The following is a 72,089-nucleotide window of genomic DNA, read 5'->3' on the forward strand; positions in this document are numbered from 1 at the left end:
AGGGCAAGAGGCGACCCAAGGGGGACACCCCAGAAGCAAGGGGCCAGCGGGGACTCCCAGAGCAGCAGTTGGAAATCAGGACCAGCTTCCCCACCAGAGCGTAGTGGGGGGGAGGAGTCCCAGGTGTCAGAGCCCACATATGCACCACCAGTGAGAGAAGATGAGTCAGGGTTGACCACGCCTCCATCGGAGAGCCAGTTAACGATCAAGAGGAAAGTTGCAGGCTGGGCGCGCGCGCCAAGTTCAAAGGTACAGGTGAGCGGCACAGAAGGTAGCCCGGATAGGGAACCAGGTCCTAAAGCCCGCCGGAAGGAGGGGCAAGAATCGTCAGGGTCAGCGTCAGAGGAGTCCAGGAAGGATGAGACCCTAGCGGGCAGGAGGGCCCAGAGGAGAAAGGAACTTAGGAAGAGGTGGAGCAAGGCGAGGGTCTTAAACTGGTGTGGAAGGGGAGGAGACTCAGACGGGACTTCGCCGGTCTAAGGTCGAGACGTAGAGCTGCACGCTGCGGCTTTAAAATGGAAACTGAATCGCAATAAAGACTTTTGTACATAACTACAGCCTAGCGTTGGTCCTCTGTGAGCTGGGACCTGGAGGCAGCTCTGACATATGGGTTTAACCATACTGTGTTTGATACAGTAATCTGTCCTTCCCTTTTGTCCAGTGCATCAGGGTTGAGGCATAAGAAGAGGAAGAACCATGCTTCCTGGGTAGCAGTAATCCTTATGACATTTCTCTACATCTCTCATTGTAGCATACACTTCGTAAGGAAATCCTGTGTTTCATTACCCCAGCCTTTATGATGATGCCACTGCCCATATATCGGCAAAGTTGCACGGAACCTCCCAACTTTAAGGGGCACAGAGTGCTCATGAAAAACGTAAGAAGAGCTCTGCTGGATTATCTGTTCCAACATGTTTCCACAGTGGCCAACTAGAAACCTCTGGAAAACTCTCAGCTCTCTCTAGCTGTTGTACCCCAGGAAATGGCGCTGTGGTCTAAACCACTGGGCCTTTGGGGCTTGCTGATCAGAAAGTTGGCGGTTTGAATCCCCATGACGGGGTGAGCTCCCATTGCTCTGTCCCAGCTCCTGCCAAGCTAGCAGTTCAAAAGCATGTCAGCAGGTTTGAGCCCCACATTTGGCAAAAGATTCCTGCATTGTAAGGGGTTGGGCTAGATGGCCCTCATAGCTGTGATGAGCCTGTTGACGACTCTTAACGACTGCAATAGGTCTTACAGGAAAAAGCAAGGGGTGAGAAGGTGAAAAATGGCTTTGTCATGTATAATGAGATAAGAATCCAATGTCTTTGTTCAGACCAGGTCTCTCCATGGTTTTAAGTTTGGTAATCAGCCGACATCCAAAAAAGTTCCATCAGCCGACATCCACAAACATCAGTCTACTTTAGCCTTGTAGCCTCCACCAACTTCCAAATCCAAAAACCACTGGCTTCCATCCACCAACATCTGCCAGCTTCTGTCAGGTCCATCATCAGACGTCCGCCAGCTTCCAACCACAGATACCAGCAGCCTTCAAGCAAGCAAACTTGCCTTATTATTACTCCCTAGCATCCCACTGCCAGAGGATTGCCTCTTTCCATTCACCAGTTTGCCACCTCCAAGTGAAAGAAACCTGGGCAGTGCTGAATGTCACATCCATTGCCAGGTGAGTCCTGCTGGAAACAGAAAAGGGCTTTCCCCTGGGCTTGCCTTTATATCCACTCAGTTGCCAAGTGCTTTTGTGACATCACAAGAAACCCACAGCCAATGGCAACAGCTGGGGAGGCATTGTCTTCATTGCTTTGAGCCTCACAATGGCGGGTGGACGTATCAGTGATTGTGTGCTTGTTTATTCAGGAAGCAGATGGCGCTGTGTCTAAACCATCAAGACTTTTGGACTTCCCAATAAGAAGGTTGGTGGTTCAAATCCCTGCGGCGGGGTGAGCTTCCATTGCTCTGTCCCAACTCTTGCCAACCTAGCAGTTTGAAAGCATGCCAGTGCAAGGAGATAAATCAGTACTGCTGCAGCGGGAAGGTAGACTGCGTTTCCGTGCGCTCTGGCTTCTGTCATGGTGTCCTGTTGTGCTGGAAGCGGTTTAGTCCTGCTGGCCACATGACCCCTAAAGCTGTCTGCCAGCAAACACCAACTCCCTTGGCCTGAAGCAAGATGAGCGCCGCAACCCCATAGTCGCCTTTGACTGGACTTAACCATCCAGGGGTCCTTTATTCGTTGTTGTTTTTTACCCCAGGAAGTGGCATTCACATTTAACCATCATGAGTAGCTGCTATCCTAGTATCCATTTCGGTAACCCCCCCCCCCCCCCGTTTCAAGACTCAGGAACTTACGACCCTGTCTTCTGCTATCTCAAAGGTTCATCTAGCTCAGAATTGTCTATAGTGCATAGCAGGGGCATGGCAGGATTTCAGAGAAGGCTTTGGTAGGGATTGAACCTGCAGAACAGATGCTCTACCACTGAGCTTTGGCATACTTCAGGTCTCTTGGGGCATATTAATATGCCATGGGCCACAGTTTGGAATGGCTGCTCTTGAGATTCCATCCTTTAGGGCCCATGAGTCATCTACCATGTCTGGGTTCCCTGCTGCTACAAGTACAGGGACACATAACAAAGAAAACACCCTAATAAACTACTCTTGACACCAAAAAGGAAAATAAGAGGATGATTTTCAGCTTCCACAGAATCCACTTTCCACACAGTTAGAAAGGAAAGAGATGAGGCAGCCTCTGAAAATAAAAGCAGCACGATGACAATGCTTTATTTTGTGTTCTTTGGTCTGTTCTTGTTTTCCTGTTCTCCGAATGTTAATGTCCTCATCCTCATTCATGTTCTCATTTGTTTTGCATTACTGTTCATGCCACAGCTCTGTTTTCTTTGGTGAACTGCCTGTTTTGAAGGAATGACTACCATTCTCTTTTCAACAGGAGATTGCTGCAGACTTGCACTGGTCCATAGCTCTAGCTTCTGAAGAACACCTCTTCCCATCTCCAAAACCAAGACTGAAATAATCACGAAGAACCGTAGAGAAGACTCCATACTGGAACTAAAGGCTTGAATATTTATGACAATAAAAAGGAAACCATTGCAACTTTCCTTTCCAGATGCACAGTAAAACTAATTTTCTTCTCCCAATATTAATCTTTATCAGGACATAACTTTGTCATTGTTTTCAGTCAGATGATAGGTCAGTTGGAAGGAGCAAGGGGAAGCTGCATCTTGATGACTTTTTTGGTTTGTCTCAGGCATTCCCTGAAATGCAGAAAGATTCTACTCCTCCTCTTTCTCACCCTCCCCAATGCACTGAATTTCATGCACTGCATCGGAACCACAAGAATTGACCTCAGGCTTCATATGGGCCCGAGACACCATGAAGGCAATAACATAGGAACCATCCATGTAGACAACAATCAAACCAGCTGTGCTGTCTTGTTAGGAGATACACCAGTTAAAAAGCAATTGATCTCTCTCTTTTTGGTGTTAAAAACTGCAGTCTCACTTAAGAATGTCTTCTTTGGTTATTGTGTATATTTTAGCACCCTGTTATTATGCCTGCTAAAATGAATAAAAACCTCTTACCCGCTAATGCAGGTTATGTAGATGAATGATCCATAAGAGAAGGTTGATAAGCCACTCAAGAAAGACTACTTTTGAGGGTCATCTTCCACTCTTTTCGGGAAGTCTTTCTATTCACGGTACAGCCATATTTACTTACAACTCCTTCCTGGCCAAGTTCAATGTTCTATTTCCCAACTTATGGTTTGAAAAAGCATTTAGGGAAACAGAAAACAGTTGTGGATGAATGGCTTTGTATTATCAGATCATACGTAATCAGTGGTGCCTATTTATCTACTTGCACTGGCGTGCTTTCAAACTGCTAGGTTGGCAGGAGATGGGACAGAGCAACGGGAGCTCGCCCCATCGCTGGGATTCGAACCAGTAACCTTCTTATTGGGAAACATGCACCACTCTGGCAAGACAGTCTGCAAGCAGGCAAGGTCTCAGCCTCCCTACCAGATGGAGCTGGTAGACATATTTCACAATGGAGCCAAGCAGGCAATATTCAATACCTGGATGATATAGAAATGTCTGAAGAACCTACAGATGTAATTATGTGTTGAATCTAATGCATTCTCAGCTGTCATGTCTAGATTGTGACAATGTGGCATGCCCAAAAAGATTTGTTGGCTCTCCTGAGCTTGTCAAGCTGCAAAGAGTCCCATTGCAGAAAAGGGTGGATATCATTGGATGTTGCCCATTAATTTCCGTTTATCTGCAGTAAGGTTACACAGATGCGTAACTGCATTCATGACTATGCATTTCCCATTCATCATAACAGAGTGAATTGCTTTTATGCTAAGAAATAGGAAATCTTTCGGAAAGAGTCATCCCATGTAGTGAAAGATAAAAGTTTCTGCTCTTCCTGCAAAGGTTGGTTGGCCTTAAGTTTTAGTTTTCCAGTGCCAACACCTTCCCCCTATTTACAAAGGAAGTGTAAGGAACTGCCAGTACTAGAAATTAAATTGCCTTATTTACAACTCTAATACAATGCAAACCATTGCACTTCAGCTTCACACAGTTGACAGCAATCCAGCATTTTTCAGAGGGGGGAAAATTGCAGGATTGAAAACTCATGCATATTGAAGTGATATTTTAAAAGGTGCTGTGGTATTTGTCCTCAGAGCCAAGACCAAGGGAAGCAGAATTTAATTGTTCATTAAATCAGTACTAGGTAATTCACAGTTTATAGTTTTATTAAATTTTTTAAAAAAACCTTGTGAATTTTCATTGGTCTCTCAGTAGATACGCCAAGAGCAAGAACACTATGTATTTTTGGCAGTTGCTATTAAAAGATAAAACTGCTCAAATTTGATTGAAAAATAAGCAAGCGCATAGATTGTTCTAATCAATCATTTAATGAGTGCATCGAAAAAAAATGATGCTATTAACTAGTCTTTTCCAATGACTGAATCACTCTCTGCTCCTTTCCTAGACAACACTGGTGATTTTATATGGATAGATATAGACTGTGCTATATAGAGAACTATAATATGCAAACAATCAAAGTCAGAAAACATAAAAAGGTGCATTGTGGGTCAGATCCATGGGGATAATAATAATAATAATAATGCACACGGTTTTGGCCAGCTAGAAGAGCAAACTGTGCACCATGAAATTGAAGTTCTAAATAGCATGATTAGAGGAGCCCAATAAGATTCACTGATAAGGATGGCACACTTTTAATAACTTAGAATCCAGCATTTTAAATTAGATTTTATGACACTTCCATTTTTACTTCAAAACTTAGACTTTGGCTGAAATGTGACACATCTCCTTAATAGGAGAAATTCTTCAGAGAGAGAGTTTGATAACGTTTCATACTTGATCTTTGGGGTGAAAATATAGATTTATGAGGTAAAATTCTGAAAGAGGATGGTCTAATGGCCAGATATGGTATCTTTAAAGTCTGGGGATCAGGTTTATAAGCATATGCAACAGTGGCTGCCCCCGTTGCCCCAGGGCAAAGCTAAAAACAATGGCTGGGGTTAATAGAAGTTGACTGAAGAATGTGCACGATGGCCTGTTATTGTGCACATTCACCAGAAAGGAAGAATAATGAGCATGTATAAGAAGCAAAAATAGGGAATTGGGCACATCCACACGCATAACTTCCAATTAATATTGAAAGACGGGAGAGTTTCACACCTCAGTAAGTAAAGGTATACATTGCCCAAGAAAATAATAGACTGAAAGATCAAGCAAAGTATGAAATGCCCCACATGAAATGCCCAACATTTTAAGCTTGGCTAATATGGGAAATCAAAATTTATGCTGTTCTTTTGTGCACATTCTCCAGTCCAATGATTCAGCACAATGGTTGGTTTTATGCACATTCTTCAAGGCAAATCACATTAACCACAAGTGAGTGTGTGTGTTTGTGTGTGTAGCAAGCACATATTGACATATCAGCCTTTTTTCTTTTTTTGCCTCCACAGGGCTATTAAATTATACAGTTTTTAAGAAGATGAGGTGATGACAGAATAGTAGACGTTAAATGCAGTAACAAAGCCACAGGCTAAAATATCTTAATCTTATTTTCAATTAGTCCACTGCAAGCTCCTGCACAGAGCTCTTCTCCTATAGCACATATTTCAGCAAACTGGGTTGCTGACAGGTGTCAGTACAAAAAACCCATGCAAGAAACCCAGATATAAAAGATACTTACGGAAATTCAGGCCTTGACATATGAAAAATATGGAACATAATGAATTTATATGCTGAAGCTTCCTTGGGATATTTTCTCTTCTTGTTGCCACAAAGTATATTTCAAATTAAGGTATCATGCCCAAGCTTCTTTTGCAAACAAGGGTTAGGCTAGGGGTGAGGAACCTCCAGCCCAAGGGCCAGATTTGGCTTCCCAGGCCTCCCCATTGTGCCCATAAGTTGTTTTGGGGGAGCCATGACCACTTCTGGGCCATGGAAAAGTGGGGCTTGGCTCAAAGGAGTTGCGTAGGGACGGCAAAACCTCTTGCACACAGCCTCCCAAATGGCCAACAATCAGATAGTTGTTGGGCATTTGGGAAGCACTGGGCAAAAAGGCTGAGCAAGTCAACCCACGTTATATATTCTATAAAGGGTTGAGGAAAAGAGAGTGTATGTTGCTGGGATCCTTCAAAATTAAGCATGGAGCTGAAAATAAGTGGTATTAGCGACAAAAGTTAAAAAGAGTATGCAAAAATGAATTAGAAATTTGGTGAAACTATAGGGTTACAATATGTGAAGATTTAGAGCTAAGACAAATGAAAGAGGGCAAGGATTTGCTGATTTGAATATTTTAATGGGAATACAAAAAGGGGAGGTGTGAGGAAGTCAAAGAAATAAGTTAATGAGTTTAAAGCTATAAAAAATGGATTTAACTTTCTATTTTTTCTCTATTTTTCTTGTTTTTTGTATTTTGTATTTTTGTTTGAGAGTTTTCTTCTGTTTTCTGTTTTGTTATGCATTTTTGTATTTTTGATTTTGTAAAATTTTAATAAATATTATTTTTTAAAAAAAACAAAATTAAGCATGGAGAACCTGTGGCCCTCTGGGATGTTGCTGGACTAGAACTCCCACCATTCCTGGCCATTGGTCAGGATGGCTGGGACTGCAACTTCTGGAGAGCCACAGGTTCCCCATTCAGGGGGACAGAATCCTCTATCACTTTCCCAGCAAATACTTCTCAATGCTCAAAGACACAAGCGACAAAAATAATAGTCTATGGGGCTTCAGTTACGCTGTTAAGTATAGATAGAGATTAAAGAGCTAAAAACAAGAAGGGCACAGTGTGCCTGCAAATGAATGAAGAGGGCTTAAAAGTAATTTGATAAGTTGTGTGTCCTTGTTTCTCAATTTGATCCTTTCACATGGTTTTGTATGTTCTGTGATATTTTGTGCCGTTGTTTTTACTGATGACAGTTTAGTAACTCTTTATTGTAACTGATAACTGTAAACAGTTCAATTATTTTTTGCTGAAAGTTGATTTTACTGTTTACTATTATATTCTAATGGATTACTGAATATTGCTTTATTTAATATAAGTTGTTTATTTTAAAGTTACTGCGACTTTTTTACATTGGATCAGATTGTTATGTGTTTGACCTTGGCTGTTTATTTTGTTGTTTCTTCAGCTTGCAAACTGCCTCGTGTCTACAAATTAAAAGTGAAATGAAATGAAATTTAAGCCTGCAATCTTATTTACCCTTTCTTGGAAGTAAGCTTCCGTGAACACAGATGGACCAGCTTGTTTAATAAAATATTTCCAAACTCACCTTTTGAATTAAAGGCAGCTGCTTACTACCAGGTGTAAATATGCAGAGGAAGCAGTTCTGAATTCATTTCAGAATTCATTCCCTGAATATAAATATGGAAGAGCACCACCTGCTGTAGACACTGAGAAGATTTTAGAACAAGTCTTTCTCAACCATCTGTTCACACAGATACTAAAAATTAAATTGAAATGTCATTTGGAGGGGGTACAGAGTTAGGGAGGGTTCTTTGTAAGCCCCTTCAGTGATTGGCTGGCTGCGCAGTTCCCCTGCATAGAGAATCTTAGCTGGCTTGTTCTCACAGCCAATCACGAGAGAGCAAGCCTCTCCTGCCAGTTTTGTCACCTCTGCCTCTCACCTGATGTCACAGATGATGTCACCTATGGGGACACAGGCTGGACTTGATTAGGCCCATGGGCTGAAGGTTCCCCGGGAAAGAAATCTCAATATGCAAGGAAAGAAGTCACACTGCAGTTAATAATGACCAAAAAAACTTTATTCTCCCCAATTCATGACTTTTGCTTCGGTGTGTCGCTAAAAGGCACATTGTCCAGCAGCAGTTCTTTTCTTGGTACAAGCACTAGAAGAGAAAAGGGTTACCTGTAAGAGTTCATATGTTCTTTACAAAATTCAAACTGCTTGTCGAACTACAGCAACTTTCTTTTTCTTAATGGCATTTTGCAGAGTGGATATATACCTATATCTTGTGTGTTAGAAGCATCCGTACGTTTGTGCCACAGCAATAATTAGTAAGGACTTGACCAACTTGTTACTCTGGTAGCGTGCCAATTAACTGTGCCCAATGAAAAACAAATTTTAGCGTTTAAATGCCTGCATTTAAATCAGGCATAGGCAAACTCCGGCCCTCCAGATGTTGGGGATGACAATTCCCATCATCCCTAGCTAACAAGACCAGCAGTCAGGGATGATAGGAATTGTAGTCCCAAACATCTGGAGGGCCGGAATTTGGTGGCGCTGTGGGTTAAAGCCTCAGCGCCTAGGACTTGCCGATCGAAAGGTCGGCGGTTCGAATCCCTGCGGCGGGGTGCGCTCCCGCTGCTCGGTCCCAGCGCCTGCCAACCTAGCAGTTCGAAAGCACCCCCGGGTGCAAGTAGATAAATAGGGACCGCTTACCAGCGGGAAGGTAAACGGCGTTTCCGTGTGCGGCTCTGGCTCTGGCTCTGGCCAGAGCAGCGATGTCACGCTGGCCACGTGACCCGGAAGTGTCTCCGGACAGCGCTGGCCCCTGGCCTCTTAAGTGAGATGGGCGCACAACCCCAGTCTGTCAAGACTGGCCCGTACGGGCAGGGGTACCTTTACCTTTTACCTTTTATTTAAATCAAGTGCTCTATTATATAGGGAGGTTTGCTGCCAACTTATCTGCAGTTTTATTAAAGGTGGGAGTGTAGGAGGAGGGCAAGAGAGAAAGGCAGCCAGTTTACTTTGCTTGACTGCGTTGTCCTTTATCTGCCCTTGTCTCTACTGTAGTTCTGACCATCTGGCACCTTAAGCATCTGCTCAAGAGCTGGTCTCTAGGCTATTTAACCTAATCTGACAAAGGCTGCTACCCTAATATACACCTCTTTTCTACCAGCATTTAGTCTAAGGGTAGCATGCACAAATCAAAAGGCCCAGATATCCCTGTTAGGACCAAGGGAATAGGGAAGGGGCTACAGTTCAGTAGCAAAGTCCACCATTGGCACACACAAGATCCCAGCTTTGTTTTTTGGAATCACCAGCAAAAGGAAAGGGTCTGTTATCAGGTGATGGGAGAAGCCTGCCTGAAACCCTGGTCAGCTGCTGTCTGTCAGTCCACTGATCCACTTCAATCAGTATTGTCTACTCTAGGGGTTGCCAACTTTTTTGAACCTGTGGGCACACTTGCAAACTGAAGAAACTGTTCTAGATGCCCACACACCCTGCAACCAAGCACACAACATAGTCTATTACGTTAACTGCAGTACAGTATAGTGCTTCTTTCAAACCTAATTTCAACATAGGGAGGGGATCTGAGTGCCAGGAAAGGCCTATGTGGGTGCATGTGGTCCTATGTGGTCCATGCCGATAGCTCCTGGAGTTAAAAAAGGTAAAAGACCCCTGGACAGTTAAGTCCAGTCAAAGGCAACTATGGGGTTGCAGTGCTTTCAGGCTAAGGGAGCCAGCGTTTGTCCACAGACAGCTTTCTGGGTCATGTGTCTAGCATGACTATACCACTTCTGGTGCAACGGGACACCATGATGGAAACCAGAGCGCACAGACACATGGTTTACCTTCCCGCCACAGCAGTACCTATTTCTCTACTTGCGTTGGTATGCTTTCAAACTGCTAGGTTGGCAGGAGCAGAGACCGAGCAAAGGGAGCTCACCCCGTTGCAGGGATTCAAACCCCCCAACCTTCCGATCGACGAGCCCAAGAGGCTCCATGGTTTAGACCACAGCGCCACCTGCATCCTAATAGCTCTTGGAGCAGACACTATGAGGCTACGTGGACATGACTCTGCAGAAGACAGTTTCCGAAATTTTGTGGGCCATGACAGACAGACATCCATAGCTAGACTGGTCACGATGGATTCCCGCTTTTGTAGGAACGCAAGAGCCCTTTCTGAAGTCCAGCTTACATGGAGGAGAGAACATGTTCAGAAAGGAAACTGCATGCAGCCAAATGGTAAATCAGATGGATTTCAGGATACTTAATCGTTTCAGCATGGGGGTTATTGTAATCCAGCACCACCACTGTATATTCGGTCGCCCAAACAGGGCCATCGGCAAGAACACTTTTAAAGGTATAGATGTCACGATACGAGAAGGAAGATTTGCTATGGTTGTGGGCCTAGAGGTGCAGCATTGCTTTTTTACACAACAAACAAATGTATCCCATATGTGGAAATAGGAGGCATAAGGCTATGCTCTGATATTAAAGATTCCGGTTCTATATGGAAGACTCTTTGCGTTCTTGCAGCGTGGCATGACCTGTTTGCCAAGCTGAGTTGCAGCCTCCCTGCATCTTCAGTCCAGGTTTTCGTCTTGCTTTTTAAAGGGATGTGGGGGAAGCCCAAGATGGACAAGAGGAATAATGGGTCGTAGTGAGCCTTATATGGGAGTAGGCAGTTGGGAGGGGTGTAGAAATGAAGCGAACGTCACCGGTTGCCAAGGAGATGGGAGAGAAGGCAGGGAAGAGGGAAAAATGTCAGAGCAGGGAGCTATGAAAGGCGGGTGGGAAGCAATGAGAGGTTTGGAGAAATGGGAACTATTACGTGAGTGATTTTTGCTTACTCTTGTTATACAGGGCTCTTTTCTTCACCCCCTTGCTGATCCAAAATACTCTGATCCCATTTTCAGCTAAGGAAATCCTATTCCTGTTTTTGAGAAAAGGCCAGTTTGCATACTGTTGTTTTTTTTTAGGGCGTTTGTTGATCTGAATCCCATTCTCTCTTCCAGGATCTCAGAACACTGTTTTATCCTTGCCATTGCCCAGTGAGGTAAGCTCAGGTTATGCTCAGTGGCAGAGGCTTCTAAAACCTTTCAGGGAGTTTCAGGACTGAACAGAGACCTGGACTTAGGTTTCTCCGTACAGTGGTACCTTGGTTCTCAATCTTAATCCGTTCCAGAAGTCCGTTCCAAAAACAAAGCGTTCCAAAACCAAGGCACGCTTTCCCATAGAAAGTAATGCAAAATGGATTAATCCGTTCCAGATTTTTAAAAACAACCCCTAAAGCAGGAATTTAACATGAATTTTACTATCTAACGAGACCATAGATCCATAAAATGAAAGCAATAAATAATGTACTGCAGTCACACAATCAATCAATCAGTAGCTGAGCTGGGCTCCACACAGTCACAAAAACAAAACAAAAAGAGCCACAAAAACAAAAACACAAAATAGCAAAAACAGACAGCAAAACAGCAAAAAGACAGACCTCAGCATAATACTCAAAACGGAAGCGTAACACTCAAAAAAGAAGTGTGGCACTCAAATTGGAAGCTTAACACTCAAAATGGAGCATGTTAGGTTTCCAAAAAAAGTTTGCAACTGGAACACTTACTTCTGGGTTTGCCATGTTTGGGTTCCAAGTTGTTTGAGTACCAAGGCATTTGAGAACCAAGGTACCACTGTATTTACGGTATGTCCAATATACTAAATGGCTGCTGAATGACACATCCATTTACTGGTAGTTGATATTGTGAAGAACTGGGCAAGTAGGGCCACTTAGAAAGCCACAATCAAAAACCAAGAGACAAACAGCTCGCTAGCAGAGTGAGTACCGTGAGTGTTAATTTATTTCATACATTTATATCCATGACAAAATTCAAGACTGGATGAGCAGTCTCCCATCCCCAACACAGATCAGCCTCAGTCCACTGAGCTTGTGAGGCTGCCATGCTGCCACAATTGCACAGCATACATGTCTCTACACATATGTGCAATCTATTTCTCGGTGGTCAGGGAATAAACCCTTTTGAAACATAAATGGCTTAGGGGTGAGGAATTTAGCTTAAAAGTGCCTGGTGGGAAACTCTTCTTCACTATCATTCTGGTTCTAAGAGGATAGGGATGATGGTCAAAGCAGAGAGGGGCTTGAAACTAGCACATTTCCCCAAATACAGAAAAGCATGACTAATTTTGAGTTAATCTGGATAGCAGCATGCCCTAGGGCAACACCAATTGATAATATATACTTTCTCTTTCTCTCTCCCAAACCAGAGCGCTGTGGTCTAAACCACTGAGCCTCTTGGGCTTGCTGATCAGCAGGTAGGCGGTTCGAATCCCCACGACGGGGTGAGCTCCCGTCGCTCTGTCCCAGTTCCTGCCAACCTAGCAGTTAGAAAGCATGCCAGTGCAAGTAGATAAATAGGTACCACTGCGGCGGGAAGGTAAATGACGTTTCCTTGCGCCCTGGTTTACGTCACGTTGTCCCGTTGCGCCAGAAGTGGTTTAGTCATGCTGGCCACATGACACGGAAAGCTGTCTGTGGACCAACGGCGGCTCCCTTGGCCTGAAAGCGAGATGAGTGCTGCAACCCTATAGTTGCCTTTGACTGGACTTAACCATCCAGGGGTCCTTTCCCTTTTACCTTTATACTGGTGCGACAGTGAGCTGACTTGCATCTACTCAGTAAGACTTGCAATTACAAAGTGGGAGTTTGAAGCATGATGAGAGGCTCAGTTTTGCTCTCTTGGCCTGTATTAGTTGGAAATGCTATTACTTGCTAGTGCAAAGGTGCTGTTGAAAGTCTGCAGGTGAAGAACTGAAAACAGAATTCCTGTCGATTTGGATTTAAGTTGATAGGGCTGTTTCCTTGTAAACATGATAATTTCTGTTTTGAAATGCAATGTGTATTTACATATCTCATGTTCCCTGTAAAGCAGAGGCTGGAAAGCTACAGCAAATACATGCATTCTTCTTTTATATACCGGTTTTTGATATGCCGTTCAAATGAATGTAACATATTGGGTAACATCCTATGATGTCCACCCACTTGTGCAATTGGAACACCAGTTTCTCTTCAATCCCCGAGTGACCTGCAAACTCCTCAGATCTGTTCCAGAGGGTCCTCCAATCATCTAGAGCAGATTTTGGGGTAAAATAGGGCAAGGAGAACAAACCCTGTTGTGTGAGTGAATACCTGCTTGAGCTACCTTGGTTCTGAACCACTGTTAGATTAAGATGTTAGTAGGAAAAGTATAACAGCTGTCAATATCAAGAAAAGCAGCAATGCCCTACCCCAGATAACAAAATAGATAAATTGAAAAATACATATATTCAGTGGTACCTTGGTTCTCAAATGCCTTGGTACTCAAACAACTTGGAACCCAAACACTGCCAGCCAAGAAGTAAGTGTTCCAGTTTGTGAACTTTTTTCAGAAGTTGAAAGTGCTCCGTTTTGAGTGCCACACTTCTGTTTTGAGCATTACGCTGAGATCAGTCTGTTTTTGCTATTTATTGTGAGATCTGTTTTTGTTTTTGTGGCTCATTGTTTTTGTTTTATGACTGTGTGGAACCCAGTTCAGCTACTGACTGACTGATTGAATGTAGTACATTATTTACTGCTTTCATTTTATGGATCAATGGTCTCGTTAGATAATAAAATTCATGTTAAATTGTTGTTTTAGGGTTGTTTTTAAAAGTCTGGAATGGATTAATCCATTTTGCATTACTTTCTATGGGAAAGTGCGCCTTGATTTTAGAACGCTTTGGTTTTGGAACGGACTTCCAAAACGGATTAAGTTTGAGAACCAAGATACCACTGTACAAACTACGTAAAGAAGAACAATTACAGACGGAACCAAGAAAACCCAAGCACTCTTCCTGTGGAAATAAAAGATAATTTCAAAGTTATTTTGGTAGTTCTCCCAAGATCTACTGCTTCTTTTAAACGTTATTCAGAAACTTACTAAATTTCATAACCAGCATTGTTTTTCTGAGCAATTAATGGTACCGCGTGCTCATTCCAAACAAACCTGGCAGAAATGCTGAAGATAATCTTATAACGGAAGTAAACAACAGTTAAACCTGAAACCTGGTTTCATCATTTGAAAGGTTAGCAAAATTCTGAATGCATTTAGTGCTATGTACCCTTAAGGAGGGACACAGGTGGCGCTGTGGGTTAAAGCCTCAGCGCCTAGGACTTGCCGATCGAAAGGTCGGCGGTTCGAATCCCTGCGGCGGGGTGCGCTCCCGCTGCTCGGTCCCAGCGCCTGCCAACCTAGCAGTTCGAAAGCACCTCCGGGTGCAAGTAGATAAATAGGGACCGCTTACCAGCGGGAAGGTAAACGGCGTTTCCGTGTGCGGCTCTGGCTTGCCAGAGCAGCGATGTCACGCTGGCCACGTGACCCGGAAGTGTCTCCGGACAGCGCTGGCCCCTGGCCTCTTAATTGAGATGGGCGCACAACCCCAGAGTCTGTCAAGACTGGCCCGTACGGGCAGGGGTACCTTTACCTTTACCTTTTACCCTTAAGGAAGCAGCAGTGCTCGGTGTTAAAGCAGACATGAAGCATTTACAACTTTCCAACTTCAAAGATTATTGACTTACATACTTGGTTGGAATCCACATGAACACCTTGAAGGACAGATGTTCTGAGTATAAATTCTACATCTGAACCAATTTTCACAAGCTGTTCGTAAAAGGGGAGGGGAAAAAGAGAATTGTTTGAACACTTCAGCATTACTTTTGGAAGATATCACCTATGCTTGTTGAGAACAAAGTACCAAATCACTTACAATTCTACAGCACCTTTCATCTCTTAAACTTTCAAAAGAGGACTAACGAAAGGACCATTGTTAGATTTCAAATGTCAATAAAAGGAATACTGATTTTCCAGAATTGGCAACAGACTTTCAGGCAGCTCCATATTTGGGAACAATAAATCATAACATCCATTTCAGATTAGACAAAAAGGCCCACTTCCAATTAATGCCCTTCATAATCTGCTAGGATTTCCACATTTTTTTAAAAAAATAGCAGCTCTCTGTAACAGTCATGCAATATGTAATACACAGAGAGGCATTTTTTAGAAGAGTGCACATAACTTAAATTTTATCAAGTTATCCATCTACAGGAACTTGTAAAGCAGTACAATGGTACCTCCAGTTGCGGACGGGATCCATTCCGGAGGTCCGGTCGGATCCCGAGGTTTCCGTAACCTGAGGACCGCTTCTGCGCATGCACGCACGGCGAAACCCGGTAAAATACTTCTGGGCTTGCCGCGCGCACATTCCGAAGTTTATGTAACCAGAGGGTTACATAAACGGAGGTACAACTTACTAATAGAAAAACAAGCCAACCACATCACACTGTGTGTAAGATGAAGTTACAAAGCAACCCCCCCTACTGCTAGGCAAAAAACCCCTTACATTTGTGGGCGACATGATCAACTCTGATGCCTGCAGGTGAATTATACTGTTTAATATCTGGGCACAAAAATTAGCTTACTTTACTTCCAAGCAGCCAGAATTGTAATTTTATCAGGCTCATGAAAATTATACTGGTGTGGTAGACATGTTGTGCTTCAAATCCAAAGAGCTACCTGCAAATACGGAGCTGGGGTGGGAGGTTGCAGAGCAAGATGAAAATTAAGATTTGGATCATCATAAAAGATGCAGGTGGAATTGATTAATCATAGGACCCACAAAGGGGAGGATGGAAGTCCAGGAGATTCCTTGGAATCTTGTTTTTATGATTTTTGTTTGACATATCTCTGTAAAACTCTAATTTGAAAAATCAAACAGATAATTTTATTAAAAAGAAAAGAAAGAAAATTAAGTGGATCCCTAAAAGCACCTTTATATATTGACTGAAAGAATTGCGCTAGAAAATCCAAGCAAGGGTTCTCCTTGCTCTTCTAATCCCAACCTTAACATTTTAGTGATCACATCCCCCCCGCCAAAAAAACCACTCAATGTTATCAGATTAAAAAATACAAAACCCTGGGATTTAAAGACTAACAAATGCATCCTCAAGGGCTGGTTTTGAGCTGCCTTGGTCACCTCTGGTTAGGAAGCACAAACATCTATGATGAATTGGTTCAAACACAGCTGTTACTGGGTGGGGAGGAGAACTTACAAAAAGTGATCTCTTCCATTGCTCCAGATTCTGCAAGTGGACTCATGAACATTTGTTCAGTGCAAGGTATCATTTTACCCATCTTGTGTTTGTATGAGTACCTTTCCTAGTTTTGAATGCAAATTACTATAGAGGCTGATTTAGGTTTATTTTACCACCCCCGAAAAAAAGAACCTTCAGGAATGCCACTCTTAAGAGCTCTTCTTTCCGAATTCCCATAATTGGTGTACATTTATAAATGGAAGCCTTTGTAAATAAATAATTCAGTGAATGGAAAAACTTTCCTGAAAGGGAACCACAAAGACTTATTCGCCCTCTGCAGGTGGCAAAACAGAACACCTATGGTCAGTGGCGTAGCGTGGGGGGTGCAGGGGGGGGCGGCCGCACCGGGCGCCACATCTGGGGGGGGGGGCACGCTCCCACTCGCAGCTCTCTGCCCCCTGCTAAAATCCACGGGTTAGGGGGCGCAAATTACTTGCCTTGCCCCGGGTGCTGACAACCCATGCTACGCCACTGCCCATGGTTAATGTTTCAATATAATTCAGCTCATAATTGAAGTTGCAAGTTATTTAGAAATGTGTTTCGTGACCCAAAGGAGAGTTTGTAAGTGATTTAGCTTTGTTTTTTGGTTCAGCTGTCCCTTGCTCCCGTAGCAAGGAGCAAGATACACAGGCATCAACAGTGGCGGGGGGGGGGGGGGGAGGAAGAGTTCCAACATACTAGCGTATCCCCTAGTGGTGGCAAAAATAAAGTTTTATGAAGTCGCTGAGAATTATCTGCTAGAAATCCCCCAAATTATAATTTGTGCATTAAAGAGCTTGGAAATGGAGAGGTGGTACCTGTGACAGTTAAGGATTTCTATTACAATACCTCAGCAATTTTTTCAGAAGAAGTCTCATCTTTATTATTTTTGAATTCTTCATTTATCTTAAGTCTTGCAGCTGGATAAAGGGGAAAAAAGGGAAATGTTAATTTCGCTACATTTTGTCCTTTACAGATTCTACTTTTATATGCTAACAATATGCAAACCTGTAATATACCATTGCAGTTGCAGACTTGATTCCACAAAAACCTCATGCAAAAATCCATAATTCTGTTAGCAGAGTCATATTTGCATGCAGTAGGACTGGAGTAAAAATCTAGTTCATTTCCCCGACAGGCTAATGATAATACAGGATACCATGATGTGTTTCAAGAAACTCAAATGCTGCTCTTCAGTGTACAGGTTTAAATCTAACGACAAATCCCACTACATGACGCAATTCACACAACTATAACCAACCAGATTTAATCACTCTTTATAGAATGCACCGGTTTAAGAAGAATATGCTATTTTGGTTCTATCTCGCATCATTTTAAATGTGTAATAAAATTGCTAGTGACAAGAACTGTGTATTAATTGTCAGTCAGACATCATCATGCAAATATACAGCAGTATGCTAATGTACTACTATCTCTTATGGTATTGTCGTCAGCTGAAAAAAAAGAATGTTTTGCAACAATACCGCAAGATGCTTTTGGTAGGCAAGGCTTCAGAAGAAGACAGTTCTGCATATATGGAAGAGTCACTCACATTGCTTCATTACATACCAGTATAAGCTATATTATATGGACGTGGGTGGCGCTGTGGGTTAAACCACAGAGCCTAGGACTTGCCGATCAGGTTGGCGGTTCTAATCCCCGTAACGGGGTGAGCTCCCGTTGCTCGGTCCCTGCTCCTGCCCACCTAGCAGTTTGAAAGCACGTCAAAGTGCAAGTAGATAAATAGGTACCATTCCTGTGGGAAGGTAAACGGCGTTTCTGTGCACTGCTCTGGTTCGCCAGAAGCGGCTTAGTCATGCTGGCCACATGACCCGGAAGCTGTACACTGGCTCCCTTGGCCAGTAAAGCGAGATGAGTGCAGCAACCCCAGAGTTGGTCACGACTGGACCTAATGGTCAGGGGTCCCTTTACCTTTACCTTTTTATAAGCTATATTAAAATCACGCTATAGTAATAACTTGACCATCAGTTATTCTAGTTCAGTGTTTTCTTCATTAACTGGAAGGGGCTCCCTAGGGTTTCAGAAGGGACATTTCCAGTCCTACCAGGATATGTTAGGGATTGAACTTGAACCCTTCTGCATGCAAAGCAGACGGTCTACCCCTGAGCTCTAGCCCAGTGTAAGAAAGTTTGTGTCTCACATGCCCCGAGTTCATCAGCCAGGTAAATAGTTTGGTGTATGTATAGCTGGCCTAAGTTATTCCATTAATACTGTAGCAACTTACATTCCCGTGTATTTAAATGTATTTCATTCAAATAAGCTTCCCTCCTGTTATTCACACCATGTATCAGCTACATGGAAGTCCAAAAGGAAGGAATACTGCAGCTAACCTCAAGCTGCATCAGACAGTTTGTCACAGAAGAAATTGCCTTAACACCAGTCTTGTATATCTACTTGCCAATGGCGGCAATAAATTGCATGTTGATAAGTGGGTTGTTGAGGAGAGTGACACAGCACTCAGTCTCTACCCTGAATCCAGCATGGAAGCAGGCAGAGGGCTTCTCGGTAGTGGCACTCGACCTGTGGAACGCCCTCCCATCAGATGTCAAGGAAATAAGCAACTATCTGACTTGAATACATCTGAAGGCAGCCCTGTTTAGGGAAGTTTTTAAAGATTGATGTATTTATCGTGTTTTTAATATTATATTGGGAGCCGCCCATAGTGGCTGGGGAAACCCAGCCAGATGGGCGGGGTATATATAATAAATTATTATTATTATTATTAATCAAGAAAGGTGCCCGAGAATGGAGAAGCCCCCTCCTCCAGCCTCTAACAAGCTATTATAAATTTTGACAGGCCAATGACACTTGCAGGGTTATTTACAAATCTATTAGTCTGGCAAACACCCCAAGAAAGCAAACTTCTAGAGAGTAGTCATGTAGCAAACCCTGCAAAAGCATATAACACAATGAAGTCAATAAGGTGCCCAAAGACAGCTCTTAGTGCCAAGACAACAAAGATTTTATTTACCTTCTAGGGCTCTAGTATCATTTTTGAAAACGTGTTGTCTCGTTCTGTGCAAAGTTTTGAAAAGCTTCAAGACCTGAAAATGCAACAGAATATTGTGGGTTTTTTGTTTGCTTTTGCATTGTCATCAGCAGGAGACTATTCACTTTACATTGCTAAATAAGTACCATATACCTTTGTCAAGTATGGGGACAGGTGTGTGTGTGTGTGTGTGTGTGTGTGTGTGTGTGTGTGTGTGTGTTTGCAGGAAGTAGGTAACTAAAGAAGAAAAATAACAACTTCCACTTTTTTCAAACATGAAAACTCAGTGGTGGTGCTGTTTCTTGCCGCTCTTCCTCACAGTAACAACACGGACACCTAACAGTGCAGTACAATATGCGCTACTTGGTTGATAAATGCCCACAGGCAGCACAATAGTGCGTACTTCTCCACTTCTGCACAGTAAAAATGCATTTCCATCTAAGAGGCCATCAGCAGAAAGTACGTTTCAGAGCACAATTCAAAGTGTTGGTGCTGACCTTTAAAGCCCTAAACGGCCTTGGTCCTGTATACCTGAAGGAGCGTCTCCACCCCCATCATTCAGCCCAGACACTGAGGTCCAGTACCAAGGGCCTTCTGGCGGTTCCCTCGCTGCGAGAAGTGAGGTTACAGGGAACCAGGCTGAGGGCCTTCTCGGTAGTGACACCTGCCCTGTGGAACGCCCTCCCAGGAGATGTCAAGGCAATAAACAACTATTTTACTTTTAAAAGACAACTGAAGGTGGCCCTGTTTAGGGAAGTTTTTAATGTCTGATGCTGTATTGTTTTTAATATTCAGTTGGAAGCTGCCCAGAGTGGCTGGGAAAACCCAGCCAGAAGGATGAGGTATAAATAATAAATTATTATTAGTAGTATTATAAAAAAAAAACCCACACAAATGAAGAGCCCTTTTGGATCCGATCAAGGGCCTAACCAGGGCCTAGCACTCTTTTCTGATGGCAGCGAACCAGACACCTGCAGGAAGCCCACAAGCAAAAAAACTGAGTGCAGTATTGCTCTTCCCATTCATGATTGTCACTAGTAGGGTTGCCACCTTTATTTTGGCAAAATACAGGACAGGATGGGGCGGGGTGGTTGGGGGCGATTTCCACCCCCCCCCAAAAAAAAAATATCTGGTGCTGAAGTAACTTCAAAGCAATCCATTACAATCTATTGCAGCGTAACCCTCCAGAACTTGTCACACATGCATGTCCATGTGTCAGAGTTGCCTCCAGGTCCCAGCTCACAGAGGACCAATGCTAGGCTGTAGTTATGTACAAAAGTCTTTATTGAGATTCAGTCTCCATTTTAAAGCCGCAGCGTGCAGCTCTACGTCTCGACCTTAGACTGGCGAAGTCCCGTCTGAGTCTCCTCCCCTTCCACACCAGTTTAAGACCCTCGCCTTGCTCCACCTCTTCCTAAGTTCCTTTCTCCTCTGGGCCCTCCTGCCCGCTAGGGTCTCATCCTTCCTGGACTCCTCTGACGCTGACCCTGACGATTCTTGCCCCTCCTTCCGGCGGGCTTTAGGACCTGGTTCCCTATCCGGGCTACCTTCTGTGCCGCTCGCCTGTACATTTGAACTTGGCGCGCGCGCCCAGCCTGCAACTTTCCTCTTGACTGTTAACTCGCTCTCCGATGGATGCGTGGTCAAACCTGACTCATCTTCTCTCGCTGGTGGTGCATATGTGGGCTCTGACACCTGGAACTCCTCCCCCCCACTACGCTCTGGTGGGGAAGCTGGTCCTGATTTCCAACTGCTGCTCTGGGAGTCCCCGCTGGCCCCTTGCTTCTGAGGTGTCCCCCTTGGGTCGCCCCTTGCCCTGCCCATCGGCGCCCCCTTCTGTGAATCTTCCGATTCGCTGGAGAGGCTCATGGAATCTATCGGGCTGCTGTCATCTTCTCCTACGCTGCCCTCGGATTGCTCCCCCTCGCTCTCTATCTCCTCTCCTCCCTGCGCTCCCGCTGAGTCCCTGACAGCATGCACACACATACCCACGAAATTGTAAAGCTGTCTGTGCTTGGCTACTCAGAGCTTAAATACATGACCTTTCACACACCCTTTCAAACACATGTGTTTGGAGGGATCCCTAACTTGGCAGAGAGAGAGAGAAGAGAGAGAGAGAGAGAGAGAGAGAGAGAGAGAGAGAGAGAGAGGATCTGAAATAGGACCTGTATCAAAACAGGATGTAACATTTTACATTGAAATACTGGACAATCCTGTATTATACAGGACAGGTCGCAACCCTAGTTACAGTGGTATCTTGGGGTAAGTGCTTAATTTGTTCCGGAGGTCCGTTCTTAACCTGAAACTTTTCTTAACCGGAAGCACCAGTTTAGCTAATGGGGCCTCCTGCTGCCGCCGCACCGCAGGAGCACGATTTCTGTTCTCATCCTGAAGCAAAGTTCTTAACCCGAGGTAATATTTCTGGGTTAGCGGAGTCTGTAACCTGAAGCGTATGTAACCCAAGATACCACTGTACTTGGTTGACACATGCTTACAGATGGCAGGATGTTATGTAAGTCTCCACTTTTTGCACCTTAAAATTGCTTTCCCATCTAAAAGAGGACATTGTATTCAATATCTGGCAGCAAACACAAACAACAACACCCCTCCCCCAAAGGATATGAAGATCGCTTCTGGATGAGATCTAGGTCCTAACTAGCCCAGCACTCTGTTCCGACGGTGGCCAACCAGGCACCTGCAGGGAGCATGCAAGCAAAATGCTGAGTGCAGCAAAAACACTCTTCCCGCCTGCGATTCCCAGCAACTGACATCCCTGGCCATGGGGTGAGGTGCCCCCCCCCCCATCAAGCAAATCAAATACAAATTCTTAACTAATGGTAGAAATTGTGGAAAGATTTTGACAGATTTTTCTGAGCCTTGGGGTCAAAAGAAAGTATTTTATATATATATACACACTATATATATATATATATATATATATATATATGTACTTTTCAAGTTTATACATTTCACTAATTTTACGATCATTCTGACATTTCAAAGCTTGAATTCCTTCCCCCTCTTTCTGCGATTCCTTAAATTTGGTTTTAATATCTTCTGCATATCCAAATTAACTTTATTTACTCGTTCATTCATCTGCTTTAAATATATACGCTTATTAAGCTGTGGGTTATTGCAATGATAAAAAGAAAGTACAGTGGATGTTCGGGTTATGAACGCGATCCATGCGGGATGCACATTCGCAACCCAAAGCACTGTGTCTGTGCATGCGCGGGTCGCGATTTAGTGCTTCTGCGCATGCGTGAGCACCGAAACCTGGAAGTAACCGCGCAACCTGAAGGGTCTGTAACCCGAGGTACGACTGTAATTTAAAACCACCTGTTGTTGAGACATTTCATTCCGAATCTGCTGGAGATGGGCAGATAGAGGTGGGGTCCCCAACATAAATCCTGGCTACGCCCATGTCCACCGCTAGGGATGCCAACTTGAATAAAATGGGTTGTTTATTTTTTTGGGGGGAGGAGGTAAGCCCCGCCCCACATAATCAATCATATGACATGACACAACACAACAGTTGGGAATTCCCGTCAACTTTTTTGGGGGGGGTAGCCCCCTCAAATATATATATATATATATATATATATGTAGAGACATCACTTTGCCAACAAAGGTCCGTATAGTAAAAGCTATGGTTTTCCCAGTAGTGATGTATGGAAGTGAGAGCTGGACCATAAAGAAGGCTGATCGCCGAAGAATTGATGCTTTTGAATTCTGGTGCTGGAGGAGACTCTTGAGAGTCCCATGGACTGCAAGAAGATCAAACGCATCCATTCTGAAGGAAATCAGCCCTGAGTGCTCACTGGAAGGACAGATTGTGAAGCTGAGGCTCCAATACTTTGGCCACCTCATGAGAAGAGAAGACTCCCTAGAAAAGACCCTGATGTTGGGGAAGATGGAGGGCACAAGGAGAAGGGGACGACAGAGGACGAGATGGTTGGATAGTGTTCTCGAAGCTACTAGCATGAGTTTGACCAAACTGCGGGAGGCAGTGGAAGATAGGAGTGCCTGGCATGCTCTGGTCCAGTGTTTCCCAACCTTGTGCCTCCAGCTGTTTTTGAACTACAACTCCCATCATCCCTGACTAGCAAGACCAGTGGCAAGGGATGATGGGAATTGTAGTCCAAAAACAGCTGGAGGCACAAGGTTGGGAAACACTGCGCTGGTCCATGGAGGCACGAAGAGTCGGACACGACTAAACAACAATAACAACAACAACAACTACACACACACACACACACACACACACACAGAGACCTTTGCCCCCCAGCTCCCCAATGGGACCCCCACTCCCAAGCCCAGCTCTGCAAGGCTCTCAAACCAGCCCCCCCCCACTCTGCGCAATGCAATTGGGTGAGTGGGGTACCAAGTTGGGGGGTCATGTGACAGGTCACGTGATCGCAGAGGGGGCATATTTACCTCCCGGCTCCTCATCGCAAGAGCAGCAGCAGCAAACAGGCGCAGCAGCCAACGCTTTAAAGGCAGAGACGAAGCCACGCCCACTCACGCACGCTGCCGCTTCCCCGCGAGCCAATAGGAAGCGCCTCCTCTTGAGGACGGCCCCTACCCTCCGATCCTCTTCCAAGCGGCTGCGCGCGGCGCGGGAGCCATAGAGCTAGAAATTTAGACTGGCATGCGCTGCCTCGGATGCGGGAATCCCTGGAGACTTAGGGTGGGGTTGGTTTGCTTTTTTTTTTTTTTTTTTTTGAAACCGCGTTTGGTTAATGTACTGTGCAAGGTAGAGGTTGTTGCCAGCTGCCTTGTGGTGCTTAGAAGGATCAGACCTCCGGAAACAGCAGCATGGCTCTAGGTCCTGCTTTCCAGAGGGCATCGGTCCTCTGTTTTAAGGTGACTTCTATTTGCAGAGCTTTCCGACAGTAGCCTAAAGTTAAAGAAGCGTCAGAAGGGAGAGCAGGGGCCTCGGAGTTGCCGGTCAGCACGGGGACAGCACCCCGAGAGCGAGTCACACAGTCACCCAAAGGAGATGGGTTGCATTCAAAAATAATAATTATTTCTACACTTACATACGTGCTAGCATATGCAGACTTTACTGTCTTCCTTTTTTGCGATGCTCACCCCAAGGGAGACGCAGCCTGCAACCAAAGCTAAGCCCGGTTTTTAGCTAACTGCTTCTGGCTTGTGCGCACCTTATTGGCTTTAAAATGCAGCCAGGAGGAGCTCGTTCTTTTTTCTCAACTTGCCTTGAAGCTGATTTGAATGAAGCAGAAAGCAGTGGGGTCCCTTTTCCCTAGATAAGCATTACTCCCTGTTGGAGTAGCCAGGCCCCTTTCCCCAGTCCCAAAATCTGATGTTTCATGGGGACCACGACGTACATTTGCCTCCCATTAGCTGTCGTCTCAGTTTCGACTGAGGCGCCTTTGCAAAGTGGCGACATGTATTTAGCAACAGTCCTACTTGGACAGCGAAGGGTTAAAGCCATAGAGCTGCGCGCTAGAAGGGGGGGGAACGAACCACGGAGAAGAAAAGGGCTAGAGCGACCAATGCGGACCCCGTTGCTCCTTTATCCCCGCCCCTTTCCCCGCGAGCGCGCGTCCTGATTGACGCGTAGTTAGAAAAAGGCGGGGAGAAAGTTGACGGGCGGGAAGGTGAGCCAAGAAGGCTCCGGCGTCGCTCTTGGCGATTGGTCGGCTAGCCTCGTGAAGGTCTATCATTGGTTGGATGGAAGCGGAGGGGGTGGGGCCGAGGTGCGGAAGGCGGGGCGAGCGAGCGAGAGGGTCGCGTGAGGCGGCGGTTCGCGATGGCTGAGGAGATCAGCAAAGCGCAGGTGGCGCAGCCGGGAGGGGACACCATCTTCGGGAAGATCATCCGCAAAGAGATCCCGGCGAAGATCATCTTCGAGGACGAGAAGGTGAGGAATAGGGGGACGGGCTGAGCGCGGAGCCCGGAGGGGCCTGTCAGCGCCGCGAAGGGCCAGCGGCTGAGGGAGACCTGCGCTGGGCGTGGCCAAAGTCCAACCTCGAAGCCGGTGGAAGGTGCAGCTTCCGCCGCAGTGTTCGAAACTCAGCTGTATAAGCTGGGCGCCAAAAGGCTCCTTCAACCAAGGTCTCGGGTTTAATGGAATGGCTAGCAGAAAAATGAGATGGTACAGTGGTACCTCGGGTTACATACGCTTCAGGTTACAGACGCTTCAGGTTACAGACTCCACTAACCCAGAAATAGTACCTTAGGTTAAGAACTTTGCTTCAGAACATAAATCGTGCTCCGGCAGGATGGCAGCAGCGGGAGGCCCCATAAGCTAAAGTGGTACCTCAGGTTAAGAACAGTTTCAGGTTAAGAACGGACCTCTGGAACGAATTAAGGACTTAACCCGAGGTACCACTGTATTGAAATGTGCAATTAAAAAAGTGTTTTTCTATAGTGTTTTTATAAAGGTAAAGGGACCCCTGACAATTAGGTCCAGTTGTGGCCGACTCTGGGGTTGCGGCGCTCATCTCGCTTTATTGGCCAAGGGAGCCGGCGTACAGCTTCTGGGTCATGTGGCCAGCATGACTAAGCCGCTTCTGGCGAACCAGAGCAGCGCACGGAAAGGCCGTTTACCTTCCTCCGGAGCGATACCTGTTTATCTACTTGCACTTTGATGTGCTTTCGAACTGCTAGGTTGGCAGGAGCAGGGACTGAGCAACAGGAGCTCACCCCGTCGCGGGGATTTGAACCGCCGAGCTTCTGATCAGCAAGTCCTAGGCTCTGTGGTTTAACCCACAGCGCCACCCATGTCCCTTTATGTTTTTATATATGCTGGTAAAATGTGCAGTTAAAAAAAGTGCTTTACTGTGTTTTTATATATGCTGGGGAGGGACACGGGTGGCTCTGTGGACTTGTCGATCAGAAGGTTGGCGGTTCGAATCCCCGCGATTGGGTGAGTTCCCGTTGCTCAGTCCCTGCTCCTTCCAACCTAGCAGTTCGAAAGCACGTCAAGTGCAAGTAGATAAATAGGTACCGCTCCGGCGAGAAGGTAAACGGCGTTTACGTGCACTGCTCTGATTCACCAGAAGCGGCTTAGTCATGCTGGCCACATGACCCGGAAGCAGTACTCCGGCTCCCTTGGGCAGTAAAGCGAGATGAGTGCTGCAACCCCAGAGTCGGTCAGGACTGGACCTAATGGTCAGGGGTCCCTTTACATTTACCTTTATATATGCTGGAAGCCGCCCAGAGTGGCTGGAGCAACGCAGTCCGATGGGCAAGGTACAAATAAACCCTGGGACAGTTTTAGGTTTGATGAGGCCCTAAGCTACTGAAGGTAATGGGGCCCTTTATATGTCCAGCTGTTCTTTGTCAACAACAAGTTGTTGCTGTTTTTTGTGTGTTGAATATATGCTATGTGGTAATTTATGGACCTAATAGGTATCTAAATGTATTTGCACATAACAAAATAGGAGCCTCCACAACACAAAACACTGTTGCTGTATGTAGGCTTTATTTGTTTTTTATCTTACATTCTGGAAATGTGCAGCCAGTTTTTTTCCCTTTAATTTTTTTGGGGGGCCCTAAGCAATAGCTTGTTTACCTTATACGTAAATCCGGCACTGAATAAACCACAGCAACAATAATAACTGCATGCCAGAAAAGAGGAGAGTTAGATAAAACTCACTTTCAACAACAATAATAATTGCATGCAAGGAAAGAGGAGAGTTAAATGAAACTCACCTGCTGAAATGTGAGAACTAATCTCTGCAACCTGAGTCCTGAATCTTAAAATTGATGGAGTTGACCCAGAGTGGCTGGAGCAGCCCAGTTGTTTTATTACCCTTGTGCAAAGTTAACATGGTATGGGAGATGAATACGTTGATATTAAAATCTCCCTGGCAATGGCATGAAAGGTTTGGACAACTAATGCCAACGTTGCAGCAACAATAATAAAATAGGGAAATGGGTACTACACATTTCTTCAGTGCTTAGGTTAACATTTTGAAGCACATCCTCCTCTCTGGCTCCTTTGCATCATAAACTAACAGCAAAGAATGTGATACTTGAAAAAGGAAAAGAAGTGTAGAGGTAACTGTTTTTGAATCCACAGTATCTTATATTATTAGCTTGACTAGGAGGACACATGACAGTTAGATAGCTACCCTGAAATCTTTGAAAACTCAGCTAGATGAGTCTGAAAAAATCTGTCCCAGAAATGTGTGTCAGCCTTGGGCAGATATTGCCCAGCCCTCGCTGATACGCACCATGAAGTTGTTACAGGAAGTGCCACACTTTTAACAAGTGCCAGTTCTGAGTACCCTTGGGTACCCCCAGAAAAAAGCACTGAGAGTTAGGATGTCCATCATTGCCAGCTGTAATAGTAATAAATAATGATGTGAAACTAGAAACCAGAGCTGCATTTAGCCTACAGTATTTCTGGAGATCAACTGCTTATGTCATCATTTAAGATGCTAAGTCTGTTCTGCTGCCTTGCAAAGAGACTCCAGTCCCATACACAGTGGTACCTTGGTTTACAACCATAATCTGCTCTGGCGGTCCGTTTGTAAACCAAAACAGGTTGTAACCCAAGGCACGCTTTTGCCAATGGGGCCTCCAAAAAAAAATTGTTCGTAATCCAAAAAAATGGGTTGCAATCCAAAAAAAGATTGTAAACAGGGACATGCACTTCCGGGTTTGACGTGTTTGTAATCCAAAACTTATGCAAACCAAGACGTAGGCAAACCAAGGTACCAATGTAATGAGCTCTAGAGACTCCGTAAAACTGTGTTCTAGTAAAAAAAGTAGTTTCTAGTTATGGGAAGAATTAAAATTGCTTGAAAAAAATTATTGCATGTGTCTTGACCTTGGCTTTTAAAAGAATGGTGTCTAAAAAAATTGATTCTCTCTCTTTCTCTTCCCTCTCCCCTGCAGTGCCTTGCATTCCATGATGTTTCCCCACAAGCTCCAACCCATTTCCTAGTAGTTCCGAAGAAGCCTATCGCTCAGATATCTCAAGCGCAAGATTCTGATGAAGCTGTAAGTATTGCACAAAGGCTTTTAAGTGGTGTTCTGCTTTTTGACTTTTCAGTAAAGCTAAGAATAAATGCTGCTCTTATCTCGGTTCCTATTACAAGCTTTCCAAACAAATCCTAAAACCATCCTGTTGCATGCCTCAAACCTTTTTTGCTCTTGTGTTGCGTATAAGAACCACAACAGAGGTTGCGTCTTCCTGGTGCTCTGGACTATAGTTTGCTGTATATTTTTATTTGCTTGCATTTCTATCCTGCAATGCTTCCATTGCAGAAATTAGGTAGTGGATTAATTTCTGATGTTACCATCAGAATTACCATGTATGTTTGCTCATGGGACAACTTGATTGCATCAGAAATTATCCTCGGATGTATCTTGAAATTCCTGAAATTAGGAATAGATAGATATGGAGCCTGTGCCCCTTGAAATGTTGGACTTACACCTCCCATCATTCCTGACAATTGTCCATGCTGAAAGAAGTTCCCTCTCTCTGCCTTGAACCCATTCTGAGGAAGTGTAGTGTAGTGCTTGGGCGTGTCTGGGTTCAAATCTTCATTCAGACATGAAGCTCACTAGGCCAGTCGCCAACAATTCTCGGCCTAACCTACTTCACAGCCTGTTGTGAGGATATTATGGTGGAAGAAGGCATGTGTATGCCATCTTGAGCTTCATGAAGGAAAGATGGAATATAAATGCAAAAATAAATGCAAGAAATAAAATCTTACTGTCTGTTTTGAGTTATATAATTATGATTTTTTTAAAAAATCTGATTACTTCCTCGTGGTCAAGCTTAAAAGTGTACAATCCATTTATATTGGGCAAGCTTGCATCACTACTTTAATAAACAAATGTCAGAAGACATGAAATGTCGATTGTTCTGATATGAGGCACTATAATGTAAATAGTTTTCCCGTTTTCCAAGTATAGTTGGTTGGCACTATACAACTATTCAGTGCATGCCAGGAAAGAGGAGAGTTAAATAAAACTCACTTTTGTATGCTGAAATGTGAGAACTCATCTCTGCAACCCGAGTCATGAATTGATGCAGTTGTGAAATTGATTTGAAATGGTTAATAGAAAACAAAATGGTATTAAAATGTGTATTATGTGGCTCAGAATGGTGGAATGCACAATGTTTTATTGCCCTTTTGCAAAATTAACATGGGATGGGAAATGAATAGGTTGATATTAAAATCTCCCTGGCAATGACAAGAAAGGTTTGGACAACTAACGCCAACATTCCAGCAAGAATAATAAAATAGGGAAACAGGTACTACACATTTCTTCAGTGCTTAGATTAACATTTTGAAGCACATTCTCCTCTCTGGCTCCTTTGTATCATAAACTAACAGCAAAGAATGTGATACTTGAAAAAGGAAAATAAGTGTTGGTGTAACTTTGCTTTTGCATCCACAGTATCTTAGATTATTAGCTTGACTAGGAGGACACATGGCAGTTAGATAGCTACCCTTAAATGTTTGAAAACTCAACTAGATGTCTCTGAAATATTTGCTCTTGGAATGTGTATTTATTGATACAGTGGTGCCTCGCAAGACGAAATTAATTCGTTCCGCGAGTTGCTTCGTCTTGCGGTTTTTTCGTCTTGCGAAGCACGGCTATTAGCGGCTTAGCGGCTATTAGCGATTTCGTCTTGCGAAGCACCTCGAAAAACGGAAAACCCTTTCGTCTAGCGAGTTTTTCGTCTTGCGAGGCATTCATCTTGCGGGGCACCACTGTATATGTATACACAAAGTCTTGGCTCAAGTTCTTTTTTCATTATTTTGAACAATGAATGAACCCCAGGAGTGATTCAGGACCTCCTCAAGAATGGTGTGTAAAAACACAAAACGTTGGGGACTGTTAGATCAACCTGTGTGTGAACTTTAAAGATTATGTTTCTAGCTAGAGGCAAGATCTGTGAGTCCCACTTTAGGCAGCGCATGAAAAGGAGTGAATTGACGTCCATCTGAGGGATGTTGAATATCTGAAACTCCTGGCGGCCGTGTATGTGTACTCTTACTTTAGCTGCTCCATAAAATCTGAATGTTTGCATTATTGGTGGGTTTTTCTTTTTCTTTTCCCAGCTTCTCGGACATTTAATGATTGTGGGCAAGAAATGTGCAGCTGAATTAGGCTTGACGAGGGGATACCGAATGGTGGTGAACGAAGGGCCGGATGGTGGTCAGTCTGTCTACCATGTGCATCTCCATGTCCTCGGTGGCCGTCAGATGGGTTGGCCTCCGGGTTAAGAAGGTGGGAAGAAAGAATCTTGCTCCACAACTATCTCTTGAACACCCTCAACAAATATTTTCAAAATCCATCTGTGATCAATACCTTCAGTCACTTAACCTTTCCTGTGAAGTACAGTAAAAGTTTGCGCAATCATTGTTCAATAAAGTTATAAGCATGTCGGCTCATCTTTTTTGTGTTCTTCTTCCACATTGTCTTTTTAATTTTTTTTTCCAAACAACCAAAACACAAACATTGAAAACAAACAGTGAAACCCCCCAGGCGGCTGATACATTGGGTATACATAACCAATAATAACATATTCAGATCAACCATATGTACAATTCTATATACCTCAACACTCCTCCCTCCACAAGGTTCATTTAACTTTTAACATTTTAATTGCCCCAAATTGTTCAAACCTGCCCAAATAATTCAATATCTTCTCAAACCAATCCTCCTCCTCACTGACCTTAAACCCTTTCATTTTATGTATCTTCACAGTTAAATATTCTAAGATTCCAATATTTTTCAATTTTCCCCTCCATTGGTTCACCCCTAGCACTTCTGCATTTTTCCAATTACGATGGTACCTCGGGTTACATACGCTTCAGGTTACATATGTTTCAGGTTACAGACTCTGCTAACCCAGAAATAGTACCTCAGGTTAAGACCTTTGCTTCAGGATGAGTACAGAAATCGTGCTCCGATGGCGCAGCAGCAGCGGGAGGCCCCATTAGCTAAAGTGGTACCTCAGGTTAAGAACAGTTTCAAGTTAAGAACGGACCTCCGGAACGAATTAAGTTCTTAACCCGCGGTACCACTGTACTCGCTATAACATGTCTGGCTGCAATTACCATCAATTTTATCCATTTACATTCCTCTTTTGTTTCTAACTCGGTACTACATTGTCTAACACAGGCTTCCCCAACTTGGTGCCCTCCAACAGTTTTGAACCATTGGCCATGCTCACTGAGGCTGATGGGAGTTGTAATCCAAACCATCATCTGAAAGGCATGACATTTCGTGAAGGCTGCTCTGATGGTTCTATCCCTTCAATACGTTAATGTCCTATAGAAGTCAAGGTGGCATAAAGAGATTCCTGGATCATCTCCCGTCTAGGTACTGACTATGCTTTTAGTATAGCATTACTGCAGCTGAAGCCCTTAGCCTTTCCACCTTTACCATGTGCCACAATGTCTTTCCTCGCAGCAACCTTCTGTAATGAGTTGTTGCTATTTTACAAATGAGTTATGAAATCTCGGGAGTAGTGCCTTGCTCCAGGTCATTCCCTAAATGCAAAGGGATTTGAACTCTGCCCCTGAACTGAAGCTGTAGGCTTTCCTGAAACCTTTGGAGTATCATTAAGAAGAAGAAAAAACATGTGCAAGCTAGGTACTCATTGAGTATAAGGTTATTGTTTTCCCTGATTAAGGAAAAAATTCTACTTGCCCACATCCAGAGAAAAAAAGCGACTGAATATTACTTTGTTAATGGTTGGAGTGTTGTGGGGTTCATATAGAAATATATATATATATATATATATATATATATATATATATATCTCTCCCATATCACCTAAAGGCCTTTGCGTAATCTGCCAAGCAGGTGGGAAAGTATTTTATATAATGTATTTATATGCTCCCTTCATTGATGCTTTTGAATTATGGTGCTGGAGGAGACTCTTGAGAGAGTCCCATGGACTGCAGGAAGATCAAACCTATCCATTCTGAAGGAAATCAGCCCTGAGTGCTCACTGGAAGACAGCTCCTGAAGCTGAGGCTCCAATACTTTGGCCACCTCATGAGAAGAGAAGACTCCCTGGAAAAGACCCTGATGTTGGGAAGGATGGAGGGTGCAAGGAGAAGGGGACAACAGAGGACGAGATGGTTGGATAATGTTCTCGAAGCTACCAGCATGAGTTTGACCAAACTGCGGGAGGCAGTGGAAGACAGAAGTGCCTGGCATGCTCTGGTCCATGGGGTCACGAAGAGTCGGACACGACTAAACGACTTAACAACAACATTTATATGCCACCTTTCCTCCAAATGGAGATTCAGGGAAGCCAATAAGAGTTTGAAGATTGTGATGCTAACAGCCTTAAACAAAGTGTGTTCATGGGCATCATGGGCAGGGTGGGAGTTGGGCTATTCATTATATGACAAAGGTTGGAAGGGAGTATGGAGATTGTCCAGAAGTTGATTGAATGTTCTGCGCCAGTGCAGAAAATGCTGGATCCATAATGACGCCTGAACTGCTTTCTTCAGAAGGAGGTGAAGTTCTGGGGTTAATTAACAAATGAAAAATGCACTTGGTGTCTAAAGATCACACACCTGAGTTCTTAATGTTCTAATGAAAATATGCATTTACAAAAATAGCTTACTGGATAACTGCAAACCAGCCAGTGTAATAATTTGCCCGCATGTGGAAAAGAACCCAGAGATATGAATTGGTAGGTAAATTACCTCAGTACAAATCATAAAGTTGATATTATTAAGCATATCAAAACTTGTGAAATAAGAATCTACTTAGCTTCTGCAAAGATAAATGATTATTTATTAAATTTATCAGTTGCTTTATCTTGCATCCAAGGCATCCCAAAGCAACTTACAACCAAACAAATAGACACACCTAAACCACATAGATGCATTAAAATCAAGACTTGCCATGGCAGTGGGGAATTTTCAAGAAGGGCTAGGCCCCTCAAAATTCCCCTGGCAAGTTACCAGATAGTGGAGCAATGTTTCAGCTGTAGCCAATTCTTCAAAATTTATATACTGCTTGATAGTTGTTTCTAAATGCAGTTTGACTTTTTAATACTGATGCAAACCCCCTTACTAGTCTGTTGTACCGGCGAACTCTGATAATCCTTAGCGCTTACCTAACTTTTGGCCTTGCCAGACACACTGTTTTTAGCACTTATTTCAGTGTTTTTTATTTGTTTTTTATTCTATATGTTTCCACAAGATGCTGTTATCATTACATTGCTATGCCTGAATATCACAGTCATGAAACCACCAGGCATTTTTGAAAGGTCTGGATTGGTTCTGCAATATTTTCAAGGTGTGGGAGGTGTTTTGCACAATACTGTGCATTTTGCATGGTATTCAGAGTGTGGGCCTTGAGTAACTTCCATTTCACGACACCCCTCCACCAGCTTTTCTTTGACAGGAGGTTAGTCATAGCCAGTGTTAGAAACTGAGACATGAAAGCTATGAGCTAAATGACACCTTAAATCTAGGTTATGGGCGCAACAACGAAAGGCACACTTTTTTTTAATAACAAGAATACAATGCTGAAAATGAATGAACTGCAGCTAAAATATTGTGTTCATTTTTCACATGGACTTGTCCTTCCCCTGCCCACTCCCCTAATATTCTTTGATAATACTTTTTATTAATTTTCAATTACCATCCAATAATAGCCTCATTATAACAATACCAAATTATAATACAGTTACTAATACCAATTATTCTAATACCGAATTACATATTTTAGGTGCTCCCCTAGAATTGATGGTTAGATGGTTTTCTTTATTTCTGCGTTCCAAAATCTTATTAATTTCAATTACATTCTGGTCAAAATAGTAATCACTTATACAACAACTGCAATATTAATAACTTCTATTTGTGTTGACACATTAAATGATTTATAGAACTACAAGTGAGGCACTCAAACTATATCCTTGTTCTTCCTGTACGTGGCAATAAGTAGGCACCCCCCTAATATTCTTAAGAGGGTCTCTTCTGCCTTCAGAGAGTAGATGGAAGTGGGGAGGCAGAAAAAGCTCTTATTTTCCTTCCACTGCAGTTTTAATCTGAAATTTTAGGCACAGTACTGCTCCCAGAAACCGCTCTCGCTGATGAAATTCCCAGTCACAAAATGTGCCTAGAACAATGGGAGCTGGTCATGGCTTTGGTCAAAAGAGTCAATGTCCTGCTTTCTAATTTCTGTCACAAACAGAATTTCGGGATAGCAGCTAGTTAAATACCAAACAACAAGAAGAGCAACTATCAACCCTGTGAAAGGACTGCTGGTACCCGGTGCACCTGCTCATAGCACTGGCATTTGCTGGTTAGTAGAGGAAGCAGGTATTGGAACCGAGTGTGATGACAACCACAGAACTTTTCTCAGTCTGAACACATTCCATCATTGCTGTGGACACAGGAAACTGCAATGATACTCTAAAGAACAGAAACATACAGTACAGTGGTACCTCAGGTTAAGTACCGGTACTTAATTGGTTCCGGAGGTCCGTTCTTAACCTGAAACTGTTCTTAACCTGAAGCACCACTTTAGCTAATGGGGCCTCCCGCTGCCGCCTCGCCGCCGGAGCACGATTTCTGTTCTCATCCTGAAGCAAAGTTCTTAACCCAAGGTACTATTTCTGGGTTAGTGGAGTCTGTAACCTGAAGCGTATGTAACTTGAGGTACCACTGTAGTATAGATGACCCACTTCAAGATTTGCGACAGAAAACATCAGGGCAAACAGCAGCTAAGGTAAATGGATCCCTGACTGTTAAGTCCAGTCACAGACGACTCGGGGGTTGTGGCGCTCATCTCACTTTACTGGCTGAGGGAGCCGGCATTTGTCAGCAGACAGCTTCTGGGTCATGTGACCAGCATGACTAAGCCGCTTCTGGTGAACCAGAGCAGCGCACAGAAATGCCATTTACCTTTCCGCCAGAGCGGTACCTATTTATCAACTTGCACTTTTTGTTTTTTTGTTTTTTTTTTTTTTATTTTTTATTAAATTTTGACATAAATATATTTCACAAACATACAAAAGACAAAATGAAAAAGAAAAAACAGAAAAAGAGAAAAAAACAAACAAACAAAACATGAAATACATACAACTTTGATGACATTGATCGACTTCCCTTTATCTCGATTTCGGAAATTATTATCTTGTTTATCTATCTGCTGTGTCTATTCCTTAATAAAACTTTTTACGTAGTAAGTGTTATCTCATGCCTACTGTGATATCTATAAGTACATATGTGTTTCTGATCAACATTTTAATTTTCCCCTTGTCTCTATTTCCATATATATCCTAAATTTATCCCATTCATTGTTAAATTTTGCACTTCTTTGATTTCTTATTTTCTGTGTCAATTTAGCCAGCTCCAAATAATCGGATAATTTGAGTTGCCACTCCTTTAGTGTTGGGATTTTTGGTGTTTTCCAGTACTGTGCTATGAGGGTTCTGGCGGCCACCGTTGCATATTGAAAAAAGGTTCTATCTTCTTCTTTGATATCCTTACCAATTATCCCCAGCAGGAAGGCTTCGGGTTTTTTAACAAACGTGTATTTAAGAATTTTTTTTAATTCATTATAGATGGATTCCCAAAATTTTTTGAGAATCTCGCACGTCCACCACATATGAATGAATTCGCCCTCCTTGCTCTTACATTTCCAACACAGTTTATCGCCCGTTCTATACATTTTATGTAGTTTTACCGGCGTTATGTACCATCTGTACATCATCTTATACATGTTTTCCTTTAGTGTCGTGCATGCTGAAAAATTCATATCTTTACACCACAATGCCTTCCATTTGTCAAACTCTATGTTGTACCCTAGGTCTACCGCCCACTTCACCATTACATCCTTTACTTCCTCGTCCTTGGTGTCCCACTCAAGTAACTGGTTGTACATTTTTGATAATAATTTTGTTTTACTTTCTATTATTTCAATCTGAAATCTAGATTTCTTGTCATTTATTCCGATCTTATTATCTTCTCTCCACATTGAATTAATTTGATGGTATTGAATCCAGCCAGTCAGCTTGCTTTTTATTTCTTCATAAGGTCTAATCCTCCATCCGGATTCTGTTTTGGTTAGTAAATCTTCATATGTCCATCTTTCCCCCTCTATATTTAATTTTTTAATTGTTAAAATGTCTATTGGTGATAACCACCAGGGCGTTTTCTGCTCCAGCAGTTTTTTATTCCTTTCCCACACTTCCAGCAGTGGCCCTCTGAAAATGTGGTTAGAAAAACCTTTATGAACCCTTCCCTTGTCTCGCCATAAATAGGCATGCCAACCGAATCTTAGATTAAACCCCTCTAGATCTAACAAATTTTTGTTTTTGATGACAATCCAGTCTTTTACCCAACAAAGACATGCAGCTTCGTAATATAACCTCAAGTTTGGAACCGCAAGGCCACCCCTATCTCTTTGGTCTGTGAGCAATTTAAATCTGATTCTTGGTCTCTTTCCCTGCCAAATGAATTTAGAAAGTAATCTCTGCCATTCTTTGAATATTGAGGTTCCTCTAATTATCGGTATATTCTGAAATAGGAAGAGTAATTTAGGTAGTAAGGTCATTTTAATCGCCGCCATTCTCCCCAACCACGAGAGATGTATTCTATTCCATGTATCCAAGTCCTTCATTATTTCTTTCCATGTTTTCTTATAATTATTTTCAATCAGATTTATATTTTTCATAGTTAACCAGATTCCAAGGTATTTTACTTTTTATCAACTTGCACTTTTTGGTATGCTTTTGAACTGCTAGGTTGGCAGGAGCAGGGACCAAGCAATGGGAGCTCACCCCGTCGCGGGGATTTGAACCGCCGACCTTCTGATCGGTAAGCCCAAGGCTCAGTGGTTTAGACCACAGCGCCACACTACTACAGTGCGACAGATGGTATACAGTGGTACCTTGGTTTAAGAACAGCTTAGTTTATAAACAACTTGGATTAAGAACACTGCAAACCAGGAAGTAGGTGTTTTGGTTTGTGAACTTTGTCTTGGAAGCAGAACATGTTCTGCGTCCTGTTGAGGGTGTTTCATTTGTAAATCGACTCCCCCACTGCTATGGGAAAGCACACCTTTGTTTAAGAACCCTTTGGTTTAAGAATGGACTTCTGGAACGGATTTAGTTCGTAAACCAAGGTACCACTGTATTAGAAAGCGCCCCTTATATTTCATTTCTATACAGGGTAAAGTTTATTGTTTTGCCTTATCGTTGGCTTGCCCTAATTTATTTGGATGTATTATTACAGACGTTATGTGATTGTTGCATTTGTTGAATTGACCACATGAGGGCAGAGCAAGACTATTCCTAGTAATTCTGGGATGGTTTGGATTTCCTTGCCTCTCAAAAGCAGCATGGAAATATTCACCTGACTGGAGGGAGGCTTGAAAAGGGATTATAACTAAAGGCAGGGCAGGAATAAGTCTTCTCACTGAAGGAAACAGGGCACGTTACAGGAAAAGACAGATCACTGTGTCTTCTCTGGGAGCAGATCCATATGAGCAGTCCCAGTCACCCCAAGTTCATGTCCGATAAAAGTATGAAACATGTGAACAGGAGCTTGTGCTAGCCCTGTAAAGGGCAGCCCAAAGATCTCACTGGTATAGAAAATATCAAGTCAAAAGCACGGCAAATTAAAAGCAATTTATACCACTTGGTTTGCTTCTTCGAAAAAGCAAGCAGATCTTGGTTACACAAACTGCAACAAATATAATTATCTATGTGAGGTTTCTGGTTATGCCACTTTAAAGGGCATCAATTCTTCCCCCCTGTTTCAACGGCTTTCACAGCAGCTTCTGAGCCATGGCTGAAAAACTCATGGGAAGAGACCTTGAATGAATGAATTTACTTTATTCGGACACAGACCAGCATAAGCAAAACATCTAAATAAATAACAGTATGAATCTAAGCGAATAATTATTAAATAAATGGGAGCAAAAACCAACCGTAGATTAAAACATTTACATAGAATACTTGATTAAGCATAAATAATGGGTGAATAAAAACTAATAAGAAGAATTTAAAAAGATCAGTTAAAACAGCTATATGAGGTGGGGCTTCAGTGATACAGCTCTAACAATATGAGCCTTTATTTTAGGACTGATTTGTAGCATAGACCATCCTTCAATGAGTATCTATCATGGTAGCGCAGAATCTGGCAACTGAATATGTGACTTCTGGGCTTTCGTCCTGTAGGAATAGGGAGATGTGTTGTTCTGAATGCCCTGGCAATTTATATAGGATGGGCTGGATAAACCTGGCTCGAATGTCTATATAAAACTGGCAATGAAGAAGGGCATGCTCTGTTGTTTCCTGCTGCCCAGAGCCACATGGGAATTTCCTCTCCTCGTATGGTATAGAAGAGACCTTACAATCCAGCCTCCAAAGCTCAGCCAGTCCAGACCACATACCAGGACCCTCCCTCCTAAATTTCTGTGACTGCCACATTGCAAAAAGCATGCACTTGTGGGAATCGGTGTTTAATATATCCATATCACCTGGCTAGCATGATATTTGACCCTGTTAGCATGCAACCAGGGATTGCCTCCATTTAAGATGCATTGTGTGGACTGCTTCGTAATTCACTTGCTGGGACTTTCTAAGTTAGTGCCCAGTAATCTCAAGATCCGTTGTAGCTTTCTAGAGGACCTTGTCCTGTCCTTGAGGGATCTGGCATGAAACCCTTCCAGATGCATTTATTTAATTGGATCATTCAGAATGACTTTTCCCACCAACCATCAGTTTGATGTTGATAATATTGGGTGAAGGCCAGCACACAATTTAGTGTATTTTGTGGCATATACACGTAGAATCAGTATAGGGGGCTAAATAGGACTGTAGTAAAGGGGGGAGAGTTAACTGGATGCTACATGACCCCAGCCAGAACTTTGTTGTTGTGGTTTAGTCATTTAGTCGTGTCCGACTCTTCGTGACCCCATGAACCAGAGCACGCCAGGCACTCCTGTCTTCCACTGCCTCCCACAGTTTGGTTAAACTCATGCTGGTAGCTTCAAGAACACTGTCCATCCATCTCGTCCTCTGTCTTCCCCTTCTCCTTGTGCCCTCAGTCTTTCCCAACATCAGAGTCTTTTCCAGGGAGTCTTCTCTTCTCATGAGGTGGCCAAAGTATTGGAGCCTCAGCTTCAGGATCTGTCTTCCAGTGAGCACTCAGGGCTGATTTCCTTCAGAATGGAGAGGTTTGATCTTGGTGCAGTCCATGGGACTCTCAAGAGTCTCCTCCAGCACCATAAGTCAAAAGCATCAATTCTTCGGTGATCAGCCTTCTTTATGGTCCAGCTCTCACTTGCATACATCAGTACTGGGAAAACCATAGCTTTAACTAAACGGATCTTTGTCGGCAAGGTGATGTCTCTGCTTTTTAAGATGCTGTCCAGGTTTGTCATTGCTGTTCTCCCAAGAATAAAGGTGTCTTTTAATTTTTTGACTGCTGTCACCTTCTGCAGTTATCACGGAGCCCAAGACATTTAAATCTCTCACTGCCTCCATTTCTTCCCCTTTTATTTTCCAGGAGGTGATGGGGCCAGTGGCCATGATCTTAGTTTTTTTGGTGTTGAGCTTAGCCAGAACTTTACTGGGCTTCTAATATATACAGGGTTTACGAATTTAATTCGTTCCGGAAGTCCGTTCTTAAACCAAAGCATTCTTAAACCAAGGCGCGCTTTCCCTACTTAGGCCTCCAGCCGCCGGTGCCCTTCCACTGTTAATCTTCTGTTAGTCTTCCGAGGCAAAGTTTGCTAACCAGAACACCTACTTCTGGTTTTGTGGAGTTTGTACACCGAAAAATTCGTTAACAGGGCTGTTCGTAGATCAAGGTACCACTGTATAGAAAACATAATAAAACATTAAATATTAAAAAACTTTCCTATACAGGGCTGCCTTCATATAGCTTGGGGGTCGGATAACTCCATACCCACCAAAATTTCTCTAATGAAAATAGAGACGTCCTACCATTCCCTCCAACATTTTTCTGATGGAAACTGGGGCATCCTATTTTTAACAATAATAATATTTGTATTCTGCCCATCTGACTGGGCTGCCCCAGCCACACTAGCCGGCTTCCAACATATATGAACACATACTAAAACAAACTTCCTTATCCAGGGCTGCCTTGGTCTTCCAAAAGTTGTCTAGTTACTTATCTCCTTGGGGTTGTATAACTCCATACACTCCAGCATTTCTCTAGTGAAAATAGGGATGTCCTAAGGCAAAATGGGACGTTCTGGGATCAAATCAGAAACCGGAACGGCTTCTGTAAATCTGGGACTGTCCCTGGAAAATGTCTTGTGCACATCAGGGCCCTTTTCATGCATTCAGCTGAAGGTATGTTGGTCAGTTTCCCAGCAGTGATGTGTGGAAGTGAGAGCTGGACCATAAAGAAGGCTGATCGCCGAAGAATTGATGCTTTTGAATTATGGTGCTGGAGGAGACTCTTGAGAGTCCCATGGACTGCAAGAAGATCAAACCTCTCCATTCTGAAGGAAATCAGCCCTGAGTGCTGCTCACTGGAAGGACAGATCGTGAAGCTGAGGCCTCAATACTTTGGCCACCTCATGAGAAGAGAAGACTTCCTGGAAAAGACCCTCATGTTGGGCAAGATGGAGGGCACAAGGAGAAGGGGACAACAGAGGACGAGATGGTTGGGCAGTGTTCTCGAAGCTACCAGCATGAGTTTGACCAAACTGTGGGAGGCAGTGGAAGACAGGAGTGCCTGGTGTGCTCTGGTCCATGGGGTCACGTATAGTTGCACACAACTAAACGACTAAACAAGAACAACATCATGTCGGTCAGAGGTATGGCTAGGAATGGAGTCCTGCCCCCTGCCTCAAACTCTAACATGTTCAGTGAACATGTGAGGAAATGCCTAAACAGGATGAAGTACTCATCTATGGGATCATTCAGCAGCAATGCGTTCTGACTCTTCTCAATTCAGGTTCTATCTTCTTTCTCGTCACGTTTACATCCTTTGTTCTAGTACAAAAGAAGCAAAGACTGCTGAGTTTTAAAGACAGATCCAGGGAGGCAATGATTGCTTATTTTGCTTTTCTTTTTTTGCGTACAGGTTCAAGGTGGTTAAATGATGCCGGGAAGAGAATTCAGTTATCTTGTGTGACGTGCCATTGACATCTTCATCAGGGTTCAGTTCTTGACTCTCATTGTTTTTGTGTATGATGTGCATAGAGACCGTTAATCTAGCGAATAAGAATGTATGGATGGTGTCGGTATTATTTGAAGCACTCCACAGCTTAAGATCAGGTGTGAGAAAATAGAGCTCTTTTTAATAAGTGGAAGTGACTAGAACTTTACTGACAGTTCTTCTTTCCCTGACAGTGAAATGAACAGAAAGAAACACCTTCTGAAATCCAGAAAGGAGACAGGTAATTATCGCAGAGTTAGATGTCTCTGCACTGTTTCTAAAGTAGGAGTTAAAGCACTTGCTGTAAAGAGCATTGTTGAAAGGCTACCATCACTTTTAGTTCTACAGTTTTTATTGCATATTTCAGGAAAATATCAGGTTGATGCTGCAAATGAGTCTCTTTTGTTCAGATGCAAAGCGGAGATTTTTACACATGAAGGCTACATTCCTTAGTCTGCCTACTCCGTAGTAGTCAGGCTACAGTAAATGGGACAATTTGTGAGGAAAGGGGTTGGAGATTTTGCCACATTTCTGCACACCGCGATCTTCTCTGACACTGTGGAAAGTTGGGTCATTACTAGGCGATGTCTGGTTTTCAACATCGCGATATATCACAAGGTCTGAAATAAGGTGTGGATCTAGACACAGGAAAAACCTGCTATTAATAAGTCAGAAATTAGATCATTATAACAAAAGGGGGAAAAAATCTCTATGGAAAACCGTGTTTTGAAATTTCCTGCTCTTTGGCACCATCTGGTGTTGCATGTTTATACTGCATTCAAATCGCTGTTTGTTTACTAATGTAGCTGGGTCCAAAGATGGAGCTATGTAGAGACATTGGCTGGATTCACGGTTTTTCTCTCATTGTTATTTTTGAATAGCTCTCTCTCTCACACACCATGATTTGCAATACGTTGCCAGGTCAAAAATTATGAAACCAATATTACAATATGGACTCGAAACCAGTTTTGAACAATATATCACACAGCCTTAGCACGCATCATGATTCATGATACATTGCCAGGTCAAAAACTATGAAACTGGTATCACGATGTAGACTTCAACCTAGTTTGGGACGATATATTGCCCAGCCCTAGTCATTACTAACAAAATGGGGAGTCTGGAATCTGTTAGCTTCCTTCCAAAAAGCTGAACAAGGTTGGAGACAAGTGATCTGACTTTGGAAGTGTGCGCTCTGTAATTTCAGTGTACACATATTCTCCAACCGGATTTGATTTGCATAGCACTGATTACCTGGCCCTTATCTCAGTTATAAAGAACCTCTTGCCATTTCTTGGAACAGGGCATTGCACAGTACTAATTGGCTGGCCGTTGTGTCTGTCAGGAAACAATCTCCCCAGTGAGACGCAATTCGGCAGTGGAGCTTCTGCTGACAGATTTTGAGTATAAGGTTGTGCTCTGAACGATATGCCTGTGTGCTGAGAATTTGTGCTAGGCCTGCATGCCAAATCCCTTTCCTCAAGAAAAGGTGATCGTTTAACTTGTGTTGGTCGCATTGCTATAGTTACTGTGTGATATAAAAAGAGTAAGCAGAGCAAATGCTCTTAAAATACACCCATTTCCCTCCCTCCATCCCTCCCAATTTACTCCTCAGTACAGGAAAGAGCAGACGTAGAAATGTTGCCTGGGAATCTTCCTCCATAAACCCTGAAATCTGAAATGGAGTGTTTGCCTTTCAAGAGGTGGATTAAATTCAGAAGAGCCCTGAGGATGCTAATGCTGGAGGACTACCTGCTCTTTGGGGAACCCATAATTATGCCTTAAAATGATGGATAGTTGATATTTGGGTGTGGAAGGTGTCCGTGTGAAATTCTCCTTCCTTCACATGCCTGTCTCTGGGTTCTGCCTCCACCCCAGAAATCAGAGCTATCATATACTGTAAAGAATAGAAATGTTTGCCTCAGAACCTTAATGAAACAGCTTGTTTATAGCTTCTGTGCATGCTGGGCAAAATATCAGACCAGGAAAAACCTTTGGAACAAGTTTCTCATTGGGTTTTTATCATTATTTTTATTTATTTAGACAAAGTAATAGCACTGTTATGAGTGCTCTTCCCAATCCAGCAAAGGGTACATGTGCAGATAGGGTTCTAACTTGATCAGCTTGCTGCTTCTTCTTCTTCTTCTTCTTCTTCTTCTTCTTCTTCTTCTTCTTCTTCTTCTTCTTCTTCTCCTCCTCCTCCTCCTCCTCCTCCTCCTCCTCCTCCTCCTCCTTCTTCTTCTTCTTTGGTGATCACTCTTAGCCGAATAAGATTGTCTTCCATGAATAGGGTTTTAACACTGAGTCTGTAAGTGACTGTGGAGGCCATTTCTGGGTCCACACGTCCTTCCACAGTGGGGACATAAGTGTCCGGGCAGGAGTTGATCATGGGGAAGGTTTGCCAAGTGTGCCTTCCTCTTAGCACGTTTCTCCCTTTCGTCCTGAGTTTGAGCGTCTTCAAAGTCCATGACACTTTTGGGTTTTTTTTATAATAATATTTATTAAATTTTGTATAACCAATAAAAAACATACATAATAACATAATATTTTCCATTATCCAGATTTCATTCTCAACTTTGGACTTCCTCACATCTCTTGTTCCCGCTTTCTAAACATAAGTTTTACCAGCAAATTATTAACTTGATTTAATTCATATTATATAATTTTCCAATATTTAATATCTCAAATTTTGGGATTTAACATACACTTATTGAAGCTTACTCATAAAATATTACTTATCCCAGATTTATCTTTTCATCTTCCAGTTGAATTTAAATTTATATTCTTTATAGCTAGTTTGTTGAAGCCATGTTTTTGCTAATCTTACATCTTTCTTAACAATCATACAATTTACAATATTTTTGTAGATAGTCCTTGAATTTCTTCCAGTCCTCCTCCACCAGTTCTTCTCCCAGGTCTCGGATTCTGCCCGTCATCTCCGCCAATTCCATATAGTCTATCAGTTGCATCTGCCATTCTTCAAGTGTGGGTAATTCTTGAGTTTTCCAGCTTTTAGCGATGAGTAAAGTCCATGACAGGGACGCAGGTGGCGCTGTGGGTTAAAGCCTCAGCGCCTAGGACTTGCCGATCGAAAGGTCGGCGGTTCGAATCCCTGCGGCGGGGTGCGCTCCCGCTGCTCGGTCCCAGCGCCTGCCAACCTAGCAGTTCGAAAGCACCTCCGGGTGCAAGTAGATAAATAGGGACCGCTTACCAGCGGGAAGGTAAACGGCGTTTCCGTGTGCGGCTCTGGCTCTGGCTCTGGCTCTGGCCAGAGCAGCGATGTCACGCTGGCCACGTGACCCGGAAGTGTCTCCGGACAGCGCTGGCCCCTGGCCTCTTAAGTGAGATGGGCGCACAACCCCAGAGTCTGTCAAGACTGGCCCGTACGGGCAGGGGTACCTTTACCTTTACCTTAAAGTCCATGACACTTTTGGTCAAGGCTGTTCTCCAACTGGAGCGCTCACAGGCCAGTGTTTCCCAGTTGTCGGTGTTTATACTACATTTTTTAAAGATTTGCCTTTAGAGACTCTTTGAACCTCTTTTGTTGACCACCAGCATTACGCTTTCCATTTTTAAGTTTGGAATAGAGTAGTTGCTTTGGAAGACGATAACCAGGCATCCGAACAACATGACCAGTCCAACAAAGTTAATTAATGTTGAAGAATTGTTGCTTCGACACTGGTGATTTTTGCTTCTTCCAGTACACTGGCATTAGTTGGCCTGTCTTCCCAGGTGCTGTGTAAAATTTTTCAGAGACACCATTGATGGACTCTTTTGAGGAGTTGGAGATGGCATTTATAAGTGGTCCACGTTTCACAAGCATACAGTAAGGTTGGTAGTACAGTGGTACCTCAGGTTACATACGCTTCAGGTTACATACGCTTCAGGTTACAGACTCCGCTAACCCAGAAACATTGCTTCAGGTTAAGAACTTTGCTTCAGGACGAGAACAGAAATCGTGCTCCGGCGGCGCAGCGGCAGCGGGAGGCCCCATTAGCTAAAGTGGTGCTTCAGGTTAAGAACAGTTTCAGGTTAAGTACGGACCACTGGAATGAATTAAGTACTTAACCCGAGGTACCACTGTACACCCATGAGGAAGTAAGCCCAACTGAAATATGAGGATTATTTCTACTTCTTGGGCTCCATCATCACTGCGGATGGTGACAGCAGTCACGAAATTAAAAGACGCCTGCTTCTTGGGAGAAAAGCAATGACAAACCTAGACAGCATCTTAAAAAGCAGAGACATCACCTTGCCGACAAAGATCCATATAGTTAAAGTATGGTTTTCCCAGTAGTGATGTATGGAAGTGAGAGCTGGACCATAAAGAAGAATTGATGCTTTTGAATTATGGTGCTGGAGGAGACTCTTGAGAGTCCCATGGACTGCAAGAAGATCAAACCTATCCATTCTTAAGGAAATCAGCCCTGAGTGCTCACTCGAAGGACAGATCCTGAAGCTGAGGCTCCAATATTTTGGCCACCTCATGAGAAGAGAAGACTCCCTGGAAAAGACCCTGATGCTGGGAAAGATTGAGGGCACAAGGAGAAGGGGATGACAGAGGACGAGATGGTTGGACAGTGTTCTCAAAGCTACCAGCATGAATTTGACCAAACTGCGGGAGGCAGTGGAAGACCAGGAGTGCTTGGTGTGCTCTGGTCCATGGGATCACAAAGAGTCGGACACGACTAAACAACAACAACAAGAGCACAACGGATCAGACGGCACATCAGATTTTATTCCATGCACTTGGAATTAGATGGATCATGTTAGGGTTTGTTTTTTGAGACCTCGCCTCCCCACCCCAACACACACATATTTAGACAAATATCAATTTCAGTGCTGGTGCATGAGAAGCTGCCTCCACATCAGTTGTGCAGTTTGGGTAGCTAAGAAATTCAGATTCCTGTACTGAGCTACTATTGATTATGGGAAGATTGATGTTGGAGTTGTACATGCCTCTCAAAACACAGCTATTAAAAAGGAAATATCTGACACCTCAGAATTTGCAAAAGTAATATGGTATACGCAACATAATAACGCTGAGCTACCAAGATCTCAATATTTAGAAAATGCAGGTTGCTGGTGGTCTGACATAGTGAAAAGCAACACATTTTTATTAGGGTAAGTGAGCTCCATCTTGCCAAGGTAATAAATCATTGTGGGTTATCCATCACAAGCATCACATTTTCATTTACCATACAATAATCACAGATTTTAAAAACTCAGACCTCATTATTATTATTATTATTGCTCACTCTGTCTGCTTAGACCTTTTCTTTGTTTCAGCAGAGTCATGCTATTTCTTTCCTTGCTCTTTCTGATACATAAAATGAAAGCCCCAGGTGCAATATTGGCATTGTATTATTGCTTTCAGAGCATCCAGTGACTGAACTTCTAAAATATTGATTTATTTTCTGTATAACAAGCCAGTTTTCGAATGGGAAGGAAAATTAAAATTCTCTATCAAACACAATAACAGCATCCTGGGGGAAATTTCTGTGAAGGATTTTCATCCAAAGGAAATTATTCGTATTTAATTATTGGCTTACCAGCCAATGCCAAGACTTGCTGTGCCAGCAAATAAAAGCTGGCACTGTGTTGTATTGATTTCTGAACCACTGCAATGCCCAGGCCAAATGCAAGCTCAAGCAATCCAAGGGTGAAGTTAGGTGTAGTATTTAAAGACTAATCCCAGCAGGCTTTTCATTGGTCTTTTAGGACTTCACATAATGTCAGAATCCTTTACTTAAGGTCACAACACATTAATAGTGCATGCTCCCCCCAAAGACTCCTGGGAACTGTAATCTGTTAAGGGTGCTAGGAACTGTAGCTCTGTGAAGCTCTTGTGATTCTTTAGGGAAAACCACTTGCTTTAAATGTACAGTGTGGATGTGTCCTAAAATGCTGTTTTGTGAGGATAACTAAGAGGTATCTACTTTTCTGCTACAGAAAGCTACCCGGTGCTTGTTATCTGTTAAGTTGTGGGTTGACATAGCAGACGACACAGCGATTTCTCCAAAGCAGCTCTTTATTTTGTAAGCTGGAATAGAACTGACTAGCAAACAGCTCAGCCGGCCTGCTTTTATAGGTAGCCGGCTGTCAACATTGTAGCAACAACAACCCAGAGTTTCCCGCCTAAAATAACTGACGTGGACCTGAGTGAAAACTATCTACAGACCTGAGTGAAAACTATCTACAGTATCCCCCTGCTGGCCCAGGGTGAAACTTCACTACATAACATTATCATTACATCCAATTCACAAGACTTTCCAGTGACTGAAGTATGGACTCAGCTACATTGGTCCAAAAACAGCGTTTTGAATGCATTATCAACATGCAATGGTAGATGGCACTGGAGAGCAAAAATAAATCTTTGTGATTTTCCATAGCGTTTTGTTTTTTTTGTTATAATAATTTAATTTCTGACATTTACAGCGTCGTCTCCCCCCTTGTGTGTAGATCCACCCTGGGTATACTTTGGTGTAGGCAAACACTACAGCTATAGCACAGGGCATGAAATTTTAGTCATTTTGGACTTAGGGAAAGCAAAATTGTTAACTGTGTGCATTCACTGGGTGTAATGTACCCTCGTTCTTTGCTAGGAAGGGGAAGAAGTCAACCTGGGACACATGGAACATATTTCCAGATGTTACAGATGCATTTGTGACGCTGGCAGAAGACCCAGCACATATCTCTTGAAATAGTATTAGGCTATTTGAAATGTTTCTCGTATTCTATATGATAAAACTGGTGAGTTGTGCAAAGCGAGTGAGGCAAGGCAACATCTGTTTTTAAAGTCATGGTCCTTGGAGAGTGCTCCAAAAACACAGGTGGCTTGCAAAGAGTACACAGTGTCTATCAGGAAAGACATTTATGGACGAAGAGATTTCAAAGAGATTCACAGTTGCCAAGACCTGCAGAATGACTTTGGGACAGGAAAACTGGGTATTGGGCACAACCAAAGAGAACAGCTCTTCGCCAAGCTAATGAAAAGGTTTGTGACCAGACACACTGTACCTGCAAGAAAGTATACATAATAAGTCTGTGCAAGGGCAACAAGTCGGCCTTTTTAAAAATAAAAATAAAAATATCTATACTTTTCAGATATATTCATTTCACTGATTTTACAATCATTTTGACATTTTAAAGCTTGACTTCCTTCCCCCTCTTTCTGCGGTTCCTTAAATTTATTTTTAATTCACTTAATTTACTCATTTATTTATCTTCTTTAAATATATACTCTTATGTAACTGCAGGTTATTACAGCAATCCTGCCAGTGTTTTTATCTGCTTACAATTTATCTGTAAATATTCAATAAACCATTTCTACTCTCTTATAAAAAGTTTGTTATCTTGATTTCTTATTCTTCCGGTAAATCTCACAATCTCTGCATATTCTGTAAGTTTTTGTATCCATTCTTCCTTTGCTGGGACTTCTCATCAATGCCTTAACTGCATTGCTCTTTGCCAGTTTGAAGTCCATATCATGATATCGGTAATCATGAAGTGTGTGTGTGTTTGTGTGTGCTAGGCAAAAAAATCACAATGTGGGGAAAACCATGAAACCAGCCAGTGCCTCTACATAGAGTAGCTCCATCCTTATTTCAGACATATATCAGTATATTGCAATGTTTAGCTGGTGATATATTGCAATGTTGAAAACCGGATTTCACTCATCTCTAACATGAAGAACATTGCTTCGGAAATAATTCAACTTGAATAACGGTAATCACAAAACATATGCGACAAACAGAACAAATTTCTAGAGTCCCAGCTGATCAATAAATTAGGTATGTGTCAGATCATATTTATACCTTTATAATAAAGGGGACGCAGGTGGCGCTGTGGGTTAAAGCCTCAGCGCCTAGGGCTTGCCGATCGAAAGGTCGGCGGTTCGAATCCCTGCGGCGGGGTGCGCTCCCGCTGCTCGGTCCCAGCGCCTGCCAACCTAGCAGTTCGAAAGCACCTCCGGGTGCAAGTAGATAAATAGGGACCGCTTACCAGCGGGAAGGTAAACGGCGTTTCCGTGTGCGGCTCTGGCTCGCCAGAGCAGCGATGTCACGCTGGCCACGTGACCCGGAAGTGTCTCCGGACAGCGCTGGCCCCTGGCCTCTTAAGTGAGATGGGCGCACAACCCCAGAGTCTGTCAAGACTGGCCCGTACGGGCAGGGGTACCTTTACCTTTACCTTAATAAAGTATCAATGTGTACATGCAACCAAGACATCTGCAAGTTTATTTTTGGGTTATGAATGCTCAATGTTAATATTAGGCCGCTTATAAATGTAACATTTTCCAGAGACTATTTTGCATTGCTTACCATTTTATAGTTAACGATTTTTGATGCATTTAGGTGATGTTACAGGATGCACACCATTTGTTTTATGTTTATTGCCTACGTACATACATTTTCTATTTGTTATCTGAATCTACTGGGACCTTGCCTTCACCGTTGGGAATGTTGTCTCGACGCAGAGAATATTGGATGGTGTAGAAAGCATGATGGATCTATATCTGGAGATGTTTATGAATGATGGCTTCATGTCCATGATAAGTTCGATATTTTTAACCCAAACTGTATGTTTTGATTAAAAAACCCTAGGTTCAACACAGTATGTTTCCGAGCACAATTCAAAGTGTTGGTGCTGACCTTCAAAGCCCTAAATGGCCTCGGTCCAGTATATCTGAAGGAGCGTCTCCATCCCCATCGTTCTACCCGGACACTGAGGTCCAGCACCGAGGGCCTTCTGGCAGTTCCCTCACTGTGAGAAGCCAAGTTACAGGGAAACAGGCAGAGGGCCTTCTCAGTAGTGGCGCCCTCATTGTGGAACGCCCTCCCATCAGATGTCAAGGAAATAAACAACCATCTGATGTTTAGAAGACATCTAAAGGCAGCCCTGTTTAGGGAAGCTTTTAATGTTTGATGTATTACAGTATTTTTATTTTTTTTTGGAAGCCACCCAGCGTGGCTGGGGAAGCCCAGCCAGATTGGCGGGGTATAAATAAATTATTATTATTATTATTATTATTATTATTATTATAACACGGGTGTCACTTCCTGTCAGTTCCCTTTTCTGCGACACAATTGACACATTCTTGTCTCAGAAAGGAATCACTTGTTTTTCATCTACCCCTTTACCCGTAAGAAATAGATGGCAATAATTGTCAGAGAGACCTTTATTCATAACCTTTTCCCTTGTGCATTCTTGTATACATTTAATCTTAAAATCCACATTTTTGTACACAGCTGAACCTGAAACTTGCACACGTTTTGGTATTTTTTTTGAGCTGGGTTGTAAAATGTGGAAACCTATAAAAATGGAAGGGTCACTTCTGTTCTGATCTATATCCTTTCAGCTTGGAAAGCGTGAATCAGACACTCTCATGTAAAAATGCAGGCTGAATAAAATCTGCACACATCCGTGGCGTAGAATATTGGGGACTGAACAAATATCGCTTTCTGCTTCAGTTAGATTTCAATATCCCATCGTAAGAATCACTGCATGATTCATCCTGGCTATGACAGTGTGTGATGGAGGGGGGGGGAGAGTTGAAGAGCCCCTTACCTGAAAACAGATGGAACAACAGTTCACCTATCAAACAAAGTGTTGCAGCTTTCCTTATTAAATAGCATGAGGAGGCTCTATGAATGATAATTATACTTAGTCCTCTTTCTCACTCTTCCTTGTTCTCCATAGCAACAGTAAAGAAAGCGTGACAATCTCAAAATCTGTGCCGAAAAGGGTACACACGATTATTCTCAAACCTTTGTGTAAAAGGAATATGCAATTAGCCAAAGGAAACAAAGAGAGAAGGGGGGGGAACAGTGTTGGGCTGTAAGCAAACAGGATGCTAGATTTCAGCTCACACTTTACCCTCGCTGCTAGGGATGAGCCTTTTCGAAGCCTCCTGTTGTGCAAGATGTCAGATGTTTGAAAAAACAATGCCTTCCCATTGATTGGCAAATGCTGAGCAAATTTCCTGCCAGAGTGCGTATACAACCTTGCATAACCCCTTGTAAATAAATTGGCAGACGTTATCGGCAGCAGGGTGAACTTTCAGTAGCCGCGCTTCTGTGGACCACACAAGAAGGGTCATTTAACTGAAGGCCAGGGGTCACCAGGAATGGCCTCAGGCAGAAGGCAGCTTAGCAGTCACTCCTGTGCTACTCTTCCTAACTGTTGTTAGAAACATTACACCTCAAGAGTGTCCCTCATTGCTCCCCTGACAGCTTCAGCAAGCTTGGGCCTAAAGCAGCTGTCAGTCATGGCCCCTGGTCTCTCGACGCAGCCTCCTCCAGCCAGCGCCCCATGCAGTTCTGCCTTAATTTCCTCGTTCTTCCCAGAACACCTTGACAGAAAACCTCTGTGCACAACTTTTTTTCCTGTGTGATATCACTCCCACGTTGCCCTGGCAACCTCCCCCTGGGTTACCGGTAGGGTTTTTGGCTTTTGCAATGGCCCATCATCTTCCTCTGCAGAAAAATAAGCTCTGGCTGTTAGTGTTACAAAAGTTGGGTGCCTCCCCTTCTCCCTGCCGAGCAGTGGCAAGAACCCAGGGGGTTCCAGACACTCACCCAGGGTCTGTGGTCCTTTGAAGAGCTGACATACAGTGGAGATTGTCGTAGCTTTAAGTAATATGGTTTATTCACCTATTTGCACCTTCAGCCTGCATGGAGGGAGTCCAGATCTTACAGCAAGAGGGGCTTGTACTCCGCAGCAGCCGGCCTACCCAAGATGGCTCCCAGTCCATCTTCTTGCTTCTTCTTCCCAGCAAGAAGAAGAAGACGATGAAGAAGAAGAGTTTGGGTTTAATATCCTGCTTTATTACTACCCTAGGGAGTCTCAAAGCGGCTAACATTCTCCTTTCCCTTTCTCCCCCACAAAAAACACTCTCTGAGGTGAGTGGGGCTGAGAGACTTCAAAGAAGTGTGACTAGCCCAAGGTCACCCAGCAGCTGCATGTGGAGGAGCAGAGACGTGAACCCGGTTCACCAGATTACGAGTCTACTGCTCTTAACCACTACACCACACTGGCTCTCTTGCTCAGGACACTCTTCCTATCACCTCACACTTTGGCAACCTTCCAAACCCCTGTTCACACCTCAGAGCAAGGGGGAAAGACAGCTCTCTTGCCAATGACCCTCAATGTCCTTGTATTGTTTCTTAATGGCCCTAGTTCGGCCAGATTGTTCTGCACAGGCTAGCCCAGGAATTCCTCTGCAGCTTGTATTTCTCCCTTCACATCCCAAATAATCAAAAACCTACCATTTATTAATTTCTAGTGTTTTGGGGCCCCCCCACTGATTAAACCCCAATACCCAAGAATCTAGAGGAAGAAATCTGGCTCTCAGGGAGATCCCTGCTCCCCCACTAACCCATAATACTGGAACTGGTGCTGCTGATGCTCTGCTAAGCCACAAAGAGATCTTCCTTAGCCTGTTGTCTCCCAACCCTTCAGTGCAGCTGCCAGGCCCCCTTGCTTTTCCTGCCTAGGTCTTGTGGCCTCAAGAACCACAGCCACTGGCTCAACTTCTCCCACCCCTCGCAAGCCTTATGAGGGTATGGGGTTGTGTCCTCACTTTCATTTTTTTAAAAAATAATATTTATTAAGATTTTGGAAATTACAAAAAGAAAAAAGAAAAGTTAAACATAGAAAAACAGAAACAGAAACAAAAACACTACATAAAACATTAAATTAGCAAAACAAAACAAAAACAATTAAAAACGCTTCCAATCTTTTCGATCTTAACTTTCATACACTTGTTTCATTGACTTCCTCAACGCCTCCCTTTTTGTATTCCACTTCAATTAACTATTTCAGCAAGTCCTTTCCATCTTCATCTATTTTCCGTCTTATAGTTAATTTTAACATATTGTAACCTAGTTCCCCCCCCCTTTTAATGCATTAACCATCTATCTATACCTAGTTCCTTCTAACATTGCTGCCAAAGCCATATAACTTTATTCCACCTTTTTTCTAAAGCTCCTTAATTTTACATTATTTCTGTAAATAATCTTTAATTTTTTTCCAATCTTCCTCCACCGACTCTTCTCCCTGTTCTCGGATTCTGCCAGTCATTTCCGCGAGTTCCATATAGTCCATCAACTTCATTTGCCATTCTTCCCAGGTGGGTAAATCTTGTGTCTTCCAGTACCTCGCAATGAGTATTCTTGTTGCTTGTGTCCTCACTTTCAAGGCAACTGAGCAAGCATGTTTTACCATGCAATTCAGTCATGGATCTGCTGCCATTGTCCTTTCAGATGGCAGCTCAGCCAGCCCCATCATTCTGTCCTCTTCCTCTTTGGAAAAGCGATCTGAAGTTTACAGCATGCTATTCTTTGAAGGAGAATGTTATGTACTGAAGTTCTCACCCTGGCCACCAGGAGTATTGTGTATATACCGTAGTTTTCACTCAGGTCCACGTCAGTTACTTTAGGTGGGAAATCCTGGGTTGTTGTTGTTACAATGTCGACAGCTGGCTGCCTATAAAAGCAGGCCGGCTGAGCTGTTTGCTGTTCAGTTCAGTTCCAGCTTACTATAAAGAACCACTTGGAGAAATCTCTGTGTCGTCTGCTTTGTCAACCCACTACTTAATAGAGAACTACTTGAAAATAATTTATGGATAGTATTTAACTCCAAGTAGGTTTGCTAAGAAGTACAAGACTGGGTCAGTAAGTGCTGCAGATGCAATGAAGTTGAGGGTAAGTTCTTTCATATGTGGTGGACCTGTAAAAGAGTAAAAAGAGTATTGGGAAATAATTCATAATGAATTGAAAAAAACGTTTAAAAGGACTTTCCCCCAAAAAAATCAGAGTCATTTTTGTTGGCGATAATTCAGATGGAAATTCCCAGGTGTCAAAAAAGATTATTTTTGTATGCCATTACTGCGGCTGTGTTTTGTTAGCCCCAAAATGAAAAACGAGCCAGGTCCCAACCAAAGAAGAACGGCAACTTAAGTTGACAGAATATGCACAACGTGTAGACCTAACATACAGAATTAAGAGAATAAGAAGAACATTCGTTTAAAGAAGATTGGAAATTGTTTATTGAATATATGGGAAATAATTGTGTACAGCTGAAAACGCTGGCAGCATTAAGATAAATTCAACAGAGTAAACAAGTTTTGATGGAAATAATAATCGAATACTGAATGGTTTAGTTTATGCAAAATATGCAGGGATTTATGATATGTAAAATGAAAGATGGAAAGAAAAGAAGGGAAGTCATCAACATTTTAAGGTTGTTTAAATGAAAGACGCGGGTGGTGCTGTGGGTTAAACCACAGAGCCTAGGACTTGCCGATCAGAAGGTCGGCGGTTCAAATCCCCGCGACGGGGTGAGCTCCCATTGTTCGGTCCCTGCTCCTGCCAACCTAGCAGTTCAAACACACGTCAAAGTGCAAGTAGATAAATAGGTACCACTCCGGCGGGAAGGTAAACAGTGTTTCCGTGCACTGCTCTGGTTCGCCAGATGCAGCTTAGTCATGCTGGCCACATGACCCGGAAGCTGTACGCCAGCTCCCTCGGCCAATAAAGCGAGATGAGTGCCGCAACCCCAGAGTCGGCCACAACTGGACCTAATGGTCAGGGGTCCTTTACCTTTACCTTTTTAAATGAAAGTTTTAAATTGTAAAACAGAAAATTTAATAAAAATCACACACACACACACACACACACCCCACACTGTTCTCTTGCTTTGCTGGAACCAATAAATGTCTATCCCACATGTCGACTTGCGCTGTTTGTCCCAAGCATGCGCCCATGTCTATTTTGCGATGATACCACTCTTTCTGTATGTATTTGCTGCCTATTTCAGGCTCTCTCTCTCTTCCTCCTCCAGGCTTACATATGTGTTGTTTGGGAACAAACAAAATGGAATCTGATATTGAGACAGCTACGTATATGCAGTTGTGGACATTTGAGCTTCTTCAGTGTCAGTATTTTTGATTGTGTTTTGGCACTGTGTCAGAACGTATAGGGTCCTCACTTATTCCAATGAGATGGCAAAAAAGTACAGCTTGAAGTTAAACTCTGCTTACTAGGCATTTATTTCCCTACAATGACTTTCAGACTATATGAGATTCCAAAGGAGCAGGAGAAAGACACATCTAAAGGAACAATGCTTGTTAAACATTATAGCTATATACTGTAGTGTTATAGCTAGTCCAAGCACAATAGGCGCCAGATGGGAAGTTATGGTGGCAAACCATTCTCCTGGAACAGAGCTATAAACCAAAGTTCATGAAAACAACTGTGTGAAGGAACCTGCAGCAGGAATATTGTCAAGTATGGACAGATTTTTTTCCAGTACTTGGACTTCCACATATCAAACTGACGGTGGGAAATTTTAAGTAAGGGCTACTAGTAATGAGTTAAGTTCTGCTGGCTGAACAAACCAATCCCTGGCATCACCAGAAGGGGATGAGATACTCCAGAGAGCCAATGCCCGTCAATGAAGGCAACAATAGTCTAAATCAGTGTTTCCCAAACTTGGGCTTCCAGCTGTTTTGGACTACAAGTCCCATAATCCCTAGCTAGCAGGACCAGTGGTCAGGGATGATGGGAATTGTAGTCAGCTGGAGACCCAAGTTTGGGAAACCTTGGTCTACCAGTGATGGCCAAACTTGGCCCTCCAGCTGTTTTGGGACTACAACTCCCATCATTCCTCGCTAACAGGACCAGTGGTCAGGGATGATGGGAATTGTAGTCCCAAGACAGCTGGAGGGCCGAGTTTGGCCACCACTGGTCTAGACAAACCAGTGGTCTGACTCCATAGAAGAATAGTTCCCGGTGTTTGTAAGTCTTTCGTTTCTCAGGTGAGTCAATTATTCAAGCTAAAGCATATAATGAGAGCATTGCCTCAATAAAGAAAGACAAACATATGCCCATTTCCCCAAACCCCAGCAGAATTACTGCCCTGCTGCCATCAGCTCAAACTATATTAATTGCAAGACTGAAATGCCTGACACTTCATTCCCCACTGAGCAGCAGGAGGCTCTGTTTTAAATGGCTGCGCGGGACAATAAAAATCAGCAGCAAAATGACAGCAGGCTATAAATAGTGGTAGGACCCAATAGGTATTATAACTAAAAGGCACAAATGCCAGATGCTGAGCCCAAACAACTAATAAATAAATGCTTGACACACCGAGCTGCATCAAATAGAACCGAGGGGAGCTCTATGAGGCACCACAACTCAGGCCACATTCACCCCATACATTTAAAGCACTATGACATCACTTTGAACAGCCAGGCCTTTCCCCCAAGGAATTCTGGGATCTGCAGTTTGTTAGGGGTGCTGAGAGTTGTTTCAGACATCCTGTCAACTGTGTGAGTTTAGTTAGATAGCCTTTCTTCCCTATAATTTCATACCCTCCAGCATTCTGATGAAAATTGGTACGTCCCATTCCATAATGATGATGATTTATTGAATTTATATACAGTGGTACTTTGGGTTACAGACACTTCAGGCTATGGACTCCGCTAACCCAGAAATAGTACCTTGGGTTAAGAACTTTACTCCAGGATGAGAACAGAAATCGCACGTGGGAGGCCCCATTAGCTAAAGTGGTACCTCAGGTTAAGAACGGTTTCAGGTTAAAAACGGACCTCCAGAACGAATTAAGTTCTTAACCCGAGGTACCACTGTACCACCCTATACCCGGAGGTCTCAGGGCGTTATGTTGATCAACATAAAATAATCAAAATAAAAACAACAACCCAATAACACACCCCTCCAAAAAAAGAGCGAGCCACATTTTTAAAAGGGCATAGGATGTTTTTACTATTTATACCCCGCATATCTTGCTGGGTTGTCCCAGCCACTCTGGGCATCTTCCAACATATATAAAAACATAATAAAACATTAAACTTTTTTTAAAAAAAACCTTCACTATACAGGATTGCCTTCAGATGGGGGTCAGATAACTCCATACCCTCCAACATTTCTCCAATGAAAATTGGGACCATCCCAAGGAAAAGTGGGACATTCTGGGATCAAATCAGAAACCAAGATGGTGTTTCTAAATCAGGGATGTCTCTGGAAAACAGGGACACTTGGAGGGTCTGTAATTTGAGAACAGCTTGAGTACATGTTATGTTTCTGCCATCCCACAAGCCATAAGTACCACAAGAGCCCAATTGTTCTTAATGCACTTAGCCTAGCTATTGACATGATGGAGAGGGAAGATGAGCCACTGACCACCTGGTATTGTCAATTTGGGCTCCATGAGCCAAAAGAAACATCACCCCAGTCTTGCGGATACACACAACGATGCATCATTTATCAGGTAAAAGGGTTTCCCTTCTCTGATTAATATGCTACCCTTTTTGCTGCTGCGGATACGCCACTGCTTTGACACATAGAGACCTGCCATTAATCAAGTTTTTAATGAGCTCTGAATGGGATGTAATTTGGTCAGGTACTATTGGCAAACAACCAGCTTGGACACCCCATCATTAACAGGAGGTTATGCTACTGAACAGGTGCTTGTTTGTATCGTGAAACAGCTTTCGTCCTTCCCTTCTCCTTGTCTTTCCACACACAAAAACACACCTCCCCCCTGATTATTCACTCTAATTTGCACATCACTGCTGTGTCTAGATATAAACAGGATGGATCCTTGACCTTCAGCGTCCAGTTTTCCCTCCACAGACTTCAGGTTGTTTGTTTCTGTGAAATTATCTCCAAACTTAGGGCGGTGCTTCTGGAAGAGTAACATGGACTTTCCAACAACGGGGTGGACAATTAGTTTAACAGGCCAACCTCCTCCTTGATTTTCATACCCTGCCTGTTTTCCAGCATACTTTGATGAGCCAGCAAATGTAGTTTTGGAGACTGGTTTAGAATTTCAAAACAACAGGATAGAATTTTTTACTTTTGAAAAGTATATAAAGCTCTACTTAACCTCCCGCATCAGTTTGAAAATGTGGAGGCCCATTGGATAATGTTGCAGTTTGGAGTGTTTAACATGCCATGGACCAGCCTTGCCAGGAGTAAAAGGTAAAGGTAAAAGACGCGGATGGTGCTGTAGGTTAAACCACAGAGCCTAGGACTTGCTGATCAGAAGGTCGGCGGTTCGAATCCCCGTGACGGGGTGAGCTCCCGTTGCTCGGCCCCTGCTCCTGCCAACCTAGCAGTTCAAAAGCGCGTCAAAGTGCAAATAGATAAATAGGTACTGCTCTGGCAGGAAGGTAAATGGTGTTTCTGTGCTGTGGTGTTTCTGGTTCACCAGAAGCAGCTCAATCATGCTGGCCACATGACCTGGAAGCTGTACGCCGGCTCCCTCGGCCAATAAAGCGAGATGAGCGCTGCAACCCCAGAGTCGTTCATGACTGGACCTAATGGTCAGGGGTCCCTTTACCTTTTAAAGGACCCCTGGATGGTTAACTCCAGTCAAAGGCGACTATGGGGTTGCAGCGCTCATCTTGCTTTCAGGCCAAAGAAGCTAGTGTTTGTCCACAGACAGCTTTCCAGGTCATGTGGCCAGCAGACTAAACTGCTTGTGTCTCAATGGGACACCGTGACGAGTGCCAGAGCTCACGGAAACGCCATTTACCTTCCCACCACAGCAGTACCTATTTAACAACTTGCACTGGTATGCTTTTGAACTGTTAGGTTGGCAGGAGCTGGGACAGAGCAACGGGAGCTCACCTAGTTGTGGGGATTGGAACCACCGACCTTCTGATTGGGAAGCCCAAGAGGCTCAGTGGTTTGGACCACAGCACCACCCGTGTCATTGCCAGGAGTAATGTAGACTGAACAGACCACACTGGACCTTGCTTTAAGCCTCATTTTCTGTAAAGATGGACAAGGCTTAGCTTAATGCACACATGTATCTGCTCTGATGACCCTCCAATCACTTCCTTACCCAGCCCAAATCTATGAGAACTGTATTTACTCGCACCCTTGGCTATGACTGTTTACACTATATATTTAAAACACATCCTCTTCAAAGAATCCTGGGTACTGTAACTATAATTCCCAGTGCCCTTAACAATCTACGGTTCCCAGGATTCACAAGTAGTAGGAGGGAAGGGAATCTGCTTTACAAGTACGCTATACAGACAGCACTTGGCTCTTCAAACCTCCTTGTTCTTTCACTTCTTATAGAGCTGTGAGATTTTCAAAGGACAGGGATAGGGATTTGCTTGTTCTGGAAACGGAAATAACATTTTGGTTTCATAACTGAAAGCTATTCCACGGACCTGCATTCAAATGAAATGATGAAATGTGATTTGGAATCCCAGTCCCGCTGCATGTACGGCAATCTCACTGGAATATAGCAGGTTTCAGAAGTGCTGGAAGCTGCACTTGTACACATGAATTCTGGGTGGTAGTGCCAAAATTACTTTTTTTTTTTAAGTGATTTTTATTTAATTTTACAAAATCAATCACACAATTTGCATTCTTAAAAAACATTGCAAATAAAACAAGATTCTTTCAAATCTTAAGACTCCCCTCCATGGATTCTTTAAATATCCATTTCACCTGCATATTATAATTCATCCAAATTTCAGTTCTCCATTGTTTTAAAAGTTTTTGTAACATTGTGAGAGTTATTGAAAGCCTGCCAAAGAGTTCAAGTGTTTACAGTGTTCTTGTAAATACACTCTATATTTATCCCACTCAGTGCAGTCTTTAGAATATGTGCTGCCGCGGTGCAAAGATCCGCCCAGCGCCCCCAAATTTAGTTTAGCCCCCAAATTAACTTTTATTATGATGTAAGAGTTAATTTTGCGTGCACGGCGCCATTGAGAATGACAAACACCGCTGCTGGTGCGGCGCGTCTTTGTTAAATGAGTGCACAAAGTCTAAAGTCCTTTAGTGAAACAGTAGGTATACATTTCGGTAATACCTAGGTATATATGCATTTTGTTTTTCTAGCTTGATCAAAAATTTTTATTATTTCCTAATAGGTATATAGTTAAGAGCTTAAGTGGCTTTAGGAGTGGGCCCCTGGCTCCCCCCAGAATTCGGGACCCAGGTGCCCCGCACACCTTGCACTCCTGGGTAAAGACGGCCCTGATCCCATTCTTTATTAAAATTTTGATCTTCCTGATTTCTGATTCTCCCAGTCAGTCTTGCCATCAGGTATACTGGTTTGTCAACCAACTCCTTCCATCTTTAGCCAGTAGCAGGAGACCAGACCTGTTCTTCTCGTCTTGCCGTTTGCCACCAGTGGTAAATTTTGCCTCGTTTCATATTGCATAAGAAAGCAGTCAATAGATACTGAATAACATGTGTGGGGTCTAAATAGAACTGACAGTGCCATCAATCTGAGAAATTGGGGAGGGCCTCATTTTGTCTTTCGGAGGGAGGTTTTCCAGCCCGATGGGCTCGAAAGATCCAATAAACTAGGATGCTAGATAACTTTCAGAGCCCCCTCCCCTGTTGAAACCCACCCATTTTGGTGGCAAGCCGAGCAGTGATGCCAGGCTGACAGACAAGTGTGGCTATTACCCAGAATGGGTGGACTTACAGCTGTCACCGATGAATGCTGCATGAAAGCTCCTGGTTCATTGCTATTCAGCTATGCTGCAAAAAGGGTTACAAGGCCGTAGTTTTTTAGGCACAGTCTTAAAAAACCCCAGACAGGATATGTTTTTATTGTTGTGGTCAAGAGTATATGCCTCTGAGATGACGGATGAGTTTTACGCTGCGAAGGAGGTTTTTGTTTTTGCTTCCTAGGTTCACACTGCACACTAGCCAGAAAAGAAAACCTGACATTATTTCGACACCGATTCTGAAGATACCCCAGTGCACAGTTCCAGTCTGGCACAGAACGGTCGCTCATGACGACTCTCTGCATGACTTTTTAGTGACCTCCTGATATGAAGCGGCGAAGCCATCTGGCGCTTTCGAACTTGCACTTTTGCTACGGCATGATAGCTTATAAGTGGGCAATGAAAGTGGTGTTTTGTCAGGAGCAGCAAAATCCCATTTCGCTGCAGCTGTGCAGAAAAGGCAAGCCGGGTCTGCTTTGGTCTCGATTAACTGGTAACAGCTGCACTTAGCAGAAATGGTGCCTGAATCAAAAGTAGCTGAAATATACCGCTCAACAGTCCTGCTTGAAGCAGAACATCCCAGAATTATAGAAGCCATCCCAGCATCTGATTGGATCCTGGAATGTCCTGGTTTTTTTGGTCCAGTGCTTTGGCATGAGTCAGCTGGCTCCTGTGAGAGCTCAGGACCAAAAACCTGGCCCTCCAGATGTTTTGAGACTACAACTCCCATGATCCCTAGCTAACAGGACCAGTGGTCAGGGATGATGGGAATTGTAGTCCAAAACAGCTGGAGGGCTGAGTGTGCCTACGCCTGACCTAGTCCAACCTTCTGCAGTGCAGGAATTCTGCCTTGGGTGGGCTCGTGTCATTGAAATTCTACTCAGTATTGATCCACAGCAGATTCCAGCGTATGGTTAGCAGAGTAAAAACTTAAACATGTTGCAGGGTTAAAAATAGACCAGAGGCAATTATATTTCACCCGGCAGAGCTTTACTGCCACTGAAGGCAAATGAGCATAATAGTCACAAATCCCATACATTCAAGATTGGCACTGTCCATAAGAAATCCAGTTGCAGCAGACTTAACTTAAACTTACAATAACTTATAATAAGTCAAAAACCTTAACACTAAGCATACTATGCACAGAACACCACACCAGAAGGAAAATAGACTTTCAAAACGTTCGGATACCAAAGCATGGCTTCTGATTGGCTGCAGGAAGCTCCTGCAGCCAATCGGAAGCCATGGAAGCCCTGTCAGACGTTTGGATTCCAAAGAACATACACAAACTGGAACACTCACTTACGGGTTTATGGCGTTTGGGAGCCAAAATGTCCGAGTACCAAGGTGTTTGGGATCCAAGGTACAACTGTAATAAAAATAATAACACAATGAAAGAAAGGAATCCCTGTAACCTTTTACACATTTCCTTGTAACTTTTTACACATTTCCCCAGTTTTAATGGGAATTGTAATCTAGCCTGGAGGGCATCAGGTTGGGGGAGACTGCTAGAACTAATGCAGTGGGCCCACCTCCTGTTGCAACAGTGAAGGTCATTTTCTCCAGCTAGGCCAGGAGCTCTACATATGAATCCCTTGTCTGGGAAGGCACTCTGCCTCCCAGACTGACTTGAAATCACCTTATTTCTATTAGAAAGTCCTGTCATGTCAGGCATATTCTGCTCTTCTGTTGGAAAATGGCTAAAAGCAGTATCAAAACACTGGGGCATCTCTGTGTGCAGGCGATACTAGATAGGAAGCAAGGGGAAATGTTTCCGTTATATCACCTAACGCTGAATTTCTTTTCTCCATTCCCGCGGCTATAGGGAGCCTGTAATATCTGACCGGCAAACCGTGCTAGGATTTTAGATTCGCTCATCACTCTCCTGCTTACTGAATGTGATGAGAGGTTCCCTCTGCAATTTTGAAGGAATAAGGTTAAAAATAATCTCAGGAGAGGCAAAGCCCAGGGTCTGATAAGCACAAATAAACATCATCCCTGGGTTGTATCCAGCAGTGCTGCTTAGCTGATGGTAAGGCTTCTGCAGGTGGAATATGTCGTGTACTGAGCCCAGGAAATCTTCTTGGCATCCCTGCAAAAAACTGCCAGGGACTTGGGCTTGTTGACATGGTTGGACCTCGCATGTCACAGCACATGGCAAGAGGCGGTGGGGTTGGCTATTTAAGGAAGCCTCACCTCTTCCGAGCAGGTCAGATTACTGTATTGCACTATACATAGGGCTGCCTCTGAAGATGGTTCGGAAACTTCAGCTAGTGCAGAATTCAGCTGCCAGGTTGCTCACCGGTGCAAGACAGTTTAAGCATATTACACAGATCTTGGTCCGATTGCACTGGCTACCGATTAGTTTCCGGGCCTGATTCAAAGTGCTGGTTTTGACCTATAAAGCCTTAAATGGCTCAGGACCGCAGTACCTCAAGAACCGCCTCTTTCCTTATGAACCTACCTGGACCCTGAGATCATCTTCTGAGACTCTTCTTCGTGTGCCTCCTCCTTGAGAGGGTAGCAACACGAGAACGGGGCCTTCTCTGCGGTGGCTACTGGTCTGTGGAATGCTCTCCCCAGGGAAGTCTGCCTGGTGCTTTCATTATACACCTTTAAGGCACCAGGCAAAAACGTTCCTTTTAAACCAGGCCTTTGGTTAATCTGATTGACATCCTATGCCCTTTTAAAATGTGGCTCTTTTTTGAGGGGGGATGTTATTGGACTGCTTTTATTTTTTATTATATATATAGTGGTTTTTATTTTGATCTTTTCTGTGAACCACCCTGAGACCTCTGGGTATAGGGCAGTATATAAATTCAAATAATAATAATAATAATAATAATAATAATAATAATAAGCCATGTGTCCTACTTTACAGAGGGCAATCCTTTGAAGATAAAGAGCCATAAGCATGGAACCACACACACAAGACCACTGACAGCAGTGGTCTTGTAGTAAGGTTAAAGCTTACTGGGAAATGATATATAATGAATGGAAAAAAATATGTTTAAAATGATGTTTGTAAAAAGCCCAGTTTTCCTTTTGAGAATCATGGGGACAGAATTCCTCAAACTGTATAGAAATTTATTCATGTACGTGACTACAGACTGCATTCACCCTGGCGGGAGGTGTCTTTAGCTAAAGTAGTGCTTCAGGTTAAGAACAGTTTCAGGTTCAGAACGGACCTCTGGAATGAATTAAGTTCTTAACCCAAGGTACCACTGTACTTATAGGTAAAGGTAAAAAGGACCCCTGGATGGTTAAGTTCAGTCAAAGGAGATTATGGGGTTGCGGCGCTCATCTTGCTTTCAGGCCAAGGGAGCCGGCGTTTGTCCACAGGCAGCTTTCCAGGTCATGTGGTCAGCAGGACTAAACCACTTCTGGCACAACAGGACAGAAGCCACAGCGCACGGAAATGCCGTTTACCTTCCCACCGCAGCAGTACCTATTTATCTACTTGCACTGGCGTGCTTTCGAAATGCTAGGTTGGCAGGAGCTGGGACAGAGCAATGGGAGCTCACCCCATCACCGGGATTCGAACTGCTGACCTTCTGATCGGCAAGCCCAAAAGGCTTAGTGGTTTAGACCACAGCTCCACCTGTGTCCTGAATAAACAAGCACACAACCACTGATAGGTCCACCCACCATTGTGAGGCTCAAAGCAATGAAGATGATGCCTCCCCAGCTGTTGCCATTGGCTGTGGGTTTCTTGTGATGTCACAAACGCCCTTGGCAACTGAGTGGATATAAAGACAGGCCAAGGGGAAAGCCCTTTTTTATTTCCAGCAGGACACACCTGGCAATGGATGTGACATTCAGCACTGCCCAGGTTTCTTCCACTTGGAGGAGGCAAAGTGGTGAATGGAAGGAGGTAGTGGCATGTTAGGGAGCAGTGGCGTAGTGTGGGTTGTCAGCACCCGGGGCAAGGCAAGTAATTTGTGCCCCCTAACCCGTGGATTTGCGCCCCCTAACCCGTGGATTTGCGCACCCTAACCCTAACCCCCAGATGTTGCGCCCGGTGTGGCCGGCCCCCCCTGCACCCCCCACGCTACGCCACTGTTAGGGAGCGATAATAAGGCAAGTTTGCTTGCTTGAAGGCTGCTGGTATCTGAGGTTGGAAGCTGGTGGATGACTCATGATGGACCTAACAGTAGCTTCTGGCACAATGGGACACCGTGACGGAAACCAGAGTGCACAGAAATGCTGTTTACCTTACCGCCACAGCGGTACCTATTTATGTACTTTCAGTGGCATGCTTTTGAACTGCTAGGTTGGCAGGAGCTGGGACATAGCCAAGGGAGCTCACCCTGCCATGCAGATTCGAACTGCCAACCTTCTGATCGGCAAGCCCAAGAGCAGGCACCCCCAACCTTTGGCCCTCCAGATGTTTTGGACTACAATTCCCATCATCCCTGACCACTGGTCCTATTAGTTAGGGATCATGGGAGTTGTAGGCGAAAACATCTGGAGGGCCGCATGTTGGGGATGTCTGCCCAAGAGGCTCGGTAGTTTAGACCACAGCACCACCCACATCCATCTGAATGGGACATTTCTGTGGGCAGCCTGAGGAAGCACCTTGGTTCTGCCCATAAAAACCAAGTCTTAAGTGAGAGACGAGGGTGGTATCCACTGCTTCCAAAAACTCTTTTTGTTGTGAGACTTTCGTGGGTGAGCTGAGAGTTTGTTCAGAGCCTGTGCGGGAAGCCGGTGACTGAGAGAAAGGGTGTGTCAGAAGGAAAATGAATTGATACCGATATATATATATATGTGTGTGTGTGTGTGTGTGTGCGCGCGCGCCTTAGTGGGAAATGATATACAATTAATTGAAAAGGATGTTCGAAACAACTTTTATTTTAAAAAAGCACAACCAGAAGCTTTTCTTTTAGGAATTATAGGGACAAAACTACCCAAATCATATAGAAATTTATTTATGTATGCTACTACAGCAGCAAGATTGTTACTTGCCCAAAAATGGAAAGAAGAAGAAGTCCTAGCAAAAAAAGAATGGACATGAAAACTTACGGAATGTGCAGAAATTGCGAAACTCACTGGAGAAATAAGAAATCAAGATAACAAACTTTTTATAAAAGAATGGAAATGGTTTACTGAATATTTACAAACAAACTGTAAACAGATAAGAACATTGACAGGATTATTGTAAACACCTGCAGTTTTAGAAGAGTATATATTTAAAGTACAGTGGTACCATGGGTTAAGAACTTAATTTGTTCTGGAGGTCCGTTCTTAACCTGAAACTGTTCTTAACCTGAGTTACCACTTTAGCTAATGGGGCCTCCCGCTGTCGCCGTGCAATTTCTGTTCTCATCCTGAAGCAAAGTTCTTAACCTGAGGTACTATTTCTGGATTAGCGGAGTCTGTAACCTGAAGCGTCTGTAACCCAAGGTACGACTGTAGATGAATAAATGAGCAAATGGACTCCCTCTTTGCAGATTGAAGGTGTAAATAGGTGAATAAACCATCTTTCTTAAAGCTATGACACTCTCTGCTGTGTCTCAGTTCTCCAAAGGAACCTGGAACCCCATGGGCTCTTGTCACTGCAAGGCAGAGCAAGGAGGGGGCATCCAACTTTTGGAACAGAATATGCAATGCTGACTGGCAATGACTTTCCAGGGCTTCAAACTGGGAGTCTCTCCCAAATTTACCTGGACACTGCGGCAATTGAACCAGGCAATTAAATCTGCTTTTCTATGCAAAGCAGATGCTCTACCACTGAGCAGTGGCCCATCTTTTTGTCCGCTGAAATGTCAACTCACACACAATTTCTCCTTCTCTTCCATCTTCCCTGTGTGCAGCAAGGTTTCACCACCGCCACTGTAATACAGTACAGCATGACAAAGAATAATCAGTCCAAAGCTTTCACATTTTTTCTCATACTGTAGAAACCAAAGGTAACCCTTAGGTGGTGCCAGATATCAAGAGACACCCTGAAGGTCTGTCTCTCTGGTTTCATATCAAATACTATGATGGTTTGCTGTGGTACCCTGTTGACTTCGACGCACGATGAGAAAATCTGCAGGTGAAAGGCTCATCTTGTGGCATCAACCACCACAGTTTAAAGTAGCTTTCATAAATCCACTCTGATTTTGTACATTTGCCTGTCGCAGAGCTCGCACGCTCCGAAATTTGGTATCTCTAGGAATTGATAAGATATTGTCAGGGGTTGTACACATTCATGTAACTGTTTGTTTACAGGTAGCTGCTGCCATGTGGCACAGCTGCGTCCAAGGGCAAAACTTATGGGGTTGCGGCACTCATCTCGCTTTCAGGCCGAGGGAGCTGGCATTTGTCCACAGACAGCTTTCTGGGCCACGTGGCCAGCATGACTTAACCGCTTCTGGCGCAACGGGACACCGTGACAGAAACCAGAGCGCACGGAGACGCAATTTACCTTCCTGCCACAGACGTACCTATTTATCTACTTGCACTGGTGTGCTTTCAAACTGCTAGGTTGGCAGGAGCTGGGACAGAGCAACGGGAGCTCACCCCGTCACAGGGATTCGAACTACTGACCTTCTGATCGGCAAGCACAAGAGGCTCGGTGATTTAGACCACAGCGCCATCTGTTTTTACCTTTTACCAATCTAATGGAAGCATCCTACATGCACACTGAATTTAAGGGTACCTGTCCCCAACAGAACTGAAAAAGCAATAATGTCTGTTAAGTTGTGGAGAGATTTTGGCTTCTTTTAGACAAATTCATGGACGGCAAGACTGTCAACGGCAGCAAAGTCACAACAATGGTGTTCTACCTCTCCTGTCCGAGGCACCATATCCGTTGCTGGGAATCGCAGCTGGGGAGAGTGCCTTTGCCCTCATGTCCTGATGGCATCCTTCCCATAGGTCAGCCTCTGTGAGAACAGGATGCCGGCCTAGATGGGCCAGTGGTTTGATCCTGCGGGCTTGTCTTCAAGTCTTGTGTTCTTTCCTGGGAAGGAAGGGGAGTTAGCAAAAGCACCGCAGAGGCTAGTCCCTTCTGTGCTGCTGCAGGGGTCCTGCGTGCATGGAAAAGTTGCACACATGCATGTTGATTTATTTAATCGATTCATTGTGTTTATACCGTGCCTTTTTTCTTCAGGGAGCTCAAGGTGGCACACTTGGTTCTTCTCTTCCCCATTTGACCCTCGCCAGAGCTGTCTTAAGCATATGCGGCACCGGGGTGCAACGATCTGCCCAGCGCCCCTCCCAGGTGCGCAGGAGGGCAGAGCTGGTCGGCCGCCTCAGCGAGGTCTCGCTGGCTCGGTCACCCCCAAACTTGTGGTGCAGAGCCGTCCACAGCAGAAGAGCCCGAGGCAGTGCTTTGACTGAAAGGCGGGCTCTTCCCCGGACTCAATTCTCAGGCCTCGGACTCTCAGACTGGTGCCCCTGAGAGCCTGGCACCCAGGTGCCCTGCACCCTATGCACCTACGGGTAAGACTGCCCTGACCCTCGTAACCCTCCTGTGAGGTGGGTGAGGCTGAGAGGCAGTGGCTGGCCCATGGTCACCCAGTGAGTTTCAGGCTCAAAGGGAACCCCCTCTGAACCCGTCTCCCAGGTCCAAGTCCAGGCATAGGCAAACTCGGCCCTCCAGATGTTTCAGGACTACAACTCCCATGATCCCTAGCGAACAGGACAAGTCAGGGATGCTGGGAATTGTAGTCCCAAAACATCTGGAGGACGAGTTTGCCTATGCCTGTCCTAGTCTGGCAATCTATACCACACTGGCTCTGGTGCATAGGAAACAACTCCTAGGGGCTGAGGGGCCCCCCAGTAAAATATTTGAGGGGGCTGCCCTCCCTAAAAAAAGTTGATGGGCATTGCTGTTCAAATGGTGTGTGTGTCCCACATCATGTAATCAATTATGCTGGGCGGGGCTTACCTGCCCCCCAATATTTTATTCAAGTTGGCACCCCTGCTCCGGTGCACGTTGTTACATGCATCCATCTTCTCACAGCTGGTGTCTGTATGGCCCCACTGCTATGACACACCAACACCAGCTTTTAACATGCAGAGGGATGAATGGTTATTGTTTTTATAGCTGGGAGCAAACATTTGTGAGTATATATATATATATATATATATATATATATATATATATATGGGACGTGGGTGGTGCTGTGGGTTAAACCACTGAGCCTAGGGCTTGCCGATCAGAAGGTTGGAAGTTCAAATCCCCGCGATGGGGTGAGCTCCCGTTGCTCGGTCCCTGCAAAAGCACACCAGTGCAAGTAGATAAATAGGTACTGTATTCGGTGGGAAGGTAAACGGCATTTCCGTGTGCTGCTCTGGTTTCGCCAGAAGCGGCTTAGTCCTGCTGGCCACATGACCCGGAAGCTGTACGCTGGATCCCTCGGCCAGTAAAGCGAGATGAGCGCCGCAACTCCAGAGTCGTTTGCAATTGGACCTAACGGTCAGGGGTCCCTTTACACACACACACACACACACACACACACACACACACGAGATTACATTTACTACTCACACTCTTTCAAGCAGCCTAACATCTGTTTAATATCATGCATGTTAATAACTCTGGGTTTCCACCTAGTTGAGGGGTTTTTAAAAAACTGCAGGTGTGAAATTTGGCACAACGTAGGTCCACCCAAATTTTAAAGGATCCACCTTGAGGAGACCACACAAGCACCATAACATAACATTCCATAACAGAGTTGGATACATTCAAAGTGGGGAAAGGGTGGCCGCAAGGAACAGGAAATCTATTCAGAGTTAATTATCACTGTATTAGATGACCAGCGTTCCAGGTGTTGCCAATGAGGAAAGTGAAGGAAAGCAGTAAATCAGCAGTCTGGACACTGTTTGTTCTGTTCAGACTAATGATGCTGATTTATTGCCCTCGTTGACATTGATACAGTACCTTTGTGGCTTGTTCAGCCTTCCAGAATTATTGCTTGCTGGCCAGGCCTATTGGACCTTTCGGATGACGAGCCTACAGTCTTCCAGATGTTGGGCTCCAATTCCCATCAGCCCCAGCTTGTATGATCAATGGTCAAAACAATGTTTGCTGTAGCTCAACCATATCTGGAGGGCAACAGGTCCCCCCCTGTGTCTTTTATTGATTCTGTGGGTCTTCATACCATGGGATTTGCAAGGCTTTACTGTCCGAATCCCTCGTATTTCTGCCCTTTGTTAGGGGAGGAAAATGTGCCGTCACACGCCGGGCTGTCTGATGCTGCAACGCCATTTTATTGGAACAACAATAACAAGCAGCACAAAAAGGTGAGACGAGAAAACAGGAAACACCATGTGTAGATGGAATGACAAAGCTCTTGTCTGAGACGCTCCATAAAATGCGTGTGAAGAAGGATGGCAACTGCAGACATTGTGGAAGCAACTTTGGTGAAAACATCTCTGCTTCTGCTACTTGCCTGAATAGAAATGTCAAATGCCAGTGGCGAAAGAGCTTGGTTTCCTTGAGTCTAATCTGCTCACAGGCCGTGTGGCTCCCTGCTAAAACACAAAAGTAATGCAGAGGAATGATTGCCTGGCTGCGGTGTTTCATTAAGCACTGGGCGATTTTAACTCTCCTCTTTAATCACTCAAGTCTCATTTCCATATATCCATTCCCCTCTTTCTTATACTTTTCCCTTTCTGTTCTTTTCATTTGCCCACAGAGGTTCCCACTGGTGCAGCTATTATTAAGGGTTAGCTATTAGCTATTCTGATTAAGGGAACCTTAATGTGCTCATTATGGATATTGTTTTGGAGGCATTCGAGCTTATTTGCTTACAGCTCAGCGCTGGCCCTTTTGTGTCTTTCTTTAAAAAAATAAAAATCATTGCAATTTGCAACTCTTCTTTAGATTGCACACATAAGTTTGTTCTGCTGCATAATGTCACAGAGAAGCAACTGAAATAAAATAAAATAGCTGATGATAATCTACAGATCAAGCAGAAGAAACTTAAAAGGTGGCGTCGGTGGGACAATTTGAGAAAGATAATAAGTAACGCAAGTCTTCTGAGCTTTAGCCCACTACCCTACATTAAAGACCACCTTTCTGAAAACAGGCATTGGATATGATCTAACAGTGAAATCCTTTACATGTCTACTCAGAAGTAAGCCACACAGAGTTCATTGGGACTTACTAAGTATGCAAATAGCAGTTTTCCTCAACCTGGTGCCCTACAGATGTTTTGGACCGCAACTTCCATCAATCCAAGAAACATGGTCATCAGTGGTCTGGGATGATGGGAGTTGTAGTCCAAAATATTTGGAGGGCATCAGGTAGGAGAAGGTTGGGGTACAAAATTGCAGCCTAAAGCATTTTGAGTGCTGTCAATTTAAATGGAAAGGACTAACCTAATGCATGTGCTTAAGGGTGTTAAACTTGGAGCATCATGCCTAATGTTGTTGTTTAGTCATTTAGTCATGTCCGACTCTTCGTGACCCCATGGACCAGAGCACACCAGGCACTCCTGTCTTTCACTGCCTCCCACAGTTTGGTCAAACTCATGCTGGTAGCTTCGAGAACACTGTCCATCCATCTCGTCCTCTGTCGTCCCCTTCTCCTTGTGCCCTCCATCTTTCCCAACATCAGGGTCTTTTCCAGGGAGTCTTCTCTTCTCATGAGGTGGCCAAAGTATTGGAGCCTCAGCTTCAGGATCTGTCCTTCCAGTGAGCACTCAGGGCTGATTTCCTTAGGAATGGATTGGTTTGATCTTCTGGCAGTCCATGGGACTCTCAAGAGTCTCCTCCAGCACCATAATTCAAAAGCATCAATTCTTTGGTAATCAGCCTTCTTTATGGTCCATCTCTCTCTCTCTCTCTCTCTCTCTCTCTCTCTCTCTCTCTCTCTTCTTTATTGCCTAATACTAATTGCAAATCAGCAAATGAGAGATATGGCATTCCTGTTACTCTTTTCAAAGGGAGATAGTGCTACTAAATTTGGGTCACACAGCAGTAGTGTGTTTGGCCTCTAGAACAGGTGTTGGGTACCTTTGGCCATTCAGATGTTGCTCAGGCACAAGTTCTTACCGTCCCATACCCTCCAACATTTCTCTGATGAAAACAGGGACGTCTCATTCCATAATGATAATTTT

At 43.8% G+C, this 72,089-nt stretch overlaps 2 protein-coding genes across 3 annotated transcripts; one reads left to right on the forward strand and one right to left on the reverse strand.

The window, feature by feature from the left end:
* Positions 1-8,290: 8,290 nt before the first annotated feature.
* On the reverse strand, positions 8,291-23,979 carry LYRM7 (LYR motif containing 7). Of its 2 annotated transcripts, XM_079995918.1 has the most exons (6): positions 23,845-23,979; positions 19,390-19,462; positions 17,247-17,317; positions 14,847-14,928; positions 8,514-8,609; positions 8,291-8,396 (listed from the first exon to the last, which is right to left on the reverse strand). In XM_079995918.1, the coding sequence occupies exons 1-5, from the start codon at positions 23,857-23,859 to the stop codon at positions 8,563-8,565; spliced, it is 288 nt and encodes a 95-aa protein (XP_079852044.1). In that variant the 5' UTR covers positions 23,860-23,979; the 3' UTR covers positions 8,291-8,396; positions 8,514-8,562. The 2 variants fall into 2 exon arrangements, with proteins under 2 accessions (XP_079852044.1, XP_079852043.1); XM_079995917.1 differs by lacking the exon at positions 8,514-8,609.
* A 1,147-nt stretch (positions 23,980-25,126) lies between these two features.
* Positions 25,127-30,797, forward strand: HINT1 (histidine triad nucleotide binding protein 1). The gene is made up of 3 exons (XM_079995912.1): positions 25,127-25,294; positions 28,282-28,386; positions 30,465-30,797. Exons 1-3 carry the CDS (start codon positions 25,184-25,186, stop codon positions 30,627-30,629), a joined length of 381 nt encoding a protein of 126 aa, XP_079852038.1. The 5' UTR covers positions 25,127-25,183; the 3' UTR covers positions 30,630-30,797.
* Positions 30,798-72,089: the final 41,292 nt, after the last annotated feature.

Source organism: Podarcis cretensis, assembly GCF_951804945.1.
Source record: "Podarcis cretensis genome assembly, chromosome: 11".
Taxonomy (NCBI): domain Eukaryota; kingdom Metazoa; phylum Chordata; class Lepidosauria; order Squamata; family Lacertidae; genus Podarcis; species Podarcis cretensis.

Bases quoted from the DNA above. Each gene is read 5' to 3' on its own strand.
- LYRM7 (XM_079995917.1), bottom strand. The intron at 17,318-19,389 runs GTAAATAAAATC...CCCTTTATCCAG, and splicing joins TGATACTAGAGCCCTAGAAG to CTGCAAGACTTAAGATAAAT. The intron at 8,397-14,846 runs GTAAGTCAATAA...TTTCTCTTCTAG, and splicing joins TGTGGATTCCAACCAAGTAT to TGCTTGTACCAAGAAAAGAA.
- HINT1 (XM_079995912.1), top strand. From the start codon at position 25,184: ATGGCTGAGGAGATCAGCAAAGCGCAGGTGGCGCAGCCGGGAGGGGAC. The intron at 25,295-28,281 runs GTGAGGAATAGG...TCTCCCCTGCAG, and splicing joins TCATCTTCGAGGACGAGAAG to TGCCTTGCATTCCATGATGT. The intron at 28,387-30,464 runs GTAAGTATTGCA...TTCTTTTCCCAG, and splicing joins CGCAAGATTCTGATGAAGCT to CTTCTCGGACATTTAATGAT.